A 72,089-nucleotide genomic window follows, 5' to 3' on the forward strand; every position below is an offset into this window, starting at 1 on the left:
ACTCTCGGGATCGTAGAGAATGTATTGTCAAATGCCCTTCATGACATTAAAATGAAGTCTTTGCCGAGTATTGCTGAATCAAAGCAGTGTTTTTGTCCTGGACTCTGGACAAACGACACATTTGCAATGTTTCGTCTGCTCCGAAAAGCAGGACGAATCTGCAGTTCCGATTAAAAAAAAATCAGCAAAGACCTCCCGGCTGCTCGTTGTGATTTGAAGGGCATTTTTTGTATATGTTTTATAAATTTTGTTTAACCCTTCCACAGGGTTCCTTTATTGACAATACAAAAACACTTCTTCACAAAACATTTTTATTCATATACAAAACATTTAACGAAAGATGAGTTTATACAATACATCCATGAATCGTACATATTTATTTTAAAAAAAGTAGAAAAGTAGACTAAAAAACATTTGTGGAACTGATACCACCTTTTTTTCGAAATATTCATGTCTTTAAGATTTGTTTTCCATATCATAATAATTGTTCATCACTATCAAGATCTTTTCAAAGGATGCTATTTGATTATTACATTTAGCAAATAAAATTTATTTTCTTACAACGAACAAAACACAATCTAAGGCATTATTATGGCCTCTAATTAAACCAAACAGTTTATTTTGATTTGTGAGTTTTATTTTATGTCTTATAGAAATAAATCAACATAATTACATATTTACTAGATTGGAATGATTCAAAATAAGTATAAAATACACCCCCCACAAAAACACACACAAAAAAAAACTAATAATGATAAGGGCCAAGCATATAAAATATTTTCATTTACTGGGTTATTGAGTTATTCGTGGGAAGCGAAGACTCCCTGTCCGTCGGTCAAGGAACGGACGGCCTTTGTCATGTTCAAGTTTAGACCAATGAGCGCTCAATGGTTCTGCGCACGGATAAAACTTTGAAGTCATACACCCAAGGAGGGTTTTCCGCATCATAAATAGCTGCAGAGCTGATAGCGGACAGACACAATCAAGGTCAGAACTCTGTTAGCAGTAATTCCTTTGGGATGTTTTGATGTATATTACATCGTCTACTGTCGCTTACGTTGGTATGACTTCAAACATTAAACATTCAAACATGTAAATATTCTTCTTGAAGTCAGCGGATAATACAGAGTACACTAAGAAACTACATTTTAAATGTCAACGTTGAGACTAGAAAGATTTTGCTTCACTGGTCCCTTCTTCATACAATTTGGATTTTATTTTGGAAGAGCAGACATTTAGTTGGAAAAACATACAGACACACCACTTTAAATATTTTTTTGACCAAGGAGTAAGTAGTCAATATCTAAAAGGACTGATATCAAGATTCCATTTTCGATGTCGGAAGGTGCATCGCTATGTAGGAGTGTAATTGCCTGATGAAAATTATGGAACGCTTGACCCCACTTTCGTGTCTCTTGTTCGTCGCCCTGGTCGGAGGCTCGTTGACCACGGATTGCTCGAGATCGCCAACGGAACAATGCTCACAAAGTAAGCAATCAAGTCATTGATAAAATAATAATCTTCCTAATTATTATTTTGTGTTAAGCATATTTTCAGAGAATAAATTAAAGAATGTTTACCAAGAGGTGTGCCCGCCTCTTGATAGAGGAGAGATTGGGGTCGCAAGTCAAATTACTTTATAAACTTTAGACCCTCTGCACTGGAGCCATTCGCGCGGCGATTGTGAGTGCATAGTACGGTTTGACCATAGTAGGCCCATACACTCAAACATTGTCAAATGTAAGCGAATAGCTATATTGGTATTACTCTTTAAAAGGATTAGCCAAATAACGAAAGTATTGGGGAATTCGTTTTTCACTAACAAATTAAAGGTCAAAACTAACAAAAAAATATGTTACCTCTATTATCTAATTTTTGGGTCTCATCAGATTGATCATTTTTACCAATAAGCGCATACGCCTAACATTATTTTGGTACCGCAAGATTCAAAGATGTATTGGTTGTCTGGGCAAGTCGCTTGTGAGAGATTTCCTCTGGAAATGAAAATTATAAACATCATGAATAATGACCAAGTTTGTGTATTTGTTTTAAGTTCTAATGTTTTACTATAGTGGTCACACAGAAAAATAAATATGTGACTGAAGTGTCAAGGGATATGATTAAAGACCTTTAGCCAATGAAAATAAAAAAATCGTTAAGTTGAAAAAGTATGGGCATGACTGATGGGCTTGCTGCGGAAAGACGCGTCCAGCCGGAACGAAAAACGGAAATACTTCAAAACCATAGGTCTTTTTTTTATAAACATATGTATAATTACTTGGTAAGAAAGGACATTAATGAAAATAACAACTTAATGGTAGGATTAGGAATCTGGTCCTTGTACTTAACTCCAGTCTATATAATAAACATATACAGTATTTTGCCTGTGTTTTATTTCATAGTGAATTGTAATATTCCAGCGTAACCACATATAAAACAAAAAGTAACTTAAACGCCTATTTTGGGACTCAAATATCATACATTAACCATTGTTTACGGACTATAGAGAATTTATTCTAACAATTCCCTCGATAAATCGAATATTTCTGCTGGCATTACCAAGAGAAGATTTGTAGCTGATGTGGTTTGGACACTAACTATTTCCTTTTTATTTTATGTCATGAAATATGAAATATATTGATCTTTTTATAATTATAGATATGATGATAAACATGCTCTTGATTATACCTCAGTCACATTTGATCTACGGCGGCCGTACGGCGAGTCGAAAATGGCCGTTTTATTATTATTTTTTTTATAATAGCTACATAATAGGTAGCTTGAATAAAAATTAATAAAACGGCTGTTTTCGACTCGCCGTACGGCCGCCGTAGTGCAAATGTGACTGAGGTATTAAGTTGAGTCGGAAGAAATTACAATAATGGTGATTATGGGCGATTCCATGCAAGAAAATTCAGCCATTTTCACAACATTTTTCAACCTGCTGTCCAAACGAACGAAGAATTTCAATTTGCTTTGTGGTAATATTAAAGTACTACTGGGTAGACATGCAAAAAACTGACAACCAACAAAAATATGTTGTCCATAGGTGAATTAGAGCTTAAAATGTTGCGTGTCGTACGGGATATTTCTGCGTCCCGTACGACACACAACATTTTCACCTATGATTTACCCATAATCAATTTGTTTGTGTTGGTTATTAGTTTTTCACATGACTACTCACTATAGCTTTATCATAGATAAAAAAAGAATATTTTATTGCTCAAGCATTCGGCTAGAAAACTAGAAATTGTTGTCTAAATGTCTTGTACGACACGTATGGAATCGCCCTTTACGTTGGCCTGTAGTCTAACTAGACCATGCAGGGGTCGTGGAACGGTCATATATTTACGTTTTTGTACAGAGATTTTGAAATAGGTGGGGGCGGGGCACCCCCGATTAAGATGCCCCTGGCATGGTCTAACTCGGTGCTAGAATAATGGGAAGCTAGCAAATAGAGTATTAAATAACAAAATTTGGGAATACGAAATTATCGGAAAGAACAAAGTAGGGGCATGATGAAAAATAATGTTTTGCCAAACTAATTAAGCACATTGCTAAATAACGTATCAAAATGAATAATTAGAAGAAAATGAATAAATTAAATTGTGCCTCGTAAAGTATATCTAATTACAATTGTTTGTATAGTCAGTGTTTGGCGTGTGTTTGGGGAGCTATATTTCTCCAATTGAAATTTCTCCGAAGGGCACAAAAATTCGGTTTGCATTTTTTGTTTCCAAATTCGTTTCCCCAATTTACTTTAATGATTAAGAACACTATTTCAGATATTATTCCAAGAAAGTTATGAATTTTAGGGACTTTTGGGTAAAAGTGCTCCATGAGGGTAATTATGTGTCCAACCAACATTTGGCATTTCTTTGGGCATTTTTATTTATCCAGTGTGATGAAAATTTTGCCCATTCTAAAGTAATTGCTTCCTATATATGATTTAAACCTTACTAGACAATATGCTTGTCGCATTGGGTATAATATTGCCCTAAATTAGTTGGACACATTATCACCCTCATGGTGGAAAAATTTCACTAATTTTTACAGTGTATAAGTCGTAGATTCGATAAATCATGATTACACTACTGTTTGATTTTGCCAAAGCTCCTTCATTAATAAGTCTATATAAGCTCCCTGAAATTTCCCGCGTACACGGAAATAGGGGGAAATAACAAAATTCGGGAAGAGTGCGAAATTCATATCGGAAAGAGTAAATGTAGGTGCATGATGAGAAATAATAATTTGCCAAAATAAAGCATATTCCTAGTTAACGTATCAAATTGAGAAATTTAAAAAAATGAATAAATAACATTGTGCCTCGTCAGGTAATTTTTATCAAATTTGTTTGTATAGTGTTTAAAGTGTGTTTGGGGAGCCATATTTCTCGAATTGATATTGCTCTGAAAAGTACGGAGTTTGCTTATAAGAAAAATCTGAAAACTTTACATTCAGGTTCTATTGCATTTCATGAATATAATACTTTTGGGAAAAACATCATTATCATAATTTTGGTAATCGGTGCTAAAGTCTATAACATCTCTTGATCATAACAATTACTTCAATATTTTTTTTCATTCAACATCATTATCATAATGATGATCATGATGATAATCACGGGTTTGAGAAATAATGAGAAATGGCGTTAATGTATCTTTTTAAAATGCCTCTCGGAATCATTTTGTTACGATAATAAATGTTCATGTCGTTATGGTAATTGTAAATCAATTAGATCCTTAAAGAACAATGAATCCTGATGAAAATTATCTTTCCAAAAAAACATATAATCATTTTTTACAAGGTAAATACGTTTTCTGTGTTATTTTCGGTGGGGGCTTCAGTATTTCAGTGAAATGACACTACATTAAATAGATTATTCTCATTCTAAATGATTTTTTGCTTAGTTTTACAAAGTGCAAAGTGTTTTTTTTTTTGGTAACATTTTTGCTACATTAAACCGTTAAACATTTATAATACAAAGAGAAATTTACTTTGATATCAAATTAATATCATGGTTATTGCTCAAGTTTCGAGCATCACATTACACGTTGTATTAATTGATGTCCTATTATACTTATTTTGATTCCCACGGTCATCAGATGCAATTATAAACTTTACCAAAACAACGCCTGCTTGTCTATACTTCCCAATATAACAACAGCACAGAGTGGGCGAAACACCTTATATTTATGACCCTAAATAAGGATGGTATAAACGATACAATTTTTAGATCAACAAAGTATAGGTGTATAATATTATTGTCCCTATTGCAATTACATCATCTTGAGAACGATATTAATTAAACATGTTAAAGCAACTTGGCAAATGTGTTTTCGAATTATGTTAAACACAATTTGCTGAACGGATTGTGTAATATAAAGTTTGCAGACTATTTTGTGCACGGCTCTTACTTTCTTGCTAATGTTGTAGGTTACGATACTTTTCTAAGACACAGACAGATGGTACACAGATGAAAAAGATAATATAGTTGAATTTCTATCCGAATTAACCTACCAATTTGAACAACTCAAGCAAAAACAAAGAACCCAGTTTATTAACCTCGGGAGCGTTTCATTACTATTTTCATCCGACAAGTTGTCAGATATAACAACTTTCCTTGATTAGGATTGGCTGAGAAGCACTGTTACCATAGTAACTGTCGGATAAAGCAGTACGTGTCGAATAAAACGTCCGACAAGTCCTTTCATGAAACTCTCTGCAGGTTTATTTATTTAAAATGGAATGTGTCGAATGAGAATGAAACCGCTATTGCAAGACTTATTCACAAATCTAGTCGATTCGGAAAATATTAGTTAAAGGACAAGTCCACCCCAACAAAAAGTTGATTTGAATAAAAAGAGAAAAATCCAACAAGCATAACACTGAAAATTTCATCAAAATCGGATGTAAAATAAGAAAGTTATGACATTTTAAAGTTTCGCTTAATTTCACAAAACAGTTATAAGCACATCCTGGCTGGTATGCAAATGAGGAGACTATGACGTCATCCACTCACTATTTCTTTTGTATTTTATTACATGAAATATGAAATATTCTAATTTTCTCCTCATTGTCAAGTGATGCAACGATTAATTCCTCCCTGAACATGTGGAATTAGCATTGTTTAATACTATATGGTTCAGTCAAGTTGGTCCTTATTGTCACATCTATAAAAAAATTAATTATGTATAATTCAAACAATAAAAAACAAAAGAAATAGTGAGTGATGGACATCATGGACTGACTCACCTAGTTGTGCATATCACTGTTTTGTGAAAAATAAGCGAAACTTTAAAATGTCATAACTTTCTTATTTTATATCCGATTTTGATGAAATTTTCAGCACTATGCTAGTCTGATTTTTCTCTATTTATTCAAGTCAGCATTTTCCTGGGGTGGACTTGACCTTTAAGTACTCACAAAACAAACTACACTGTTATATGAAAATTTGACCCTGTCTTCATATATATTTTTTTTAATGGCAATCGACATGTGGGCCATGATTACTCCACCGATACTATGACTTAGTATAGTTATGTTGCCCATTTTTACATTGATTAATTTATGTACATAATTCTATAAAGATCAACAGCAAAAATTGTACAAAAACAATCGAAAACAGTCGAATAAATCACAATAAGGTAGATAATATCCAGAAGGTATTCATTCAGCATCCCCGCTAATATTTCATCATGTTCATACTGATTATCGAACATATATGAACATGATAAATGCAAAATATATACGAACGCTGTAACTTGTTATGGGTTGCGTATTGCATGTGCTATTTCTGAAGTACCATTTAGGGACAAATCATGTTTTGACGGAGTTTCCTTAATGCGTGTAGCGAAAGGGTGATAAACGGTTAGAAAATAACTATCAAAATAATAAACACGTGACGTATAGGATGCAATCTGTGTTTTGGTTGGTTAATGACCTATATGTAGTTGGTGTTTTTTTAGTACAACAATCGTGTTCTCGTCGTCGTTACAAACGTTAGTTTGTAACGCGTTATACCAGAAATTACTTTGCAACAGGAATGTGTTGTATTCGCAATGCACATACGATATCTTTGGGTAGTTAATATTTTAATTGTCTAGACCTAGCAGAATAAACATAGGAAGATTCAGGGGGGCCGAGGGGCCCGCCCCCCCTCCTATTGGCGGAGCAAAAAAAGAAAAAAGGGGGAAAGAAAGAAAAAAAAAAGGAAAATGAAGGGAAAAGAGAGGAGAAAAAAAGAAGGGGAAACATAAAAGGAGGAAGGCAAGTGAATAAAATAAGATGAGGGGAAGACTTGAAAAATAATTTTTAAAATCTTTTATGCCACTGTACAGTATAAAAACTTCGCTCGCGCTTCGCGCTCGCATTGCCTTTGGGTGATTTATATATCTTGCTCAATATGGAGCTTAAATATCATATTTTTGTAGTCAATATAATAAACATATTTCAGCTCGGATATTCGAACTTTCATTATTTTGCTTCATTTGCAGATTGATTTTTAAAAAGTGCTCTGTAAGAATTTATGTTTTATCTTTTGAATATCAACATGTTATGCTCGCGCTGCGCGCTCGCAAAATTTGATTTGTCAGGTACCTATTATTTTCCTGTATTCCATAAAGCTTTCAAATATTCCTATTCAGGTCAAATTGTCAAAATGTAATAGCTAGCGCTGCGCGTTTGCATTTTGATTGGTGATTTGATATGTATATCTCAATATTAATTACCAAACTACTAAAGATCCCCATTTCATGACAGTTCATCACAAATTTCGGCTCGCGATTTGCGCTCGCATTGATTGTTGAAAATATACTAACTCATGCATTTTATTTTATAATTAGGAAGAGAAATATGAAGATAGTCATCATCTTCATATGATGACATAATGTTCTTCGAATGTCCCTGTCCTATGTCAAAACTCAAAGTAATAATAATGAAACATATCAGATCTTGCTTTTAACTTTGATTCATATCCACCTCATAATTTTCCTACAAGGTGCTTGGAATACAGAGCTTAAATTGACCCCTTTTTCAGATTGGAATATCAAATATTTTAAGCTCGAGCTTCGCGCTCGCTTTATTGATTTTCATGATGAAAAAAGGGTATTTAGAATGCCCAGATTCTAGGTCGAAATCTGAGATACGCAGCTTGTTCTCTATTTAAATCATTATGAACCTATATCCAGCATGTCCAGTTTCAGATCAGAATATCAAAAAATGTTCTGCTTTCCCTTTGCGCTCGCATTATTAATGTAGGAAGATACCAAGTTATACCCAATTTTTTCATAATTTACAAAACATGAAGAGAGTGTCCCGTTTTTAGGTTTGAAATCTCTTTTTTTTTTCCGCTCGCGCTTCGCGCTCGCATCAATTGTTTGGTTATATATAATTATACCGTTCATGATTACAAAAAGTGCACAGAACGTTAATTTTTTAGGCCGGAACGTCAAAAAAAGTTTCAGCTTGCGCTTCGCGCTCGCATTTTTTAATCATTGAAATATCGTCTTAATGGCTAACTGCAAATCGTCCTTAACAGGTCCCTTTTCGACAAGGCCAGAACGCATTATAAAAATTTCTGCTCGCACTTTACGCTCGCAGTAATTATCTAGTTACATACGCATCATCTTCAGGTTTACAAACATTGCCCAGAATGTTCAACTGAATTTTAGGACAAATTACATGAAATTTCAAAATTACTTAGCTCGCACTTCGCGCTCACACTATTTTAATAGGGCTTATGAAATTATTACACATTTATGTTGCTATAAGAATGAAGCTAAGAAATTACTTTTAGGACACGGGCGTTTTGCACCCCCCCCCCAAAAAAAAAAGGGTGAAATATGATATCATTTTCCAAATATTATGTTAAAATCTATCACGAACTTGGATTTTTGTAATAAAAATGTTAAACTTTTTGCTCGCTCACTCGTAACTTCTTATTAATTTTCGCGATACGCCATTTTGAGCCCCCTCAAAATGTTTGGCTCATTATGCCACTGGGACCATTGGCGGCGGAGCAGAGGATTATGTTTTGTGTTTGGGGAGACGCAACAATAGGCGTCCCCCCCAAAACACAAAAGATAATCCTCTGCTCCGCCGCCAATGACTGGGACAACCCCTTCAAAGAAACGAAACAAAAATCAACTTTGAGCGGCCGATCGGGGAAAATGTGGGTGAAAAAAATCCCCCCCCCCCTATTGGCGGAGGCTGGATCCGCCACTGGAATAAATATCTAATATATGAAAAAAACTATACTTTTACACAATGTGTGAATGTTTTTGTACTCGGGTTTTTGTAGCAGCTAGGAATTATCATGGACCTTCTCGGGAAATAAGACCTTAAAAGCGACTAGTTCTTGAGATTTTTGGTAGCGACCCGGCATACCCGGTGAGTTGGAAGGGGGGGGGGACAACCGTCTCTCATAATTTACAACATGTACAATTTCTGAGGGAACACCTTCCCTGACCCTACTCAAGGATGGCCATCAATGCCAGACATACTAAAAGACCATTCACATCGAATGAAATCTCTTAGATTTACCTCAGATTTGGCCTTCATAGCCTTATCAGTATCTTTTTTTTTTGTTATCTCGGAGTGGTAGTGCCTATCTGAAAACCGTTTTCTCTCAGTTTGTATTGACCGCAATTCATATCTAGTAGAATAAAATAAAGGACTATACATGTAGGTATTAAGGTCTACAATCTAATTAATAACAGAAAGTTCCGTTTAAAAAAAGTGACACTGCTGAACAATGTTGAAAAGGGCACCTTTACCCTTCTACCCGGTACGATTTAATTGCAAATTATTACACATTTGTGTTGCTATAAAAATAAAGCTAAGAAATTACTGTTAGGACACGGGCGTTTTGCCCCCCCCAAAAAAAAAAAAAAAAAAAAAAAAAACAGGGTGAAATATATTATAATTTTCCAAATATTATGTTAAAATCTATCACGAACTTGGATTTTTGTAATGAAAATGTTAAATTTTTTGCTCGCTCACTCGTAACTTCTTATTAATTTTACGCAATACGCCATTTTGAGCCCCCTCAAAATTTTGGGCTCATTATGCCACTGGGACAACCCCTTCAAAGAAACGAAACAAATATTTTGAGCGGCCGATCGGGGAAAATATGGGTGAAAAAAAATTCGCCCCCCCCCCTCCTATTGGCGGAGGCTGGATCCGCCACTGGAATAAATATCTAATATATGAAAAAAACTATACGTTTACACAATGTGTGAATGTTTTTGTACTCGGGTTTTTGTAGCAGCTAGGAATTATCATGGACCTTCTCGGGAAATAAGACCTTAAAGCGACTAGTTCTTGAGATTTTTGGTAGCGACCTGGCATACCCGGTGAGTTGGAAGGGCGGGGGGACAACCGTCTCTCATAATTTACAACATGTACAATTTCTGAGGGAACACCTTCCCTGACCCTACTCAAGGATGGCCATCAATGCCAGACATACTAAAAGACCATTCACATCGAATGAAATCTCTTAGATTTACCTCAGATTTGGCCTTCATAGCCTTATCAGTATCTTTTTTTGTAATCTCGGAGTAGTAGTGCCTATCTGAAAACCGTTTTCTCCCAGTTTGTATTGACTGCAATTCATATCTAGCAGAATAAAATAAAGGACTATACATGTAGGTATTAAGGTCTACAATCTAATTAATAACAGAAAGTTCCGTTAAAAAAAAGTGACACTGCTGAACAATGTTGAAAAGGGCACCTTTACCCTTTTACCCGGTACGATTTGATTGCAAATTACTCTTCAATTACACTGAAACAATACAATAAATTCATTTTTTCTTCGAACGCAGTTTGTACTTTATTGTATTTTATTATTGCCATTTTCTTTAGATGCTGATCGATAATAGATTTTGTTTTGTGTTCGTATTCATTTATTGAAGCTTTATTTTCCGAGAAACAATTTCTTGTAACCCTTTGCTTTCCCATTACTACGATTATCTGATTTATTGTTTGAAAACAGATTTCACAACCATTGGATGTCGCCATAAAGATTGCTTTAACCCAGTCATCACCATATCTCGACCCAACATGACCACCCCTCTCTGCGGGAACACATGCGCGAGTCGTGGTTTCTACTATTCCGGGCTCGTCAACGGGACCGAATGCTGGTGTGCCAACTCCCCGCCTTGTCAAGAGGAGATGTACCGAATGGAAGATAACATTTGCGGTATGCCCTGTCCTGGAGATGTCAACGAATTCTGTGGAGGACAAAATGCTGTGCAGATTTACTCGCATCCAGGTAAACCAATGATTGCAATATCGAATGGGAACAAATCGAATTATTCAAATAAATAATTTGCGACAGTCGAATAATATGCTGTCGTGATCATGATAATGACAATAAAATAATATACCGCTCTTATATAGCGCTTATCAAGTGAGAGCTCATATTACCCCTCTCATATTGAATTATAGCATGCCCGCATACAGTATAAGCACAACCACCACACGCTGGAAGTATCCCAGCCATGATCTGTCATAATTATGCTTCTTTAATCCAACGACATTGACGTTCGGGAAGCCATGTAACAACTGGGTAGAGAGTGGCCAGATTAGTGTAAATTGATGCCTTGTCGATAGAGCCTGGGTACCATATCGCGTGGATGGTTCATTCTGAAAGTGGATAAAAGTATGTTGGCGGGAAACTTAGCACCAAAGACAAGTTAAAAAACTTTATTATTGGTAAAGCATTTTTGAGGAGACCCTGTATCCCTTTCTTCTTGCACTAAATTTGATTTGAAATGTATTTTGAGTAAAATATATGTAAAAACATATAGTCAGATTTTTCGAGTATCTACAATGTATATCATATCCCATCTCTTTTTCAAGATAGTTACGGTACTTATATTTGCTCGGTAAACATCACGAAAGGCATTTCCCCCAAAAAATCAAAGAGTGAGTTGCGAGGTATTTTTGAACGACTTTATATAACGACGGTATGCGACTTTTGCTAGATCTACATGGTTCCATTTTGTGGTGACTTCTATACAGGTAAACACCCTGTGGTAGGGGATTGGTGGTTTGATGGCCCACGCACCATTACGGAGTGCGATGCAACCAATGTCCTCAACATCGAAGTAGCCATATCGGTCACCGGTCACACCCTACAAGGCAGTTGGCAGTTGGACACCTGGAGCACCAAAGACCCATATGCAGATAAACCTCGGAGATACAACGAGGCTGCCCTATCCCTTTCCTTGGAGAACGCCTCGACTGGCTCACCACCTAATACCATTCATAAGGAGATCAGTATGATCATGTGGGACACCAGCAGAGTACCGTCCTGCGCGGATCTCAGGTTCCTCTGCGTTTGGCTTCGTCGCATTGATTTATCCGTTGACGGTGTTGGCTTTCAGCGCTCATGTCATGAAATCATCTGTGAGAGTGAGTTCCTCCACAGACTGAGTAAATTGGCTTGTGTCCTCACATTGGGTTATCGCGTCGGCTCGGGCAATCGCGTATATGCGACCATTCCAGAAAAAGGGCCACCTAAATTCCCGAAACGTCGTGTCCACTTTACCCGACCATCCGATAATTTTGCGATAATTTTTCGCAAAACATCGGGTAAACTGGACCCGACCTTTCGGGAATCAAGGGTGCCGTTTTCTCGAATGGTCGTGTAATCTGGAACCAACCTTTCGGGTATTTAGGATCCCTTTTGTCGAATGGTCGGGTTACACGATTGCCCGACAAGAAACCGATTTGATTACACAATCCAATAACACTGACACTGGTTCAATGGCAATCAAAATTCAGTTTTAGCCGATTTCAAATAAGTCGTTAAATAATGAATTTTTAGGTCTATACGTACATGTTCCACGCATTGTTGTACATCTGGGCCCCGTCTTACAAAGAGTTACGATTGATCCGATCAATCGTAACTATGGACGGCCAGCAACGTCAACATCTATTTTACATGTTTGTTCAAAATATTTTCTAGCTAGGATGTATATTCATGCATTCAGTTCACTGCGCTTCTCTTTGCATACAGAGGACATTCTGCAAGTTTGTAGTATGAACAAAATTATGACTCTGATGGATTTCCATAGAGTTACAACTGATCGGATCAATCGTAACTCTTTGTAAGACGAGGCCCTGTAACCACGTTCATATAATACAAAAACATCTGCGTTTATCTAACACCAGCTCGGTTTATATACAGGAAAACACCAGAGAGGCGTCGAAATGTTACGAGTTTGGCTATGGCAGTGTTTGAGCTTTTACACCAGGGTCCCGTCTTACAAAGAATAACGATTGATCCGATGCAACTATGGAAATCCATCATTGTCATACATTTTTCTGCATGAAATGTGCACAATGTACTCTGTGAACAAAAAAGAAGCACACTGAAATTTGAAGAAACGATTAATGTATGAAAATACGTCATTATCAAGAAAATATTTTGAAATAAACAGGCATTTTAGATGTTGACATTGCTGGCTTTCAGTGGTTGTGGTTGATTGGATCAGTCGCAACTCTTTGTAAGACGGACCTCAGATGTGCGTATCAGTCAATGTGAATACACCAAAGATGTGTCATCAAACAACATCGATTTGACACATCAGTTCTACGGTGTACCGAGCTTGTTTTAGCGCCGGTAATAATTGCAGTGTACCAACAAAGTTAATGAGTATTTATCATTTCAATTTCCCCACTGATTTGTTTATTTTTATTATGTTTAAGGTAACCCTCTTCGCTGGGTGAAGTGCTCGAACAATCAATGTTCATGTGAAGATCGTATAGTGAACACATCAGCAAGTGATGAACGAAAACTTGATGTCATTGAAAAGGTACCCAAATGTGTGTGACTTGCTCGGGTTTTCTTTTTAATACAGTCAATCTAGCTGCTATTCAGCTAATTAGAATTAACGTGATTATGAAAGGTAAGATGATAGCTACGTGTAAACTTTACCATGGTTACACTGTCATCAAGTTTTCAGATAAAGGAATATTACTTTAAATCGTGACAGACAGTGGACTACCCCTATTTATGCCAAATATCCCTACTACAGTAAATCCTACTTGGGCATAAAGCTGTTCTCTTCTTCCATAGGTGCCTTCACTTATTCATGTTATTGTTTGCTACCAAATTCATTGTACACCTCAAAGTACGATTGTCCTTAAGTTTGACCATGTTGACGGATTAATCTTTCTGAGTTTGCCATGTTTGAGAGTGAACAACGAATGTCCTGGAATTAATGTTTGACAAAACCTTAGACTTTATCTAGAAGTCATTAATCCAGAGAGTGTTCGCACTATGCTTTTTAATTTCTTTAGATCAACGTCACAGGAATCACCGGTTCAAAATGCAGTAAGGTCTAACATTAATTGTCCCCGATATTTTAAGCATTATTGACTTATTCTTCATGCCTTCCCCAGTAAAAGGTCCAGTTTTAGCATGTTTAGTTGGATGATGTATTGGTCCCACAACTGGCATAAACGATTCGTTTATTTGTGGTATATGCCATTATTGGACGTCCTTATATAATAGGTCAACATCACTGAGGAATCCGTGGGTGAAGTCCTGGACGTGGTCGGGTTGCTGTCCTTTGATGACTTCAACCCTGATGAGGTGATATCCACAGCCAACATCGTCCAAGCTGTCATTTCTTTGAACTCCTCGGATACAGAGGTAAATACCTAAATGCGCAGAGACCTATCATTGTCAACTAAACAAGCTAAATTGATGTTCCTCATGATTGGATGACTATCAGAGCTCGTGAACATGATGATAATTGCATATCAAAGTTGTAGCTTACAAAACAAGAAATGTATTCAATTAGATGCAATAACCTTATGTATACATACTTACATCACTATAAAACAGCGGATAAGACATTCGATAACTATTTCCAAGGTTTTCTTTTTTTATTTAGATAACAAATGACGTCATAAGCATCATCGACAACCTCATGAACTCTGATCCTGAAGCACTCGCTGTGGCCCAGGGAAGGAACCAATCAAACAGTAGGATGATACAGGCTTTGGAACATCAGCTTCAGTTGGTTGACCTGACCAAGAACAATGGTTCTTTTACCTCCGTTCAACCAAATCTAGCCGTTCAAGTAAGGCGATTTCATGCTCAAAAGGCCTAAAGTCTACATGTCTAATCTATTGACATAACCTTAACCCTCAAATATAATAATCATACTTTGCTATGTAACACTTACCGCTTACCAGATAGTCTCCAAGCGATTGACAGTGGTGTGTAACTTTGGCATTGTAAGAGGTGCAGCTATAAATTCATGTTGGGTGATATATAAGGTTGTCTCCTTCTGATAGCTTCAAATATTCATTTATTTATTTTGTTTTTTGTTTCTTTGCGTTTCTTTGTTTGTGTTTCGTCGCGTTTATGTGTTGTTCTTTGTTTTTTTTTCGGTGTGAGTTAATCAATACTAATTGTTTCATCGCGTGCGTTAAAACAAGATTTAAAATAATGTTTCAACAAGGGAACCTCGTTCCCTCAACTACAAGCATTCTGCTTTCCTCCAATGTTTTATGCATTTTATTCATATAATATTAACGTATTCATTGAGAATACTTGTTAATTACATTTCGCAATCTACCATGTCATTGCAAATGCTTTCCAGTATGACCAAGGAGATAGTTGGAGGTGATATCTCCTTGGTATGACATATCAAATTTTGTAACGTGACGGATTTGTGGCAATGAATCCTAAATGAAACGAATGAAATATCGATAGTTCATCAGGGAAAGCTTGGCAGTTAATCATTGTTGACTGACATTGATCTATATTGAGAGCACCAACACCATTGATGTACTTTATCGATATCACATTTCTTTTCTAGATTAAAACATAATAAAACACATTTAAGAGGGATATTGAGTAACCCATATACCGCCTTTTGAACATGATGAATATGTCCGTAATCTGATATTACTGAAAAATAAACCTGTATGCTTGTACAAGGTTCTCAATTAATCTAGAGGTTTGTCCAAGATGAACTTGATATACGTTTACATTATAACAAGTACTATGATATTCTTTATTGCGTTGTTTCTCTGGTTAGTATCATTTTATTTTCATAGCTTCAAATGGGGTCGGAGAAAGTGTTGAATTAATAGTATTGTTCATTAAAACTATGAAATAACAGACTTCAAAGGAAATATGATATACTGTATATGACAAACAAACCAACATGATTAGATGAAAGTGTTATCCCCTTTTCTTGCTCCTTCCATGCAGTAAAGCCTGTTTGCAATAATAGCCTAATTATATTCTTCTTTTATATAGCGCTTAATAGGCCTTCATCGGAACGCCGTTCGTATAACAGTTATCATGGCATTATTATTATTATTATCATCATCATCATCATCATCATCATCATCAATGGTGTGGTTGTTGTTGCTGTTATCATTACCCATCATTACATTCTGGCTTGTCCGCACAAATGCTTGCGCTTTCCCCAACAAGCGTTCCAAGACTTTGATTATTGCTAGGCATACGACCTGACTGCAAGGACTTCCACATCCTTCCAGGTACCCGTTTAATTCCTGGATGGAGAGTGGCAAAGTGTGCATTGACAACTTGCCAAATGGCACTTTGGCAAGTAGGCAATGTTCGCGGCTGCATTCGAACAGAAGACCTTATGATTACAAGGCCGAGTGTGAGAATTGCTACGCCAGGACGCTTCCACAATGCCATTCAACGAAATTGATAAAATACATCACATACATGGGCCTGTCTGAGAACAATTTCTGTAGGCCTGTCATCTGCAATGAGAATGCATAATATGACAAAAATCCGGGTCAACTTATGAGTAAAGGTGTGAAAATTGTTATTTTATGGTAAACGAAACATTGGACTGGTACATAATAGTTTAAGTAAAATACAATCATTTGGAGATTAGGTCTAAGAAAAAAAATCTTAGATGGTTGGAAATGGATGAACGACGGGAGCAATAAGTGTGTGTATATTAAAAAAAACAAGGTTATCAGTTCCATACTTATACACTGTTAATATAAACTAGGGTTACCATTTCTACATTTAACGAAATCCAAATTAAAGTAAAAGTATATCAAAGCAATGCTGATTAGGGAACAAAGAGTGTTATTGTTATGCAAACAGATGAGAAGAGTCATGGAATTGGCAAACTAATCCAACATGTACAATATGTGGTTGTACAATATTATAAAACTACAAGCTGACTGCCATTCCATCGTTCACCGGACACCCCCAGCAATAGTCATTATGAACATGATGAAAATGGTTATACAGATCCAATGCCATATTATTATTACAGAGCTGTTAACCTTGTCAACTATATCTAAAGATTATTTTATTTCAAAAAGCATTTCATGCATTGCACGTTTAACATGACAGTAGATACAAATATTTTGTTTGCTTTTTTGTTATTTTCCAGGGTTGTCACGCATTCAATCTTTGCTTTTGTGACCACCCTTTCAGCCATCTTGTTTAGTGTGTAACAGAAAATACCACTCAAACTGTTCACTTAATATGTATGATACATTGGATGGTTCATACACAGAATCATTTGTTCATTATCTTGATGTCAAATTTCAAATATGTATTTTCTTGTCTATATATTTTTTTGTTTTTGCAAATGTTGCCAAATCCAATAAATGGAATGAAGTGAAATCATGGAAATGAAATATTTATGTCAACTTTACCGATGTCTCATCAAAATCGAATAAAAAACAAGACGTCTCTCTTGCGTATATAGCACCCGTAATTCTGTGATTAAGAAACTTGTTTTAATTTCGTATATACTTTTGTATTATTATAGAGCTCGCCATGAATATTATGCCTGTCCCGTTTGAGCAAATACTTGCAAGAATTGCTTGCTGAAAAAAGGAAGAAATAGCATATGGGGAGTGGCGATAGTGTTTTCCCGCTCCGACCAGAAGCGCGAAAAGCTTGTTTCATCAATTTGAAAGAAAAAAAAAAAATTTCACACTTTGCATAACCATTCTTTAAATGCATTTGCAAATGTACGGGAACAAAGAAGAAAATGTAATTTCATAAATTTCCCGCGCAAAGCGCGGTAGCAAAACTTTGTATACGAAGAGTATGAAATATGCAAATGCTTGTTTAGGTATGTATTCTTTTCATACAAAAAACTAAATAAGAGGGGAAACCATCAAGTTATATCCTTCTCCCCTTTCCTTTTTTCGTTTTGTCTTTTCTAATTTTCCCTCTTTTTTTTCTTTTTGGGGACTTGGGGGCACTTCCCGTCTGTCTACGCGCCTGTACTGATGATTACACAATATGTTTTTTAATGCATTTGCCCCTATAGATCGAAGCGACCACATCGGAACAGCTTAGAAAAGGCATCAAATTCATCTCACGAAAATCGACCGTTGATGACATACTAACCAACAACGATATCGGTCTCCGCTACCACGACGACTCAATTGACGTCACGGACATCAGGGCCTCGGCAAGCGTCACAGCGGAATTCGAAGACGATCTAGACAATGAGTCAGAGGATCCAGACTTCAGGGTCGCATTCGCTGTTGCCCGCGACCCATCGTTGTTTATTTCCGATGTCGATGAGCATGTAGTTGGGACGTATCGCAATCGAAATGGACGACGACGTCCCAACACGCCAGTGATCTTGGTGACCGTATACGGGCCAGGAAGAAAGAAGATAAAAACCGCGATTACCACAGTATTTCGTCCTATTGAGGTTAGTATAATACACTGCCAATTCAAACTAGATTAAGTCGAAGGGAGTTGGCACCATACGGTCAGTAAGATCGTTTTACCAGCACTATCGATATCTTGATATGATTTTACCCGACCTACTAGCAAAAAATAAATGAACTTAGATGAAAGAAGGACTCTTCGGGCAAGACATCAGAGCATTGAAAATTTGCCAGTGTTAATTGTGTTCTTTGCAGGAAACACTTCCTCTTTATATTTATATAATACGTACAGTAAATACATAAATTTTGTTTGGTTGAGTCATGCAACTCGGATTATTTCTTTTTCAATTGTTTGAATTCTCAAAAACATCATAATATTGTGAAAAATAATTAGGCAAATGTCTGAATGCTGCATGGCTAGAGTTAACCTGTGAGTGGTCAACGGCGCCATTTGATGTCAGCGATCTTACCTGCTGCTGCCACCAAACGACATAATTAGGGGCCAACTAACCTGCCTTCATGAATACACTCTTGAAACCATATTGAGGTCAGGCAATCTTTGTTTTAATTCTCACTTACCATTGCAAATGATGTTTCATTATTACTGTAGAAAGGCAACAGCTCTGTGATCATCGACGATCCCGTCTGTGTCTTTTGGGATTATGAAGCCAGCAATGGTACCGGAGGCTGGTCTGGCTATGGCTGTTTCCTCCAGAACGACTCGGACACCGAGAACTTCACGGCGATTGTCTGCTCATGTAATCACACAACCAACTTTGCTGTTATCATGGTAAATGTCCATCTTCGCATTTCACCATGGATGGATATGACTTCGTTACCTAACAACATGTCCAAGATACGAGGCTCCGCAGGCAATCAACATGACATGCATGCTACGCTGATAAAGGCCATGATTCGGGTTTGAACCAGAAGCCACACCCAATTTTGCTTTTGCTATGTGTATTTCATTCATGTCTTGTTATATTATCTTTTTGTTGTTATTATGTAAGCTCATTTTCATTTGTGTGTTATTTTTTAATATGAGTTGCCCATGGCCTTGCAGAAAAGCAGCTTCTAGTTGAAAGCAGGCTCTTAAACCATGATTCAATAAATAAAATACAAATACAAAAATGTGATATTTTTTCATTGTAAAAAATATCAGTAATAGAAATCCGTTTGTCCAGTGATTTGTTTAGGGCTACATGATTTCAAATACATATCGATCGCGTTTCCCCCTTCTAATGATTATCATTATCAAAATATAATTTGTATGCATGAGATTTAAATATACTGTTCAAACATAATTAATTCTCATTAACATTTTTCTCATTCTCATGCTCTTAGAATTTTCACAGCCCTAACCCATCTGTCATCTTCCAAAAGACTTCGAAGTACTTGAGTTGCATCGGTTGTGGAGTATCTATTGGCAGTCTAATCATAACATTGGCGGTTTATGTACTTTCGCCGTAAGTATCAATCAATAATAGTTTATCGTGATTTATGTACTCCTTTAGGTGCAAGATTAGGCTATTCGCGTTACCGACTCTACTTGGAAGATATAAATATCATACTTCAATTACGATCAATGGGTTTCGTTCCGCGATAATATGCACGTATTGAACCTCTGTTGGCTGCTATCTTGTTTACATTTGCTACAATCATGCCAGAGAAGTTCCCTGATCAGACCATGAAACGGTCCATGATTTTCTGGTGGCATTGTAGGTGGAATGGGCTATGATTTGTGTGTTTACATTTAAGGTGAATAAAGCCTTGGTCACAAAATGTTGTGTTGAAAGGAAATAATAACTGAAACAGAATAACGAAAGTTTGAAGGAAATCGGACAAACAATAAGAAATTTATGGATGCTTTAATATTGAGATCCCTACGACTATGTAATGTAGATTTCAAACTGGCAACTGGGTAAGAAAATTATAACAAGGGGCAGGGACGACTTTCCCATTGCCCATGTACTTATGCAGGGTTTTGGGTTTTTCTCCTAAGCACCGATTCCCCTGGGACGGAATGGAATTAGACTTAATGAAAATAGACCATGTGGTGAGTGGACAAGTTGGCAGTAGACGAATTGGCAATTTACCAAACCCACTTCACATCTTCTTATGCGCCGTAGAAACCCTCAGAAGATACACACACTCACAAAAATCACATCGTTTTTTTTTTACAATCGTTTATTTTCTCTCAAACACCAGAAAACTTCGTCAGAAGCAACCCAATCAGATCTTTATGAGCATATGTCTGTCTCTGCTCTTCCTCTACGTCACCTACATCATGGTAGTCATACTCAACCAACAACGGCTCGTCGTTGTCGAATCCGAAGTCGACCTCGGCGATGAGAAGGATGTTGAGATATGGTGCTTTTGCCTCGCTGCCCTGATTCAGTACTTCACACTGACATCTCTTGTATGGATGGGCGTTGAAGGTGTTAACATGTACCAACTCTTTATAAAGGTCTTGAATGCAAGGATCCCAGGCTTTATGGCAAAGGCTTCTCTCGTTGCATGGGGTAATTATCGTTCTTCCATTTTATGTATGTGTTGACAAAAGCTATTACCTCTTTTCGGATAAATTGGGTGTCAGTTTTTTGCGTATCTTCAATTATACAATAATTTGTTAATTTTTAAAATAATTATTGCTGCAAACCAAGCTTGAATAATAGATCAGATATACATTAAGGTCAATAGAATAGACGACGTTGGCCATCTTGGTGAATAGGTGAAGATCAATATTCACACCGTGTATTAATGATCAAAATCCTAGTACATCAGGGGAAGAAAAAAGTACCATATCAGTAAAATCAAGGACAATATTGATTATAATGCTAATTGTATGAAATAATGAGATAACTGATAATGATAATCAATAATAACAATAATAATAATAGGCATTTATATAGCGCCATCTATCTAGAAATATTCTATTCCGAGGCGCGTTGTTATTATAATTATTACCCCGGCTTTAGCTCGAGCTACCTCTCAGCGCTCATGCATTCAAGGAATAATGAAAATGATTGTAATGAAAGGGACGGACATTGGTATAAGCCCCCTTTCCACTTCTTCCATTATCCTTATGCCGCGTTTGTATCCGGTTTTCTTTGCTTTTCACACCCACCTTCATTTTTGGGATACATCTATGATAATTCTAATAGAAAATATTTTCGACTTTTTTTAATATCCAACAGGATTACCAGCCACTATCGTCGTTGTCACTGGGGGGATTGCTCGCAGGAATTACGTCGACCCAGATCTGTAAGTAAATATATGAGCTCTACTCATTTTTGTCTCAATAATTCAATTAACGACTTTGGTGCTGTTGGCTTTTAGCACGGCAGTAGACATGGTAAAGGTACATGAAAGTGATGGTACTTATAATAGCCATGAGAGATCCCAAAATCCGAAAGGCGAACGGGAAACTTCCTGTGATATCAAACATCAGCCCTGCGGATAAAAAGAGCAAAGAATGATGAATGAGTGGGCTTGCACATCGTCTGCGTTCGCGGAGCGGGAGTGGCCGCACCCTTTCGAGAAAACCGGGGGAGCTTTTCTCGAAAGGGTGGGTTTCGGTAACACTCATGCTCGCCAGTATCGGCACGAGCGAGCAGTGGACAAAATCGTATGGATTCAAAATTGCACGATGAATGGATAAAACAAAATAAACAGATAATGGCGTCATTGTAAAATGGGCTGAATGATCGATATCAAACAACCAATCAAGGATCTATCTTGGTGTCATATAATGCACCTAAAATACACAATGCTGTGCAAATTATGCACGTGACTTATACATGCATTCACTGTTGGCTACATCCTTTATAAACCCGTCTTATAACATGGTTCTTTAATTTATATTTCCCTTATAACAGTTATGTAGGCCTATCGTATTAACAACTTGGCGTTGTTTTCGTCTCCATTGAAGACACTTTTACCCCTAAATAGCTTATAATTTCTTTCACATCGTATCAGAACTCCATCTGATTAATTATGACCAAATTCTGACAGTAATATAAATCCGTTCTCCTAAAACATACCAACGTCCCCGACGAAAGCATAGACTATGGCGAAGTAAGCCGTATTTTGTCATTTTTTATTCAATATCTAGAATATCGACCTTTGAAACCAACAATGTAGATTAAAAAGTGCAGACATTGTTGATATACTCTTAAAGGAATATTCCGGGCTGATAATATTTATATCTAAATAAATAAAGTAAAATTTACAACGCTAAATGCTGAAAATTTTCATCAAAAATCGGAGAACCAATAAGGAGTTATTGAATTCTTAAATTCAGCAATATTTGATAAAAACAGTGAATATATGCATGTCGTCCTGAGTATCCATTAGATGGGCTGATGATGTCACGTCCCCACTTTCCTTTTTCGTATGTTATTACAAGAAATCAGTTTGGTTTAATTCTTTCACACATGTGTAAATGATGTGTCTCCATTATAATGAAATAAGTTGCAGCAATAAATAACTAATGCCCTTAATCACTTGTCAACCCAATTGTTTTAATTCTTTGTATAATTTTTTTGAATAAACCTTATTTCATATAATGAAATACAAAAGAACAAGTGGAGATATGACATCATCAGACCACCTCGTAAATATTCATGAAGACATACCTAGAACTGTTTCACCGGAATAATGCAAAATTCAATAACTTTGTCATTTGTTATCCGATTTTGATTAAATTTTCAGCATTTTGCTCTGTGAATTTCACTCTATTTATTGAGATTAAAGTATTTTCAGCCTGGAGTATCCCTTTAAAGGACAAGTCCACCCCAACAAAAAGTTGATTTGAATAAAAAGAGAAAAATCCAATAAGCATAACACTGAAAATTTTATCAAAATCGGATGCAAAATAAGAAAATTATGACATTTTAAAGTTTCGCTTAATTTCACAAAACAGTTATTTGCACATCCTGGCTGGTATGCAAATGAGGAGACTATGACGTCATCCACTCACTATTTCTTTTGTATTTTATTATATGAAATATGAAATATTATTATATTCTCCTCATTGTCAAGTGATACAACAATTAATTCCTCTCTGAACATGTGGAATTAGCATTGTTTAATACTATATGGTTCAGTCAAGTTGGTCCTTATTGTCAAATCTGTAAAAAATAAAATATTGTATAATTCAAACAATAAAAAACAAAAGAAATAGTGAGTGATGGAAATCATCGAGTGACTCACCTAATTGTGCATTATCACATGTTTTGTGAAAAATAAGCGAAACTTTAAAATGTCATAACTTTCTTATTTTACATCCGATTTTGATGAAATTTTCAGAACTATGCTAGTTTGAGTTTTCTCTATTTATTCAAGTCAGCATTTTCCTGGGGTGGACTTGACCTTTAAAATCAAATTTGACATGGGTATCAATAAGCAAATTGATATTGGTGTTACCTGTGACTGGGCCGGAGAGAAAGTTTCCTATACCGGTAAAGAAATACGACAAAGCGACAAGTCCCGCAAAATGGTTCTCATCAACCATTTCAGCCAACATTGCGAAATATATTGCCGTAGCACCAAATAAGCCAAATCCTGCTAGAATTGAACAAAACAGCAAATTGATGAGCGAAGAATCAATGGTGTAGGCGAAGAGCGACAATGCCGACAGCATCGTCAGCGAAGCATAAACCGTGGGACTCCAGTGCGGTCGCCACAGTATAAGGATCCCGGTGCCTATCCGACTTGCCAGTCCTCCAGCAGATGCTGCAACTGGAAGATACACGGCCTCGGATGCATGGATGCCTACAGAGATCGCGTAAGATACCATGAAGATTAGCCAACCGATAAAGGTTAAGTCCAGGAGAACTCGAGAAGGTAGGACAGTGAGGCTGAATGGCAGTTCTGCCTTTATGGATTCGTACGATATGGTCTCGAGGAGAAATTCAAGAATACACTTCTTGAGTCTTTGGTAACGGCCTTCTGTCTCGCCTTTTGTCTCGATGTGTCTTTGATTTACGTAACTGTCAATATCGCCACATTTAGTGCTCGACGCGTCGTTTGGCGAGTTCAGCAATACCAAGTGCTCTCCGTCATCATCTTCGATTGACGACGAATCGTCCTCGGTCATCTCCTGACGAGCATGAGACCTGTTGATGTTTCGTAAACAAGTATTGCCAATCTCACCATTACTCGATTCACTCCCGTAAGACGTAGATGGTTTGTTAATCGCAATGAAATGCAGAGTCTCAGATGTTGTAGAACGACTCACGCTTCTAATAGCAAATCGCAGATTTGAATGAGTATTGCCGGACTTGTATTTTGCCGTTGGTTCACCAAGGACACTTGAAGATGTAACGCGTGACTCCGGATGTTTCCATGAATCTCGGTCCATAATTCTCGAACATTCTGTAACTACCTCTTTTCCTGCATTTCCTTGGGAGTTTGATAGTAGGGACGAGTCGGGGCACATTGAACCAGGTCTTGTCTTTTCTCTTTCTTGCAAGCTTCCCCTTCCCGACAGCTCTGCTGTTTTCGGTGGTCTCATTAGCATGGATAGTGGAACATTATTTAAACTGATAGCTCCCAGGCAAGATAAAGTTCCGTATAGTCCATACGCAACGTAGAGTTCCATTGTCAAAAGGGGCAAAATCAGAGATCCTATTACAGACCCAGCGTACGTTACGGTATTCGCGAAACCAAAGGAGTTCTTGAAATGCTGTTTCAAAATGATGACGATATAATCCGTTACTACAGAATAGCAACAACCTGAAAAAGGAAAAGGAAATGGAGCCATTAAACCCTTTTTGTTTATGTTGGTTGTTCACTTTATGTTAATAACATAAAAATATGGACCATTGCGAGCAAAGATCAATAACGGTTAGTTACTTTCAAATGCCATCAACCTACGGAACAAAACAGAGTATACTCATTTACAAACTGTTACCCTTTAATAAATAAATAAATACATAAATAATTAAATGAATAAATCAAATAAATACATAAAAAAAGGAAGAGAGAGAAAAGAAAGAAAAGAATAAACGAAAAATTATTAAATCAAAACCAGGCATTAGCGATGTTGAGTTTCACCCACTTGTGAAAGTAACCAGAAATGTCGTGATTTGCGAGGGCATGCAACAGAATTGTATCAAAAGTTCATTGTAAAATATTTGGGATGGAATAACATTTGTCATAAAAGTCTTGCACATAAACTTTAATTTTGATCTCAAAATTACCTTTGACCTTACCGTTAGACCTCCGACTGCACCATAACATGCAAGTCTCCTAAGTACAGCTACATCCCAGGTTTGGTTCAAAAGTGACTTACGGTTGCGGAGTTGTGTTTCATAAGAGATTATTGCATGTAAACTTTAACGTTGACCTCAAAATGGCCTTTGATCTTACCATGTAACCTCCGACTGCAGCATGACATGCAGGTCCCCTAACTACATCTACCATCCAAGTTTGGTTGAAAAGTGACTTATGGTTGTGGAGTTATGTGTCATAAGAGAGTCTTGAACGTAAACGTTAACGTTGACCTGAAAATGACATTTGAACTTACAATGTGGCCTCCAACTGCAGCATTACATGTAGGTCCCCTAAGTACATCTACCCTCTAAGTTTGGTTGAAAAGTGACTAACGGTTGCATAGTTATGTGTCATAATGTTTGTGACGGACGGACGGACGACACTTTGATCCCTTAGTCTCGCCTTCACCTCTGGTGGGCGAGACATTAAAAACGAACGTGGTAAAAATAACAATAAATAATTGTTAAAATGATAACAAAATCGAGGAATGAAGACTTAAAACATAATGATAATAATAACAATAATAAAAAAAGGAGCGTTGCCCACTACCACACTTCATTCCTCCCTGTACCGTCCTCTGTATCATATCATGTACAGTGGCGTAACTACGGGGGGAACATGGGGGCACGTGCCCCCCCCCCCCCCCCATCGGCTGGCAAAATAAACGGGGAAAATGAGAAAAAGAGGGAGAAAGGAAGAGAAACCTAGTGGGAAAGAAGAAATTATTGTTCATTATAATTATAATTGTAATTATGTTATGTTATATTACATAAGAATTTTTTTTTCATAATTTTATGAAATATGATTTACTCAGGGCCTATGTCTTCATTGTTGCTTGTGCTCGCATTGTCTGTTTAACGACATACATATTCCTGTTGTACTAAGACCTCCCGTTATATACACCAAATATATTTTCTCGCACTTTTCGAGTTATAAGTTTCGAGTTTTAAGTAGTGACATACGCTTCTTTTTCATGACTACATAAAGTGATTGCCCCATTTTTAGGTCTTAATATAAAACATTTTCTGTCCGTGCTTACGTTCGCATGAGTGGATTGTGATATATGTCTGCTCTTCATGAATTCCTAAAACCAGTCCTTAAAATGCCCTTTTCTAATCTGAATATCAAAAATTTTCAGCTCACGCCTCGCGCTCGCATCATTTGGTTAGTGAAATACGTATGGTTTAAGTGAAATCTTACAAACAAGCCTTAGAATGCCCCTCTTCATGTCTGAATTTCCTAAATTTTCAGCTCGCACTTCGCGCTCGCAATATTTGATTAGTGAGATGCGTATTTTAATCATGATTACAATGACTACAAGTGCTTCATGTGTTTAGATGTAATTCTAACAAAATCAGCATGCGCTTGGCACGAGTTCGCATTAGTTATGTATACTCTTAAAGGATTCCTAAAAATAGTCCTTAAAATGTCCCTATTTGGGGTCAATATATATAAAAATTTCGGCTCGCGCTTCGCACTCGCATTGTTTGTTTAGCGAGACAGTTACGTATCATGATTAAAAAAATTTGCTTATAATGTCCCTTTTTAGGTCTAAATATCGACAATTTTCAGCTCTCGTTTCGCGCTCGCATTATTTGATCAGTGACATACATATCCGTTTAGTGGCACTGTCCTTAAAATATCTCTATTAGTTCAGTATACCTACTAAGTGACTCAAAATTTTTGCTGGTGCCCCCCCCCCCCAATGCCGTGACCCACGGTACACCACTAATCATGTATACTTTTAAAGTTTATTTCTGTAGGAAGACAAATAATGACCTATTTAAAAACAATTTTTTTTCAGTCACTTCATATCAAATTCAGCATATTTTCCTTTATTGTTCTTTCCTTATTTGTTTTTGTGTGGGGGTGGTACATTATCATATGATTGAAGTAAACAACATTACAATCAGTGCAGCTTACCTGATATGAGCATGCATAGTCCCATGGTCCAAGCTGTTTTGGCAAATGCTGTAGCTACCAGAGCTAACCCGGACATGAAGCTACCACAAACAGTTACCAACCTGCCATTCAGTCTATGGATGAGTAGGTTAGATAGCGGAGCTATTAAAGGGTATCATACCCAATTTAAAAAAAAATGATTTTAGAGGAAAAGGAAAATCAGACAAGTTCATAGGAGAAAACAATACCGGACAACCAATAAAAAGTTGTGAATTGTTAAAAGTTGTAAATATTGGTAATCACTATTACCCAAAGGAGACTTCAAATTGGCCGCAGATGTGATGTCATAGTCATGATAGTGATGTAAGGCAAGGACTACTCTTCCTTGTACTCCTATACATACAATTGCTAAAATGTCATTTTTTCCCCAAAAGTTGTAATTCAAATTATATGTTTATTTGATGAGGACATAAAACAATATACTACCTGGGTTATATTTATATAATATTGACTGGCCTTGAGGGGAACATCAATATATTGCCAGCAAAATAATCATATTGGCCCGAGTCTTTAGACGAGGGCAATATGGGTCTTTTAAGGGCATTATGTTTGATGTTACCCGAAAGAAGAGCCAATGAATATTCTTTATTATCATTCAAATCAGATATCTAGAGCAAAAATCGTGATAATGGTGATATTTATTTTAAGAATAGAGTCCTATCGTGCCATGTTAATATCAGGGTCTAGGCTCTGCACTTTACCATTACGACGTAATTGTAAGCGCGCATAGAGACCGGGGAAAATACAAATAATATACCTATCCCTTCCGGGTATTAAAAAAAATGTAGGGCAATATGGTTTGTAAATGACCAGCTCAGATGTCTGATACTAGTGATAATTAGATATACTGCCCCGCGGGAATGGGTACTTTGAAGAAAGCCTTAATCAAGTACTTTGCCTATCCATACATGGTATATTGTTTTATTGATATTTTCCACCATGTACACATGGAAGAACAAATACAGATTATTGATTTTAATATCCTAAATAAACCCTCTTTAATTCTGTGTCTGGACTATTTACGCGCAGATTATTAAAACATAACTTTGGCAGATTAGGCCTTGCTGTGTCGATTTAATAAAATATCAACAAAATCAATAGAAATTGCAGTTTTAGGAATTTTCATTTGTACATTTGAAGGAAAACTTATTATGTTTGCTTGGATTTACAGAATCACTCATATATAGCAGTATACGACAAATCTTAAATAGCCATCGCGGAAACTGTCGTTCCAAAATGAATGATGTCGCTTCCAACCATTAGCCAAGAATTCTCAGTACTTTTCAGGTACTTCTCATAGACAAGATAACATAGATGCACACTGTTTATTTTAACTACAGCTCATAATGGTTATACCATCTCAAATATCACCATATTTTATTTATTTTATTAAAACCAACCTACCACTGAAATTGGCAAATGAGGACTTTTTTTAACAGAACTCACCCAAGAGATATAATACTGCGAGTTGTGATGTGATGATAAAGCCTATTGTTGCATGACTTGTCTTTAGTTGAACTGCAAGAAATGGTATGATGACGCCGTACGATTTCAACAGCCCAATGAGGAAAAATCTCAAACTAGAACATGAAAATAGTACAACAAAGCGCCATGGTTCCAGCCTACTCCTGTTTAACTCGTTCCTACAAAATCGTCGGGACATTTCTTCCAACCAAGTCGGTGCTCAACACGGTGAATAAAACTCTGTGTTCATTACTCCCTCTCATAAGGACGAATAACACCAATGCGTCGATTTAGAAGTACTGGTGCATAAGTGATGAGGGGTTGTTACAACCGATAATCCCGACCTTTCGTTGGAGAACGCGAACGCTTATTTACGACGGTAGTTGATTTTGGAAGAGACTTTTTTGGCCCGTCGTGATGGTCGTAAAACCCCGTCCTGCAATGCAAATTGTGTGACATGAGATTTTTTTTTCGTTTCGCATCTGCAACGGAAACATTCAATATGCGTTTCATGTGCAAAATTCTGGTTGCTACTATGGTAACATCGATATATCCGATTTAGGACGAGTTTCCAGAGCCACATTTGGTTCCTCCCAGAGCTCGAGAGGCCGCCCGGGGGGCCACTTCCATTGACGAGTGGATACCAGCCGCGACCACGTGTAAAAGGGGACAGAGTGGGCAAGTACGTTACGTATAGGCCTACATGTATGTAACGTTATAAGGGTGTCAAAAGGATATATTTCCAATACTTGTAGGATTTCACAAGCCAAATACTTGTTAAGAGATGCATTTTCATAATCTGGAAAAGATTTGCTTCCCTTGTTTAGGGTGTTTTTCGAAACTCCATGGTCGTGCCTGGTATCCACTCATCAATGGAAGTGGTCACCCGGGAATTTGAATCTAATCCCCCATTTCTGGGGAAAGTAAAACATAATGCCCATTACATTGTGTGCTAGAGGCATATCGTTTGTGTAGGAGTAAGCAAAAGAAAAAAACCCACAAATTTGGCTTGTGTTCAGACGTTTAGCATGTTTAGGCCTATTGCCTATGCCGTAAACATATCAACGCATGCGAAATTGTTTCGGCTGGAGAGACGATCTGACCCATGGAATCAATTGCCAGTGATCCACCAATAATCCACATTAAATGCAATAACGATTCGATGGACTGTAATGATCTATATCTAAGCCTTAATTCAGTAACTTTTTCCTCACTCAATATGTACTCGATTTGTTTGAAAAGCACTTTCTTATCCATGTCATAATCTATTGTAGGCCCTGCATTTCGAATATCTCCAGCCAGCTGTCATAGTAGAGGCTCGTCGCCGGCTCAGGGGGCATATACGATGATGACCATCAGTCGTAATTTACATGCATGTATGGTGCGGGTGTCGCGGGAAAGAATTTTGCACACGAAAAGCAGATCTGTAGGGCCTGTAACCCCCTGTAACACAAAGCTTACCAATGATTGTAGAGCAGTTTTCTACGTTTGATTCTATTGACTTTTTTGTACAATTAATCTTAAAAATCAAGTGTATGATTAAGCGATAACCTTTGTGTTAGGGGACTCTAATATTACCGTCCGTGATGTTTGCGAAAGGTGGCTAATGTCGCACCAACGCATAATGTCGCAGATTGCGACATTAGCCACCTTTCGCAAACCTCACGGACGCTTATATTAGGGTCCCCTAACACAAAAGTTAACGCTTAATCATAATTAGGTGAACAAAATCTACACTATTGTGGTTTCAAGGCTAAAATAAAAAATCGGGACAAATAACAAGGATGGTCAGTTTTCTTTTTCTTCGTAAAAAGTCCAAAGCGACTTCTAAAATTGCGTAAAAATTACTGCTGTCTCCTAATCATGAAACCATAGGAGAGTCCTAAGCACTAAAATGACGTGTCTTGAAATACTTATCAATGAATTACGGAAATTTTAGGTGAAAGTGTACCTTATTTTTGAAAGTTTGTTTTTTGGATATTTACTTATTTTTGCACCATCATCTAATTATGTCACTAACTCTTGTAAAACATATCTTTATGAGTCTTAAAAACAGAGACACCAAAATAGTGGTACTAGATGGGATATGAAGTATTATCATGTTTGTATCAATGGTGGCCAATTCGAATGGAATTTTTGGAGCGTTCTTCCATTTTTTGACAAAATAGACAACAGCGTATCCCAGTAGTTCGTCTTAACCTTTTTTTTTACCCTTGAAATCATGAGAAAGACACAAAAATGTCTCTAGGTAGATAGTATATGCACTTTGCAGCAAATTTTTTTAGAAATGGCAACTATTTCTTAAGCCATCATCATTTTTTTTTCAAAACTGCACTTCTGATAAACCTTGAAATTTGACCAACGTAATTTTTCCCTTTTTATTTTTTTCTCGGTAGACCTTAAAGTTATTAATAATAATATAATAATAATAATTTTATATACCACAAAATCGCAAAATTGCCTCTAAGCGGTTAAGAGAAAGGAAAATGAAGTATAAAGGAAATAGAAATAGAAATACTTTGCACAACAAAATGTATCAAAACTAATATTACAATTTACAACTTTCTCACCAGATCATGAATAAAGAAATACCATCAAATGGGCCAATAAACGTATGATATGATCAATTTAAGATCAACATATGATATGATCAATTTAAGATTATTATATGAATTTGGACCATTTCAAAGTTACAACATCCATTATAGACGCCATTTTTGAAGGTCATCTTGGATTCTCTGACACACTCACTATCTTGTCCTGATTCATTATTTGCCTTGAAAGCTTTTTTGATGATTTTGATTTTGATGATTTATTTAATTTTTGGAGTTGATGGTATACAGCGACTGCCGTTTTGGACGCTATGTTGGATTCCCGGGTACCCTTGACGACCTTTTGTAGCTATAACCTGTCTCAATAGACTTTGTTTAATCCTAATTTCATGAAATAGACATCTATAACCTAAAAGTTATGACATTCCAAAAACTTAACCTCGGTTAAGATTTGATCTTGACTTCGCCGCGCCGCCATGGTCATCGCCGCCGTCGGAAAAGCGACGTCCATGTCTTTCTTCTGCTATGCAGGCGAGGAAAAAATGGCGGACACGTTAAAAATATCACAATGTGATTATGCCAGCATCGCCCCTAAATTATTAAACATTTGGCCATATCAATCAGCAGCTGTGAATCATGGCAGCCATCTTGGAATTAAAGATGGCTGACGAATTAATCGGACACATTATGTTTGCAACACTGGGTATCAAAAATAACGCATAGACCCAAATTTCTGAAATATAATCACCCATAAAAATCGTTTAATATAGGAAACTGCATTAAAAATGCCGCCATTTTGTTTTTTGCCGATTTGAGTCAGAATCAAGTTTGACAAACAGCATTTTGGATTCAGCACCCCTGAATTACCTTAAAACAATTGATAAATCAGCATTAACACAAAATGCCTAAAGCATTTTTTCTGAGCACATTTAAAAAAATCTGGACCTGACTATCCGGAAAAAAGGTGGTTTTGTTCCGTTTATTATTTTTTATTCGGTTTAACATAAGATATCTCGGTTGAACGGATCGATATTGTCAGGAATCTGGAATCATTGTAAGCTAAAGAAACATACTCTATGACGTCTGGAAAAATTGATGGAACGAAAAATGACGAGGGGGGAGGAGGGGGAGGAAGAGGTACACATAAAGTCTATATGACAATCACGTTTCATATTTTAAGCATGAATAAATTTGGTATACAGCGGTCTAGATACTTAATGTTGGTCTTATTTTAAAGCTTGAAGTGAGAACTATGAAAATCCAACTCTCTATAGAATTTGTTTCGATTAAGTAATTTTAATGACCGATAAATAATTTTAAAACCCTAAAACTTTTCATTAAAAACACAAAAAAATTCGCATAGGAACAACTTATGACGTGATTTTTCGGCTAGATGGAGATGCATTATTATGACATATATGTCATTTGAAAGCTGAGTATAAGCTGCATTAGGGGTGATAGTAAAAGCTTAATTGTATGCATTTAGATTTGAGTCAATTTGCTCGATATAATGAATAAAACAAGGGTTATTAAAAAGGGGTGGTAGAAGCGGTACACATTGCATGCAACGGTATGGGATTGTTGTATTGCTAGTAATAAACATAAGAAACTTTGGCTTCCAAGGGGCTCTACTTTTGATTTTGGTCTCATTTTACAGCTAAATATAACAGGTATAATAGTATACCTCTATACACAGCATACATTTATCAATTATAATTTATAAGAAATTCAAGGTAAAATCTATTTCCAAATGTTGGTTTTCGATATTTGAAATTAACATAAATTTGCATATGATAATTGCCTTGATCAAAATACTGAATCTCCTTAAGTCATATATCATTATTTTGAAAGGGAATCTCATCAGCAGTACAAATCTGATAACTATTAAATGATGGGCAAAGATATAAAAAAAATGTGGATGTCTGAAATAAAGTATATTCGGGGTTCTGAAATTTGAACATTTTCATTCATAAAATGTGAGCAGACCACCCTACCTCCTTTTTAGTGCCATTCTTGAAATCCCCATGAGATTTCCTTTCAGAAAAAAGTGTACTTTTGTATGGATAGGGTGAATGTATTCAAAGTTATGGACATTTTTATACCGATAGGTACGCTATCGTTAGATTTGGGCGACGTGACACGAGTCAAGACGTATGACCGTTATTAGAAATAACCGCAAAAGAATAACTAGTTGATATCAAATCCATTTCCACAATTGGCCAGCGTCCCTCAGAAAAACACGTGGGCGCCAAGCGATTTGTGGTAAACAAATTCATGAATAGAATAGACCATGAATAATAGTTCAATTGTAGTAATATCAATTTCATTCGTACAAAAGTGCATTTTCCGCTATAATACTTGTTATAGGCTGGTTTTTAGAAATAGAGATTTTTTTTTTATTCAACATACTCTCAGTGTGGTTTGTATTCTATCGTATTTTGAAATATGATCGAACTTGTCCTTTATTAATGAAAGGTGATATTAGACTAAAGTTGTAGATTCAAATTATGCAAACAAAAATTGATGAACCTACAAACTTTTTTTGTAAATTCCTTATCTTTTAAAAGCCTTTATATCAGCTAGGAATCTATTCCAAGCCAAGAGATAGAGAAAAAAGCTCACCCAATATATAATTTTTTTTCTATCTCTCTCTCTCTCTCTCTCTCTCTATCTGTCTCCGGTGGCAGGGTGGGTTATCCCTTCTGCAATAATGATCTTTATTAAAGCATCAAAACATTCTTGGCAGCCAAAGACTGAATTACAAATGTTTGTACCAGGTATATCGATTGACATATACTTTTGACAGAATAGTATACCAGAAATGTATATATATATATACATATGATTGTGAAGATCAGGGACCTATACATTGCGAGGTGCTTGCTAGTACATATTTGAGAGGATGCTATATGTAGATACAGCGAGAATGAAGCAATGAGACGTAGCCGGGGTTCATATAAACTTGATGAATTGAACCCCGGCTACGTCTCATTGCTTTATTCTCGCTGTATCTATATATAGCATCCTCTCAAATATATATATATATATATATATAATGTAAGGGGGCTCTCAGCACAACGAGTAGTGCAGGTACTCATCATTTAGTGTAGATAAACTTGGAAGACATAAATAACGACGAGTGAGACGTATCTCTCATGTTTCCTTTTTTATTGCAAGCTTTCGGCCATCATCGGCCTTCGACAGGCCTACAAAAAAGAAATCAGATGGGACAAACATAGTATTTACATATATATAAATTAGGTATAATATTGCATGTGTTTATAGTACTACAGAATTACGCTTAGGGGTTTTACATATGTGGTTAGAATATGATTAACATTTAAAATTATTTAGTTGAAGTTACCGTAATTTTATTGCTGAACTATCATCGACCTGAGATGGCGGTGTGTTGTCCGATGGGACGGTGACCAGAAGAATGGTCGTTTGGCGCCTGAGAGGGCGGTGTGTTATGGTCACAGAAATTACAATCGTGGATTACTGGGACTGAGAGTCCGATGGAACAATAGCCTGTATGGGGTCAGTTAAGTATGTAACATCATCGGAAGTAATAACGGAAAATCAATATAATAACTGGTAACGATGCCATTATTACGATCACCATCATTACAACCATCATTAAGTATCATCGGAGTATAGACATTATATCATCATTATACTATATATATATATATATATATACACTGTTGGTCATAATGGTGGAATAATTATTTTTACCCCAGTTTAGGGAAGGATTTAAAAAAATTATTTATTTCTAATAGATCTAGATAATGGCATACATTCTCAGATTTTATTGAATATTGATTTGCGAGTGTTTCTTTTGCGTGACTGCTAAATCATATGTGTGCTACTATGCTAATCAGCTAGGGAACCTACGTCCTTAAATCATAATTGACAGTAATGAGGATTAATGCCTCACAAAAGGGCACTTATATAGCTAATCGACACGATTTTTATCCTGGGGCCTCACAGTAACGAGGCCATTACTTAGCCCCTGAATCATGACTGTACGCAGTGTTTGCTAGGGTACGCGGCCGCCCCCACAAATCCCCCAAAACGAAGAAAATGCAATAAATTGTCAAAAATTCATTGCAATTTCCCCCCGCCCCCAACAGGAAAAATTTCTCTGTGTGGCCATGCCTTGAACCATAATGCATGGCCCTACAGAGGAATTTTTCCTGTTGGGGGCCGGGGGAAAATGCAATAAATTTTTGACAATTTATTGCATTTTCTTCGTTTTGGGGGATTTGTGGAAGGGGCCGCGTACCCTAGCAAACACTGCGTACAGTCATGATTCAGGGGCTAAGCAATGGCCTCGTTACTGTGAGGCCCCAGGATAAAAATCGTGTCGATCAGCTATATATCAGTGCCCTTTTGTGAGGCATTAATCCTCATTACTGTCAATCATGACTTAAGGACGTAGGTCCCTTAGCTGATTAGCATAGTAACACACATATGATGAAGCAGTCACGCAAAACAAATACTCGCAAATTAGTATTCAATAAAATCTGAGAATGTATGCCATTATCTAGATCTATTAGAAATAAATAATTTTTAAAAATCCTTCCCTAAACTGGGGTAAAAATAAATATTCCACCTTTATGACCAACAGTGTATATATATATATATATATATATATATATATATATATATATATATATATATATATATATATATATATATATTAGGCCTGGTAACAATGGTAGGCGTATAGCTTAAATCAAGGTTCCTCAGAGCTACCTGCCCTTAGAAAAATTGGTGATGCCGAAAAAATGTCTCTGCCGGGAATCGAACCCTGGCCCCCAGATTAGTGGTGAGGGTCGGGACCATGGTCAGGGGAGCAAGAGGACCAAAAATATTACGCCATTTCCTTTTTTATAATTTATACAAAATGGGTACCTTATATAAGCGCTATAATGCCCTCCTTATACATGTGATAGTTTATATTTATGTCTTCCTCCTTTGCTTTGCTTTTCTTTTAATTTGCTATTTTTCATTATATTTATTTCACTTTTGTATTAGGAGTTACCATCACCTTTGTCACCTTCGAATACATGTACAAATTATGTTATGACAGAAATCAAATCTAATGATATACCGGGTCTCAGTCTGAAGAGTCTTGTAGCGCGCAAACACAGGAACAATATGAAACTTTAGATCATTCTATATCCTCAAGCTTGTCTTCAGTATATTTCTAGACTATAACATCGCATTTAAACTAATAAGAAAATCACCATACCAGCAAAAAATTTCCAGGATGCTCTTGTTTCTACTTACGTACTCCTCTTCTGCTTTTTTGTGTTGTTGGGATAAAGAAATAAGTATCAAATCGGTTTATTGAACCCAGTTATAGACCTACATGAATGTTAAAACAAAATTAGTTGGGGACAGACTTCATAGATTTCGGAAATGTTCATTTAGCAATACCATTTTTTACGAGTCTGTCCAGCCTCGATAGAACAGTTTATTTTCGTTTTTGTTCTTAAAGTATGTAGCATTCCACCAGATTTCTTTATTGAAGACAAGAAACTATTTTATTTACACCATATTGTTATTGTTTTACAACAATTATTTATTGAAATCCCTGTATGAAACAGATGCCAATGCAATAAAACTGATTATCGAATATACTGTCATAAATATATAGATTGAATAAACAAAAGTAATGCTATCATTTATTTTCAGTTTAAACTGATTTTCTCTAAGATTTATTTTCATCCATGTTATTCATTATTTTGCGTTTCTAACAGATTTCTATTCTGGGAAAAAATATGACATATCGATAACGTGGCTTTATATTTCTTCTTTTGCATTTATCGCTCATAATACCCCACTTTTTTTTTCTTCAAGCCAGTTATTAAAAGTAACCGATTTATGTTATTCCTTATGTTTCCCCTGTGCATACTGATCTTGCTCTCAAAACATTTACTCATACTGGGCCTTCAATTCCTTTTTGGAACAATTTAGACAGCGATATAATTTAATCGCCTTCTTTGTATTCTTTTAAACGTAGACTGAAAAAGTTGCTTTTACAACCGTATGCCTGTATGTAGTAATCACATTACTCGAGTGACTATCATGTAGACCACTATACTGTATTCATATTTCTTCACTTTGATCTATCTTCATTGCGTTAGGAGTTTCTGATTATTATTTTTTCTGGGAACCTATGATTACGAGCTTTGTTTTTTAATAGGTTCTTCATATTTCACGTTATTCAATTCAATTCAAATAGTAGTGAATAGAAGTGAATGCAATCATTTTCATTATGTTCTTATTTGTTCAAGATGTATTTACTTTAATGGAATGTGAAACAATAAAAATAAAAAAAATCAAATCATATACTTTGGTTGACACAGGAAGGCTTGAAGGTTACCCGACGTCCCAAATTCCAAGGGATGGTCCCGTATTTCACCCATGTGTCTCGTGTCCCATACGACCCTGCTGGGGATGTCATTTTTCCCGCGTTTCTCGATTTTGAACACATTTATGCGAGAATTACCATGCATTACATTTTATGCGTAATATACAATAAACCAAATTGATTCATGTTTATCTGAATCAATCATGCATTGTTTGCGAAATCTTCGTGAAACCTATTGAACATGTAGAGAAAAGGTTCGTTATCAGCTGTATGAACTCAAGATGAATTTGTGTATGTGTGTGAGGATTTGAGTGCGTGCGCCTATTATAGAAGACCTTTAACATTAGCCTTAAGTCCGTTAAGTAGTTCATAACTCATTCTATTATTTGGATCAGTGACGTAATAACCCAACCCGTTTTCGTAATATTACATGCGTATGTGGGAAAATAGCTAAAAATTCGCGAGAGAGCAAACAAATTTGCGTGCATTGACCATGTTGACCCAATGGGTGAAGTAGGGTTCGGTGTCTGTTTTAGATTCGTCTTTAATCACAAGATTGTATTATATGATTTGATGTCATGTTCTATATTTTATTGGTTTTTCAGGTGCTTCCTTGCGAAGATGCCTAAGATTGGTGGTTTGCTATGTCCCATTGGTGTGATCATCGTAGCAAACATCGTCATCTTTACCATGGTTGTCATCAGACTCGGGCGAACCATACGGACAACATCACCCAAAAGGGAAAGTATCATCATGCGTGTCAAAGAAGGTCGGCAACGATTGCAGAAAGCCATCTGTATTTTCCTTCTCCTAGGACTCACCTGGTCATCGGGGTATCTTCTCCTCATCGGCACCGACTTCAATCAGATCTTCCAGATCATCTTCATCGCCTTAAACTCCTTCCAGGGATTCTTTATCTTCGTCATCTATTGTCTTCGACAGCGCGTCGTACGGGCCGAGCTGAGCAGGATGTGTGGTTGTGGAGAATCCAAGAAACGACGAAGTATCTCGCTCTCCAGTGCCAGTCAACGGGAAGAGACGGTGAAGACCCGTCATACTGAGATGCAGTCGACGACCGTCGGTCCATCCTATCAGGGCATCGAGCTCGAAATATCAGATGCTGAAGATGCTGTAAGTCAGCCGAATGGAGGAACCAGTAGGGAAGCAGGGGATTGTACAGAACTGGAGCCTGGTCGACCTGATAGGGAAAGGGGAACACGAAAGAGCTCTGCACATCCAGTCAGGCAAAGGAAAAGTTGGTTAAGCTATGCCGAGATACGACAGCATTTGGAGGTGGTGCTGTCCAGGCATGCCAGAGGGAGGAGAAGTCGCAAACGGAAAGAGGACCTTTCTTCAGAGTGTTGGGCTGCTGGTAAGCAGGACAAGAATATGTCTCTTGAGTCACGAGAGTAAACATAATGATATATATATCGCTTTGAAATAACTCCAATATCAGATATAATTTGTACTTGAAAATATGTGGTTAAGGAAATGTAAAAAAATGCAAGCATAATAATTTCCATCCATCAAGCCATATGGTAACGTGAGAGACAAGTTATTAAGTAATCATGGTAATAAAGGCGTGGATTACCATGATTACAGAGCAAGTCAAGCAACGGCCAAATGTTATTAAAATCAATCTGATTATGGGCAACGCAATTCAGGTTATATATTTTAGTAATAGAAAGAATATCTTTTTATAGATTCAAAGATATCAACAAAGACGGGTTGAAGAATTAATAATATCATCTTGATTTTCGCCATCATTTTGCGTATTTTTTTATGGGAGCCAAATTTGATGAAAGGTATATAAAAATATGTATTTCATTAATGTTTGTATTTATTTTCATTATGTTTATTGAACTTTGGCCATGAATAAGCTGTTTTTTATGATGAAATTTGTATCTCAACTGGGGGTGGGGGTGACCTCCATCTGCGGCCCGTCGTATAAAGAGTTGCGATTGATCAAATCAATCGCAGCTACGGAAAGCCAGCAAAGTCAACATATAAAATACACGTTTTAAAAAAAATTATAGATATGAATGTATATCCATAAGTTCATTGATTTCTCGACAATTTGGTGTGTTCTCCTTTGTATAAAAAGGACACTACAAATTTCCTGTATAAAAAATAAGACTCTGATGGATTTCCCTAGAGTTACGATTGATTGGATCAATCGTAACTCTTTGTAAGACGGGGTCCATGTCTACTCTTCGTTATAAGGGGGGGGGGAGATGGAGCAGACTTCACGTTTATTGGGATATACGATCAAAAACTATTTTATATGCATGCAAAGAAGCATAGCCATGTTAGCGGTCAAGTGATAAAATTTTATATTCAAGAGAAACCTGGCAATAATGAAATAACAGACGACAGGCATTGATAATCGGATTCGGATATTGTCCAAATAAAATGTAGCGATCGAGCCCTTGCAGTTTCTTATTATAATGCGGTCATAACCCCAAAACTTTAATGTGGTCAAAAACATTTTATATTCATGACTTTACCTTTCTTATGTTCTTTTCGCTGAATTTAACCTGCTGCCACAACTACCCCCTTATTAAATTTGCAATTTGGATCAAATGATCGATGTGTACTGAATTTATGCTTTTTATAAACAACGAGTTCGAGCATTTAGTGAGTCGAATTGGAATTGTACATGGACATTTGTTTTGGGTGGGCCGGAAATGACATTCACACACGCTGAAGATCTTGCATCACTTCTTAAAATGCAAAGGTATTGTAACATATACGGATTAAAATGCATTAAACTTGGAATTATATATGAAAAACCATTAGAAATATGTAATCATGTATGCATGAAACTGTTCATCATGTTCATAGCACTTATTCAAGATTTTTATCGTATTACGATCGCAGACCGCTAATTAGATTACAAAGATGACTCCTTATTATATTATATCACAGTTGATGTAAATAATAAATGTTTAAATCATATATATTTTCTTTAATTACGTACTTATTGGCACTTGAGAGTACTAATCCCTTGATAGATAGTGGGTCCCTGATTGTTAATGTATAGGCCCTCGAATTACCTACTCCAAAACAATCCACCTAGTTGGCAGAAAAAAATTGATTATTGGAGCGCCTGAATATTGATTGAAAAGACTTATGGAAGAAATATCATGATCTTAACAATAATATTGTCTATCGGTTCACATTAGCGACATTTTGCGCTTAACTATTTCGTATCACTGTTTTATCATGCAGTGTACAGTACTTTTCATGTAGTAGTATTTTTGTTAAGAATTACTCTTTGACTTTTATTCTGATTTTTTCTTTGGATTGATGATTGATGAGAGATTGAATGATAGTAATAATGAATTATTATTGTACATAGATTTTTTATTTGTTTCTTCATTTTTTTTGTAATGTTAATGTTGAAATATATTGATTTAAGATCGGGAATCGAATTGTAAATAAAAAAGTAAAGGCTTATGGCCGAAGATTTGCATATCATTTTGTTCTACGGGATTTATTTATTGCATTGGGGAATTATATATATATATATATATATATATATATATATATATATATATATATATATATATATATATATATGTATATATGGCGGCTTGTCATTGTTCAAAACCCACCTACACCCGACAAAGGAAATTATAATTGGTATGGTGTCGAAAATCTGTCTATCTGACGGTCAATCGGATCGGGGTCGCCTTAGCCACTAACCCGTCTCTGTGGTCTAGTGGTTAAGGCACCGGCGTTCAAAGCTGGGGCCCCGGGTTCGATTCCCGGCAGGGACATTTTTTCGGCATCACCAATTTTTCCAAAAGGGCAGATAGCTCTGGGAAACCTTGATTTAAGCTACGCCTACCATTGTTCTCTTCATCCATTCCTTTTACAAAATATTTAAATAGATGAGTTGCCAAAGCTGTTGTACATATATGATTTCACACATATATATATATTGATTTCGCTCCTTGCCAATTTTCTTTGCTTCTTTGGTTTCTGGTGTGTTGTTGTCATCTTTTCTTTCTAATGATCTTTCTCTCGCTCTCTCTCCCCCTCTTTTTCTCATTCGTTCTCTCTCCCTCTTTTTTCCCTCTTTCTCTTCCTTAGCTGGTATATTCTTACCCTTTCTTCTATTTTCTTTCTCCCACTCCGCCCCTATATTTGTCTCTCTTTTCTTTTATTATTTTTGTTTTTCTATTTATATTTCTATTTCACCCCTTTTCTGTGTCTCCCATCTCTCTCTCTTCTATCTCTCTCCTTCTCTTCTCTATCTCCCTCTCCCCCCTCTCTATCTCTATTTTATCAATTTTCTGTTCATTCTACTCTCTGTTCCTCTTATGTTTGTTTTTTCCAAATGCTTCTCTTTCTCTCTTGTTTCTGCTTTCCCGTTTTTCTTTTTCTTTTCATTTCTTTCGTTTATTATCTGATCCCTTCTCCTTTATTTCCTCGCCTCCTTCCCTCCTCTCTGTCCTTGTTACATAAGAGCGCCCCTCTGTCGGGTGCGCCTACATCAAGGGCGCTCCTTGAGAGAGTGCGCGCTTTACTGTTTTTGTTCATGACGCATTTTCAAAGTTGATCTTAATCAATAAATCACTTGACAAGACCCTATGGGCGAAAATTCGTGAAATACTTTTCTTTACGGAGTTTTTGTCTCACCTGCATAGCAGAGTGAGACTATAGGCGCCGCTTTTCCGACGGCGGCGGCGACGGCGGCGGCGACGGCGGCGGCGGCGTCAACACCAAATCTTAACCTGAGGTTAAGTTTTTGAAATGACAGCATAACTTAGAAAGTATATGGACCTAGTTCATGAAACTTGGCCATAAGGTTAATCAAGTATTACTGAACATCCTGCCTGAGTTTCATGTCACATGACCAAGGTCAAAGGTCATTTAGGGTCAATGAACTTAGACCATGTTGGGGGAATCAACATCAAAATCTTAACCTAAGGTTAAGTTTTTGAAATGTCATCATAACTTAGAAAATATATGGACCTAGTTCATGAAACTTATACATAAGGTTAATCAAGTATCACTGAACATCCTGCATGAGTTTCACGTCACATGACCAAGGTCAAAGGTCATTTAGGGTCAATGAACTTTGGCCGAATTGGGGTATTTGTTGAATTACCATCATAACTTTGAAAGTTTATGGATCTGATTCATGAAACTTGGACATAATAGTAATCAAGTATTACTGAACATCCTGTGCAAGTTTCAGGTCACATGATCAAGGTCAAAGGTCATTTAGGGTCAATGAACTTTGGTCAAATTGGGGTATTTGTTGAATTACAGCCATAAATTTGAAAGTGTGTTGGTCTAGTTCATAAAACTTGGACATAATAGTAATCAAGTATCACTGAACATCCTGTGCGAGTTTCAGGTCACATGATCAAGGTCAAAGGTCATGTAAGGTCAAAGAACTTTGGCCACGTTGGGGGTATTTGTTGAATTGCCATCATATCTCTATAAGTGTATTGGTCTAGTTCATAAAACGTGGAAATAAGAGTAACCAAGTATCACTGAACATCTTGTGCGAGTTATAGTAGTTTTCAAAATCAGCACTGCTGCTATATTGAATCGCGTGATGCAGGTGAGACGGCCAGAGGCATTCCACTTGTTATTTCTTTTTGAATTATATATATATATATATATATATATATATGATTTTTTTTTTAGATCATGAGTATGGAGAGGGCCGTAGCAAGATCAATGCCAGTCTTCGTCAAGCTTTCGGGTACATGCATATTCTTGATCTCAAATATAATTATGGAGACTCATATACCACGTACATATTGATCACACTTATATATAGATATATATATATATACGTGTATGTGGGTGTGTGTGTGTTTTTATATATATATATATATATTATAGAGAGAGAGAGAGAGGGGGGTGGAGAGAGGGGGATCGTCGAATAAATTACTTTGTATTAATAGGCCTAAAAGTGTTTAAAAAGTAAGTAGTGTTGAAACAATTTGGCAAATGTCACAAATGTCAATGTCTCTCATAATCCATACTGCACAGCGCCCCCTCCAAATTGAATTACTCTGGGTTTATACGCCATTTATGTCATGTACGCTATATCTTCCTTTATGTTGCATGACGGGTAAAAATTTGATCTTCTTCAAATTGTAATCGTTGGTCCCTTCCATTCCTTGCAGAGTGATTAGTTTATAAATAATTGATAATTTTTATTTCAGTTATTTCTCATTGTGTAAATATAATTGAAAAGTCTTTAAAGCCATTGATTCAATTCATTTTAATCAGTTAATAAAAAAAGATTTGCGAAGCTTAATACCACAGATAAACCGACTACCTCCATGGTCATAACTCGATCAGTGAATGATAACATGTTACGTAGTCGTACTGCAGACAACCTTTCACGATTAAGTTGCTCTTCCTCTCTGTTTTAGAACAATAAATGATATCACCCTAACACACCTGAAACCAAATATCCTTTCCTTTTTAAAGACAGAGATTTTATATACTAGCTCAAATGGAAGATTCATCATTTATTCATTGCATCGTCGAAACTCCCAGTCCTCAATCGCTGTGCAAGACTTTGAAAAAAAAAAGAATAACTAATGATTTCCCAACGCAATTCAGCTAGTGGAATCGCCGCTAGTTAGATAGATGCCCTAATCCAGGTTTCTTTCGCTTTCCAGAAATATGGATTCAAACAAAATTACGAAAAAGGCAAGGGATCACTAAAATCGGTCAATCAATTCATTGCCGAAGGAATCAAATTCAAATTATTGGGTTTCATGAAAGTATTTCCGTTTCAATATTGCTATCTGCTTTTTAAATGTTTTTTATGTTTTCGCTTCTCCCTTCTTCCTTTATAACATTTTTTTTCGAAATGCTTGCTCGAGTGTAATACCATACATAAATGTTCGTCAGGTTCGAAACCTATGACAAAATTGCTGTTTCGCTTCACCAATTTCCGACAAAGACCTCGCAGTTAGGAGACCGGCCCTGAACCATATGATGCAACCACTCTTTTTTTTAATCTCACAACAATACATATGAGATTAGAATAAATCAACCCTTTGCCTCCCGTGCTTTATCAATGTTTATAGAAATCCTGGCAGTGTAGCGGACATAACCATGATAACGGCAGTTCTTAAGTCATATGCCCGAAAATATCCTCAAGTGTAAACCAGGGCCCAACCAGGGTAGATGAGACTAGAATCAAAGAATATCAACAATGCATTATTTATGACGCCAGGAGATGAAAGCTAAAGTATAAATACAGCAAAAGAAAAGGACCTAAGAACCCAGGAAGAAGTGACAATTTCATGGTCACGGAGGATTATGGTTCGCATGGTAACGGTGCCTGACTACTGCGTCAGAAACCAGATGACGATTTGAATATGCTTGTATTCAACTATATAGGAAAAAATGTATTGTGGTCTACCGTTGGGCAAAATCAGACTTTGAATTCAGATTCAATTCGCAGGTCTTCAAAAATTATTACTAGGTAACTTTGTCTCTACCGTTTTCATAATTTTGTCGCTCTTAAGACTCTTTCGAACTACAAAAAACCTCATCAGCGCCTGTGTCTATGCAAAATTGGCTATTACAGTTTTTTTATCTCAAAACTTTGAAATCACAATTTTTTTACATTAGTATGACTTTGAATTCGATTGAAATACGAGAGCTTGTTTGGTATTTCGGTAACATACATGTAAACGTTTAGTCAACTTTTTTGTTGTTGCATTTTTTATTTGACCAGTAGTTATAGTCTTTCTTTCTGTTATGTGTTTATTGGTCTAGAGAGCGCCACTGTAATTAGGGGGGAAATGGAGAATAATTGACACATGCCAATATACCGATTCTCGCACGAAAAACACAATTTACCTTACATACGCACATGCACCCTCCTTTACGGAAATGCTTATGTACACACGCCCTAACATATCCTCACACACCCTTAAGGCCACCGCACACCTTACGACTGTTCGCGATCCGAATTTGGAACAATTCGCATATTGCTCATTTTCTGAAAACGTGAATGGAACATATCATTTTATTTGAGGTTAAAATTAATTGAAAGAATACTAATATAACCATTTTGAAAGATTTCAAGCCTTTATTTTGGAGTAAAGGCCAAATTAGTTTCAAATCGTAGCCAATCGTACGACTGCTATGACGTCATTACGACTAGATGTTAAATTTGCTTTTATTCTAAGAAGGATGATAACATAGTCACATATTTGAACATAGGTATTCGTACGATGATTTCGAACATTACACAGTAAGATATTCCAAGTCTCAATATTAGGATCAAATTCTATTACGTTTTATTCCAAAATTGAGTCGCAGACCAATCGTAAGGTGTGCGGTCGCCTTTACACATTCGTGCGTCTAACCATGGAGCTAACACAGACTAGTAGCTCCATGGTATAACAAAAAAACAACAACAACAACAGGGTAATGGGTCTGCATCAATATGTCAGTTCGAATTTAATTCGAAATAATTCGAAAAGCTGTTTTTTTGTCATCCAAGGTTTATCAATATTATTGGGATTTCCTTTATTTTTGTTATTTTTGGTAAACCATATCGTCAAAGCTATACAAATACAAACATAGTCATCGACATCGGGAAACCACGTGATTAATACAATTTACAAGGCCAATTAAGGCATCTGACGTAAAGGTTTAAAGCCATTTCGATCTAAATCATACTTTTAGGTCAATTACCAATGGAAATAGATACCCATGGTAAACATGCCACTGTTTTATCAGTCTGTCATGCACAAGTACTGCCATGGCCTAAATACAAATTGCTTTTTAATCCAAATCTGTCACCTAGATCCATTCATCTTATGAACGCCGATGCTGATGATCCCTTTTCAGCATACTGTATTGATTTTAAGACGAGATGTCATTAATCATTCTACTGACACCCACCTGGATGTCGCCTCCAGGCTACCAAGTTACGCACTTATAATTCGAACCGATAACCATTAATCTAGTTTAAGGGGAATTTGGCAGATCTGAAATTTCTGAAGTGACAGTTTTCAACGGGATGAGTTACAAATTTATGATTTAAATCAGCACCTTCCGTCAGATTAGGGATGTCGTAAACTCACTTAATTTTGACCTGAAGCTAAATTTGAATCACTTAATTTCTATAGACCCATAGCGTTGTGCAAGGACCATTCACTGTTCTACTAGGTAATGATAACCCATTTAGTTTTGCCAGTTCATTCATTTTGCTCTATGATATTCAACAACCCAATTCAATATTTACTATTTAAAGGTCCAGTCAACCCCAGAAAAATTTTGATATGAATAAATAAAGAAAAATAAAACTAGCACAACGCTGAAAATTTCATCAAAATCGGATGTAAAATAAAAAGATATGAATGATTTGCTTATTTTTCACACGCAACAGTGATATGCAAATGAGAGGATGATGTCCCTCACTCACTATTTCTTCCGTTTTTTATCGATTGAATTATACAATATTTCATTTTGTAAAGACTTGAAAATAAGGACCAACTTGATTGAGCCATATACTGTATATAGTATCAAGCAATGCTGATTCCACATGTTCAGGGGGAATTAATCGCTATTTCACTTGACAATGAGGAGAAAATTAGAATATTTCATATTTCATATAATAATATACAAAAGAAATAGTGAGTGGATGACGTCATCAGTCTCCTCATTTGCATACCGACCAGGATGTGCATATAACTGTTTTGTAAAACTAAGCGAAACCTTAAAATGTCATAGCTTTCTTATTTAACGTCCGATTTTAGTGAACTTTTCAGCGTTTTCCTTGTTGATTTATTATCTTTTTATTCACAGAAACTTTTTGTTGGGGTGGACTTGTCCTTTAAAAATTAAGTATTGATGCATGCAAATGGATAAAAGAATAGATTCTGAGCAAAAAAAAACTAAAAACATTGGGCAGAATGTGACGCCCAATCTTCCGCCCCTCCATTTTTTGTTTTATTTGTGTTATCAATGGGATATAAACTTATATTAAATTTAGCATGCACTGAGATCTTACCAAAAATCCCAAGTAACCTGGCGCCACATTCGTCAGTATAAATCCCTCAAAAAATGTTTACTCATACACTGGGAACTCCTAAGAATAGTAATTTCCTTAACACATTACAGCAAAATAATGACATATACGATAGGAAAAGAAAAATCAGTAAAGGGTGAATTACTCAACACTCTTCTACATAAGGAACAAAGAGAATATTCACGTTTTCCTCATTAAATATTTATTAGATGCCCTTCTCTTTATTTACATGTAATGATATAAACACTATGTACCGTTTGTAAACATTTCAATTGCAATGGTGAAACTGAAGACAGTGTAAAAGAAAAGATTTCACCTTAAGCAAGTTGTAGCAACATTTGCGAGTGATTTTGTTAGGTCCCGTTAAATATCGTAGTTGGTCCTGGTTATTCTAATTGGATAAGCTCACAGTAAAGTTGTCGTAGGGGGTATATGTAGGCGCGCAGTGGTCTAGTGGTTCTGGCTCTCACCTTTCAAACAGAGGGCCGTGTGTTCGAATCCTAGCCATGGTGTGTTTTCCTTCAGCAAGAAATGTATCCACAATGTGCTGCACTCGACCAGGTGAGGTGAATGGGTATCCGGCATGATTATTTCCTTGAATGCACTGACCGCCGGTGATGGTACATGTAGCTCGAGCTACCTCCATGCTCGAGCTAAAGCCGGGGTAATAATAGCAGCGCTTTGTATCATCAGGCAAAAAAACGCTTTATAAATCCAGCTATTATTATTATTGTATGGGTTCATCAGTCAACAGAAAATGTCCGTTGGATCGAATCCTCATATACCAATTTTCCTTCGGGCACGGCCATTTATCCACATTGTACAAATAATAATTGCTTTCTGATTACTATTACGCAAGTTTATTTAAAAGGTTGAAATAGTTTTATTTGCATTTATTTTTAATTACATAAAGGAGCTTTCTCAATCGCCCTTGCGATCGTTTGCGATCATTTGGCAACAATATATGTTGCACACAATCGCAACGGTTGTAAGCAGTCGCACCACCAATTATTGTGAAAGGGGCTTGATATTCTCCTGGTTTTCGAAAGCGCGCCATGTTTCGGGAAGTTTTAAATTATGTGTTCTGGTATACGAATTAAGCAGTGTAGAGTTGGCCTGAACCGAAAGTGGGATAAACACTGGAGAAAATGTGGGATAAAATATCTGAACTTATTAGTCGCAGTATGTCGTGAAAGTCGCAAGTCTGTCCGTCTTTGTCGCGCGTATATAATCGCTACTTCATTAGACAGAATTACTCGTTGAGTAATGTTGCAAATTTTATCACACATATGCGAGAACAATGAAAGAACAAGTCGGCCGAGTTACTGTTCAGTCTGTTAAGGTTCTGTGAGGTTTACCTTGTCCATTTCTTATATTGGTCAATTTTATCTCTCTATCGTCATTATTACGAATTCCGCGTTGTTTCCGAATAAGGTGGGGGGGGGGGGGTCACTCTTCCGTATCACCGAAAACTGGGAACTCTCCTTTTAAGCTAGGCTTACACCAAAACCGAAAGGGGCCAAAGGAGTTTAAAATGATTTTTGAAAACAGGTCGGGCATTTTGAATGATAACGGATATTATGAAAAGAGACCGCTCATTATTCTACACAAATGAAACTTTCAATTGTTTACAAAGAATAAGTTGAAAAGTTTAACGTATTCACTGATGTATGAAATCATGTACAGTGTACGCCTTTTCAGCAGTTGTTAGCTAAGTCTAAAAGTCAAGTCAAAGTCTATGCTTCATCACTCACATGAGTCATTATTAATGGCTTTAAGATTACCGTGTTTCTGAGAATGGACTTTGAACATTTTTTGTTCAGGTGGAATTGTACACGAGCTGAAGATTCTCTGATAGCTTCATGTAAAAGTATCGTTCAGTGGTTTTCACGTTACTCAGGTCCTGATTGGAAATATGTAGGTTGTTTTTAAGATTTGTGTTTGTTTGCAATTATACCGATAGTGCTAATATGCTCATAAATATTCAGGTTGTCTTCTTATACCACATTATTTGCAACAGTACTATTTCGGTCAGGTCATTGTGGGTCAAGGAACAGTCAACCCCCGCAATAATTTATTTATTCATTTATTTAGGTATAACCAACATTAAATATCACGTCACGTGGCAGATGCCTGGTAAACGGTTGGGTCAGTCTTTTAATACATTTCTTAGCCGAATTTGTAACTTTATTTACTTATTTTCACATTGCTAGAATAAATGAATATGAGAAAAAATAAGTACAATTAACATTCGTACAATGATATCCTGACCAAAATAAAAACGTTAGCTTTCACTTCAGTCTACTGTAGAGAGAACCATTGATAGCTTATCATACCATCTCACTTGGTGTCAAACGCCCTCACCCATCGATGTCAAATTGCTTGAATCAAGTCGGAAGTCCGGCCTGGTCCGGTCTCGATTAAGTGTCTTTTTAAATAAAAAAATAGTTTTACATATATAAAGCAATGAAAATGTTATCAAAGTATCAAGTCGATATGGGTCAATGTCGCGTCCAGGAGTCTGTCATAAAATAAGTGAGTCGGTAAAAAAAGGTCGGGATAACCCTTAAAATAGAAAGTTTGAAAGTAGATCGTATTACAAAAATATTCTTCATCAACGAAAAATATTAATTCACAGGGTAAAAATTGACATTACAGGCCTACTTATTTCATGCAGTTCACATAGAATAAAGCTTTATAGACATAACTAAAATACGCCACATACACATAGTTCTATCAATTGCAAGTTCCAATGTCATGTATGGATAGTCTACGTCGAGGTAAATGGTCTTTGAATGCAGTCGTCCACGCTCCTGTTAAGATAGTTAAATCTACATATTAAACATTGCATGTTCCAGGTTATCATGAAAGCAGTTCGTGATCAGCAGCGTTTAATAGTACAATGAACATGTACAAGTATTTTTATATACTTCTGATAATATTGGCAACTTATGTAAAATGCATTTTCCCTTTTAAACGCGTTAACATTATTCCCAATATGCTCATCGTGCTACAGAGCAGTGGTGAGATATTTCAATATCCATGGGTTCATCTAGTCATCTTTAAACATCTATTATTGAAATACGCCAAAGCACAATGGAATGGAATAAATTGAATAAATTAAAAAGATTGATATTGCATAGATTTGTCAAAATATAATTGGAAAGATGTCAGTATTTTCAAAGTCATGTAACTCGCCAATTACCGAGAAAAAATATAGGTTTTATAATTTCCTTTTATCGTGTTTGAGAATTCGTGAATTGTATCCTTACCGCTATTTCGTCAACTAATTGATAGGTTACTTGGAATTGTTGGAGTTTACTGATTGAAATACCTCATGATGATACGCATACAAGCTAGTCTGCAGGCACAGACCCTGATTGGAACTATGATCAACAAGTGTGCCTCCACGCAAAGACTAGCACAGGCATGAGTAGGCTGCACATTCAGACCCTTAACTCGAGCGAAGGGTTTGCCCAGCAGACTACATACAAGCATGGTGATATCATTATGGAAGGACAATGTTATTGATAGTAGTCATGTAAAATCAGACGACTGTAGAAATGCCACAGTCACATCAACGATACCAACTCCGGACCGATCAAAGCTATTACGTCATTTGTCAATTATGTCAAATAGCAAACCATCGGTCGGTTTGGCGTTAATGTAGTTGTTATGATTGTAGCATCAGTAGAACAACGCATTTAAAATTGCATTTCACATTTTCACCCCGGTCATCGAATCTTTGCATGCCCGCATACATTGTATACACTTTATTCGCTCCCTAGGGAGCATTCCATTGAGAGTTTTCAAATTTAATTACAAGGCATACTACTGTGTCTACTTGCCTCCCCAAGCCAACAATACGTAGCTCAAAGTGATTTTTTTATGTTTTTATTGGGCCTGAAAATGACATCCTATATAAGCTCTACAATATATATAACTTGATAATTAAAAATCCTCAAAGTACTTCATTGAATGAAGAATAAATTAAGTGAGAGTTTCAAGGAATGAAGGAGAAACCAATGTTTGAAGTCCGGGGTTCAATAAAGCATGATATGTGCACACCGTGAGCAATATCGATGAAACTTCCTTCCAAACAGTTTGCAAAACATGGTGTCATAAAAACTCTGGTATCTTGCCTTTTATCTTATTTCAACTTCAAGTTTTTACAGTGTAGAGAAATACTACTCTTGCATATAAGGTAATTTTTGAATTTTCAATTTTTTGCCATTTACAGAGAACCTACCCTGACGACGTGTTGTTGGATTTGGTGTAATAATACATTGGTGGAGAGTGGCAAGCCTTGGTTTAACGCCTTGCCGAAGGATGCTCACGCGACCCTCTGATTGCAATGCGAGACTCGGAACCGCTAAATCACCTATTCCATTTCCATGTATAAATTCATCTTCGAAACTGTAATGTTATACAAAATTAAGTCTATGTCAAAGAAGCTTTCAGAAATGTCTCTCAAACCATCTTCTCTACAGTAAAATTGGAGATCAAACGTTTAAGTGTGTCAAGTCTGTTCATTAGTAGGTACCAAAAGTTATCCGATTACGCCCGGCAATCTCCCAACCGTATGACATGTAAAATTTCTAAACGTTTTATCATCAGGGTTATTTTATACATTAAAGCATGACCTAAGACGATTGGAATATTATACACATATTTCGTTCCTGCCTGACTTTGAACCACTTTTGATTAGAATAGAATCATACATTGGAAATCCAAATTTTCCCACACACTGTTTGTGTTCTGTAGATATTTTTTAGGCATACAGTAATCCCTTTATATTTTGCACCTCACTTTACGTCACCTAAAAGTCATGTGTGTATTTCAAACCCTGTCATATTTCTTTAACAAATATTGAAGTAATTATCTTTTTTCGTCCGTCTTAGTGTCTTAGGAAGACATACACATCGTGTTACAAGGCTCTATATGCCTCGTGTCAGATCAACTGAACTTTCAACCTCCAAATGTGTACAAAATATATATTTAAAGAAATAATATTCACCATTTATCAAGGCAATTTAGAAACAACTCTAAATTAATCAATTATATCATAACACAGTTCATGAATAAGTAGCAAGCGCTCGTTGGCTGGAAGGCCAAGTTTGGCTCACTGTTTTTATACATCCATTTTCTTTATTATGCCTTGTGCGATTTACATCGTTAGTCTAAGATCTAAAGCAGTTAAATGCTTTGTTTTTAAAAAATGGTACCGGTTCAGTAGAATCACCCCCAAAAAGCTTAGATCCTTCCTTTTCACTAGGCATGCGGTGGAATGTTCACTGTAGGACATTCGCTTGACATCGTCCAAATTAATGTTATTTAATTAATTAAGCGACCCAGTCATTGTCCGTTCCTTCGGAGGTCAATGATCGCAACCTCGTTTGCGTGCGCATCCAGCGCGCACGTCTCGATGAGCCACGAAAGTCCAATGTTTCTCGCATGCGCATGCGAAAGTTGTCGGATAAAAGCGCGTATAGGAATGGGTTCAACGCACTATTGAAGAAGTAGGCGAGGTAGGTGAACGGCACGAAGAGGATCCCGAATTTTGAGAAGTACGGGAAAGTCCCTACAACAGTCCACAGTGAAAGAAGTTCCATTGGGAAGAGGCAGACACCAAAGGCCACTACCAGCACCACCAACATCCGGATGACTTTCTTACGCGTAGCGATCGTTGATTTGGAAATCTTTTTAGGTCGATTAGGTGTCCTTGAGTTCGTGCTGTGATTATCCGCTGGAACCATTTCTACTAAGACCGTAGGTCGCCTGGTAAATTCAGACAGCCTCGTATGGGCTTTCTTTGCGCATCGCTTTAGAGCGTTAGGAAAAGATTTTGGCCGTTGAGGAGATTCAGAAGTATTTGGCTGCTCGGTGGGGTCTGTGTTTGTGGTTGCAGCTGGTGTTTCAGTCAGAAGTTCATCATCTTCAATTGTCGAAAGGAACTCGTATCCATTTTTAACGGGTATTTTCCCGGAGCTTCTTTGTCTGATGGGTCGAGGTTTGGAATAAATATGTTTATTTTCTTTCAATGAATGTTCCTCAACGGGCTTATTAACATCTTTTACAGGGACGGCGTTACCGTTTTTCATTACTTCATTGATAAATGTCGCATGAACAGAAACATCAAGCTCAATTTCTTCTTCCTGGTCCTCCGAATTCAGGGCTTTGCAAAACTGCTGATGATAATGATCAATTGCTCCCGTTGATTGAGACTTAGTACGTGCAAGTTCGGCATGGGGTCCACGAGCCTTTTCACCTCCACCAAGTAGGAACATGTTCTCGCAAGACTTTGAACCCTTGAACGCATCGGGGTTACGACGAGGGGACGATGGAGGGTAGTCGACAAAGAAAGGTCCGATCTTTAGCGAACCTGCATCTTCCGCTTGTTCGGTGTGGTCTTGGACTGCTTTGACCTCGTTTTTTCCATTACACTGTTCATTCGCAATCTTCTTGCTTTCACTGGAATGAGCGTGGGAATGGTGATGATGGTGATGCCGATGTGGATGTGTTTTGATACTCCCGCCAGTATGCATGCGTACCTCCATCTCCACCGCAGCCGAAGGAGTCGATGTCTTCTCACCGTGCCTCGAGGTCCGGTAGTAAACCGCTCGTCCACGTAACCATAAACTGACGATGATCCTCGCATAGAAAAACATCATCACAAACAGAGGCAACAAGTAGCAAAAATTAAAGTTAAATATGTTGTGGACGCGGACTTGGTAGCTGGATATGTTGAGACTCACCCCACATTGCTTGGTTCCATTGGAATCGGTTGATTCATCGAAGAACTGGAACGAGGGAATGCTTAATAGAAAACTAAGAAGCCAGAGAAAGCAAAGGATACAGGACAGTCTTCCTATTGTCAGAACCCGACGGATCCTCAAAGGGTAAATAATGGCAACAAAACGTTCCCCCGATATCGCCATCATGATGAAGATAGATGCATTGGTCGTCACACCTAACATGTATTTATGCAGCTTACACATCACTGCGCCCAGAGACCACGTCGGCGACACAAACCACATCATCTGAGGGATGATGCAGAATATGGCTACCATCAGGTCAGCAACGGCCAGATTCGCCAGGAAGAAGTTCGTGACGGTTCGCATGCTTCGATTGCGGACTATGACGCAAATGACGAGACAGTTGCCGCATATTGTCAGAGGGAAGAGGGGAATGAACGTTCCAAGAATAATTTTCCGAATCGGACCAGACACATAAGGGTCTTCGTAAGGCTCGGTGTGGTTGTCAAATTCATCCATCTTGTTTACAGCGGAACCTGTAGGAAAAAGGAAAAATCGGTAAATGTATTTTTCTATCTTCATTAGCAAAGATCCTGAGTAATATTATGACAACTGTCTCTACTTTCCTCTCTGTTGACTATACACTGCAAAAACTGTTTGTTAATCTAACACCATCCCTGAGCACATCTATACATGATCTCAACAGAAAAGTGTCGAAACAACGGCATTTTGGATCTAAGTTAGTACCAAATAGGTGTTTAAAAAGCATCGACCATGTTGGTATTAAAACACACCAACGGTTTTAATTCTAACCTTTTGTTGTTCCAATTATTACCTGGAATTAACTAGCATTGTCTGGGCGTGGTAGTGTATTCTTGAAGGAGCTCTGAATGAACTCAAATACTTTGCTTAATAAAATCAATGATAGTTTTGTAGTCAATCCAGGCTTAATCTTATCGTTTTATCCAACAAAATATCGATAAGTATCCAATTGAGCTAAAGAGATATTATTGCTGTGAATTGCCCCAGAGTTTTCATGATTTTACCGAACTTGATGGATATTCTACAATTACTTCTATTCATTAGGGCATCGTCATAATCGTTGTAAATAGATGAATTGTTCATCCCATATTTTACTGTGCTCCGGGGAGGAGGTATTAGTGTACGCAAGAGTGTGATCAATCGGCAATTTAGATGCTATTGAATTAAAGTGATAACTATATTTGCAATTAAAACAGATTCGATTTAAACTAAAGACAAAAGAAGTTGTTTTGTTCGAGGAACGGGGATTGAGATACGGGGGACATGTGTGCATGCCCCTCCCCCCCCCCCCCCCCCATTCCCACACAAAAATGGGATAAAAACGATAAAATGTACATTTTTTAAGAAGAAAGTGAAGAAAGCTATTAAAAATTAATTTTTTTAATACCTCTACCATTCACTTCGGAATAAATGACGTCACCATTAGGTCGACTTGCCTCCTCTCTATCAAAATAGTCTGGCGCCACCATAGTCTATCAGTATTCCCTTTAAAGCAACAGTGCAAAAACCATCAAATTGTCCCTTTCACTCAGTTGGAGCAATGAAATTCAAATTAAACGCGATCCGTCGATAATAATATCAAAAATCCACCGGGTAAGTGTGGAGGAGTGAACTTTTCAATTGAATGTATTAAATATTAATTGAAATGGAGATCTGTTTTAGCGATAAATGATTTATTTGAAAAAGAAATGTGAGCTCTCGTCAAGTGGGAATGAAACAAAATATCACTACCCTAAAGATATTTGTGTTTTTTAACCAGCTCCGTTTTATCAGTATAAAAAAAACCTTCTATCTTTATTTTTGGGTGATTGTTTCGCTTAATACTAAATTTCAAATTAATATCCCTTTAGTCAAAAAAAAAAGTTCAATATGATTTTTCGTAGAAAATGAATTATCACAATACTTTGGACAATACAAAAATGCAAAGTAGCACAAACAGCAAAGTGAATAACAACAAACGTATACTCTTCGCAAACGTCATCCATTCCTCTTTCTTTTGTTAATTTTCTCCCTTTCTCCTCTTATATCCCTCTGAATCCGTGCTTCTCGCTTTTCTATCTCATCTCTCTTTCTCCCCCTCTCTGTTTCCATACCCCTCTCTAATCCATCCCCTCTCGCTCTCTCCCTCTCTCTCTCTCGAAATTATATATTTCTTTCAGTCTGCCTGTTTCTGTCCCTTTGTCGTTTTTTTTATATAATGTCCTTATCGGTTATTTAAAGATATGAATTCCAATGCAGCTGTGAGAAGGAAATCGTTATAGCCTTATTAAGGTCGTTTAGCTAAAGGTATTTTATCTAACCGATGTGAATACTAAGGCTGTTACCGTCAGGTAACACTGACATGATTTTCAGAGAGCAACTGTACACAAAGATTGTATTTTTAAGGTTGGAAGATTAAGCGCCTTCTACGTTTCTTTTGGACACATGCCTGCAGATAGAGGAGCTTAACAACACGTATTATATCGAGTGGGCAGACTCAATAAAAGAGGAAAATATGAAGATGCATAGCTCATATTAAGGCAATAGAACTTAACATGTTCTGAGTGGTCATACTTAATAATTTACCAATATAAAAAATGGCTTACATTGAACAGGTCAAAATATATTGCCCAAGTCGGTGGTGAGTTGCTGATGAAAAGTGCTTTAATAGAGTACTGAAGTGATGACGTCATATGATACCATATTTCGGTAGAGCATGATGAAAAACCCCTACTACCAAAATTTGGTGGGAATCGGTCCATGGGGGCCTTAGATATGACCCCATAAATACATAATTAGCCCCATTGAATTCAGTGTCTTATTGCCCTGGTTCTATATTATATTAGGAACCGGGGGAGCGTTTCATGAAAGGACTTGTCAGACATTTTATCCGACAAGTCCCATTTTATCCGACAGTTACCATAGTAACAGTGCTTCTCAGCCAATCAAAATCCAGAAAAGTTGTCAGATCTGACAACTTGTCGGACAAAAATGTTGATGAAACGCCCCCCAGGCCAACATTGACTTCAATGGGGCTAATTATGTATTCATGAGGTCATATATTGGGGTCCCATGGACCGATTCCCACCGAATTTGGGTTGTGGGGGGTTTTCATCGTGCTCTACCAAAATACGGAATAAAAAACACTGAAATGCAAAGAATGAAAATTGATGACGTCACACTTTGGTACTCTATAAAACCAATAATCAAAAAAAGCTAGTCTGAATAAACATCTGAGCATGCGCAGATGAAAGGTCATTTAAATCAAAAGCTAAACCCACTCGAATTAAACTCGTAGATGATTGCCTAACATAGAAAAACCAATATGGGACAAATTGGTATGCTAAAAGTGCGTGCGTAAATGGAACTAAAAACTATTCATAAGATACCTTTTTTACGTACGTAATTGTGTGGATACGAGAGGTCATTTGGAACTTGGCTACTGCAAACTTAACATAATTCCTTGTGTGCGTGTGTGTTTGTGGATACATGGATGTTTTTCAACTTCCATTATGAAATAAACACACGGCCATACAAAATGTGTGTGTGTGTGTGCTCTTGTCAAAATGTCCCCTTTCACAGAATAACTAATCAAAACTGACAGAGTCCCCGCAGAGCAACACATCACGTATACGTTTATTTGTTCCATAACGGATATCTTACCTCCAAATTAAGAGACAAATCCCAGAGGAGAAAATCATCATCTCAATTACTTACATTTCAATAATCCAATTGTTCAAGTAGGAAGTGGAATCAATACAACTGCCCGAGGAATTATGGGTAATACATTTACAGCAGTTGTGGCAATGACTTCCCCTTCCAGGAAAATATGGTGTAGAAAATGCAATTACTTACTACTCAGAATTGAAGACGGCACAAAGGTGACATGTCCAACAAGTATCCCGTCAAATATTCAACGCTTTTTTTAAATGAATAATACAACTAATCATAATTTGAGTCGCCTTCAAGAACAAACTCGAAACAGAGTCTTCGTCAGTGCTGGAAATTCATCAGTGTTGAATATTGTAATAAGATCACTTTGAATAAATAAGAACGAAACAGTTTTTCAAAGTTGAAGGAGAGGGTTGTCAAATATATTTGCAATTATTTTGTGTGTCTTCCGTAAACTTTGATCACCCGTTGACGATTTTATAGTTTACGATGTCCCTTTGGACTCATTTAGACCGATTTGGCAGAGTGAAAAAAATATTTTGTTTTCTCCCATGTAACTTCGTAACCTCTATTTGGAAATTCTGATATCAATGCCTACACCTGTACCGATGACGTACAGATGAGGGGGAGGGGGCTTGGCCAAAAGAGTTTCATGACCAAGTAAACAAAAGGAGAAAAGAAAAGAAAAGGAGGGGAAAGATTGAAATGTTATATTATTTTTTTATATGTATATTAGGTCAAAAACACAACCAAAAATTAGATTTATCTAATCAAGAATGGCAAGAAATGTTCTCGCTCGCTTCGCTTTTCTCGCATCTTTTAAAAATTGCTACATCCGCAATATCTGGCCCCTTCATGTTTGTTGCTTATTACGCCACTGCCCTGCATGTAATGCACTTTGTAATTCTAACACCTAAAATGAAAATGAAATGTTGTGATAATTGATTTAATTTCATTTACCTGTAAATGATTTTCATACAACGTAATTGGATACAATATGGCGATATGCATTAGTCTGTAAGACCAATAAAAGTTTTGCCCATACAACATGGCCCAATTAATGAGCATTTTATTCTTTTAATATCATAGTGATATGATATTTCAAAACTCAAATTCAATTCCCTCATTTATTCATGTTTTATGTGATAGGTGTGAACAATTTTTTTTGAACAAGTTCACACCTAGTTACCAATAATGCATATAGCATTTCCATTTATTTGAAAGCAGGATAAAAGAGCATTGTAGATTAAAAAGCCTTGCTCACGGGCATAGCTGCCGCGGCCGGGGATCGAACCCTGGACTATTTCATGAATAGCCAGGCGCCTTAGACCACTCTGCCACGGCACCTCATGCACATTGCAATCGATACATATATGACTACTTCAAGGCATGTTATTTTACAGGATTTTTTGTGGCAGATTCTAAAAAATATTTATATTTTAAAGCATGTATTGTTGTTTCAGTAGACCTTTATGCATGTATATCTCGTTATTTGGTTGTCTTTTTGCGGGTTCAGTTTTGACCTTCCCAGTTTTTTAAGCTTCGTAGCACATTATTTGTGCGTGCCTTTTAGCACTTTGACGTCATTGTATGAGATTTGCATAAGATTGCCCTGGGGCAAACTCTCACCCATAAATTGCATATACATCCATTCCACACGGCTAGGGGGATAATAACGCAGATCTCTTCATCTTCCAATACTGGAACTCAGTGTTTGATGGTCAGCTTTCCTCGCAGCTTCCGTGGCTTTGGCCCATCGCAAGCTCATCGTTACTCTTGATTTGTCAATGCACTCAAACTTGATAATTCCTGCATATGTGTGGTTTGGTCGTCATCGGTCGCGTGGCCAAGTTTACTAGACCCTTTTATACTCTTTCGATAGATGAGTTTAAAAGGCTTTAGTAGTGGGTTTTCGCCCAGCGTCGTACGACGCTATCTACGACGTAGAACGATCTCTTTGTTCGTGCGTCCGTCGCGCTCAACTCTCGCTTGTAAGCAGTTTCGCAAATCGCTGAACGCGGCCGGATCGACCGGCTGGCATGGTTGGCATGTAATGTTGACACGCCAACATGTGCATTGTATATGTTCCTACTATGTGCACACAACTGGCAGTGCCATGTGTCTTGCAGTCGCGTCGTCGACCGAGCCATGCAACGGCTTTTCAATCATATTTCAATAATCATACTCGTTTAAACTTCTACTGTAACATTTTGAAATTATACTTAGCTTGATTTTAGTATAATTGAAATGGTACTCACCGAAAAACTCGCATTCGAGTCCATGTTTTGAAGCTTTCAGCTATCAGTGTAGTCAGAGTAGAGTACAACATGTGCATGCACGCGATGGGCGAATGTGTTTACATCGATCGGCTCAGCTTGCTCGCTCTACAAGCGATCTGATTGGCTGTTGACGGCTGTTGACAAATCCTACGTTCTAATGCGGACGCCCGCTAATTTGCGGAAGAACCGTCCGTGATTTGAGCTCAAGAACGCTCGGGCCTCTGTTTCCATGAAAGTTGGCGATTTTTGCACACGTACGTTCTACGTCGTACGACGCTGGGCGAAAACCCACTAGTAATGAAGACCGACAGTCTCAGGAATATGCAAACAACAAGTTGATTTATCAGGTGTTGCATTGTGAGTGACTTTTGGATCCAATGGAAATGCAATTTTGGTTTTATAAAAGCTATTGGCACATTCTCCTTCATTTGACATGTCTGAAAAGAATTCCTGGTGCACCACGCTTTCTGATGTTGCCAGGTCACACACTTTTGAAATACGCATGAATGCTTTGATTATTGTTCACATCTTTCGGACTTCCAGCTATTAAAGAGTATGCCTAAATCAATGGCTATTTATCATCTTCTTCATCACCAACATCACTATCATCATCATCATCGACAACATCATCATTATTATTAATATTTTGTCATTATTATCATCATCATTATTATTATTATCATTAGAAGTAGTAGTAGTAGTAGTAGTAGTAGTAGTAGTAGTAGTAGTAGTAGTAGTAGTAGAAGTAATAGTAGTAGTAGTAGTAGTAGTAGTGGTAGTAGTAGTAGTAGTAGTAGTAGTAGTAGTAGTAGTAGTAGTAGTAGTAGTAGTAGTAGTAGTAGTAGTAGTAGTAGTAGTAGTAGTAGTAGTAGTATAGTAGTAGTATAGTCGTACTATTTTCATTATTCTTAGTTTCTGAGTTTCATCATCATCACCATTAACTATGTTTCAACTAATAGTATAAATCGCTTTGTTATTATATTCAAAGAATGTTTCTTATCTATGACCCACCCCCCCCCCCCTCGCCTTCTCTCAATATAACCCGGGCTAGTCCGATTACTCATCAATTCATTGGATTCCGAATCCGAGGATATTAGCTGTCAGGATCTGGGCGTTGGATATTTGTATTCATTATGAAATGACCAGATATTTGCCTAGAGTACTATCGAATCTTATCAATCAAGCTACCAATAATATAAGCAGACTATATTATTGAATAGCAGGGGCACAGAGAGAAATGTGAAATAAGGCATTAGGGGGGGGGGGGCAGTCATCATGTCATATATGCTAGTGTATAACAGACTTGGTGATGTTATTATCAGTATAATCTACAATGACTCTCTAAATCTATTTTTCCTTTTAATCAGATGCTGTGCTAGTTTTGTCCTAATCTCCGTAGTGTTGAATTGTCCATGTGAAATCTATTTTCATAAAGATGGTAGAATTTAGAGTTTAAATTGATCAGAAAATCGATCATCTCTGGGAATCAGCAATCTCTGACTCTATACAAGCATGCCTACTTTCGATTTTGCACACTCCGATCGTGCTTATACTCTATTTTGTAAAGAGGAAACGTTTGTTAACCGTGTAAAAAAAAAGCATTAAATACCCAAAATCCCTGCATGTGTTAAAAATAAAATTATGAATTAAGGCAATCATTATATCATATCAAGAGTGTTCCTGTATCCATGTTTATAGTACTAGGATTAGACCATATGGGATGAAAATATGTTGTGGACCATGTGAGAATTTAGCATTAAGAGGCTCATCGTGGGTACAGGCATGCCCGGTGATCTCGTCGCCGACAGACGTGGCGCCCTCTCTCCGAGTCCTCGACTTCTCTCAGACGCAATTATAGGCATGTCTTATATATCAAAGGGGTACTCCAGGCTGAAAATAATATGATTTGAACACATCAAGAAAAATCGAACAAACATAACAATGAAAAATTGATCAAAATCGGTATGGCAACAGTTCTAGGCATGTCTTCATGAATATTCAATGAGCAAACTGATGATGTCATATCCCCGCTTGTTCTTTTGTATTTTATTATATAAAATAAGGTTCATTAAAATTTTTCACTCCAAGAACTATACAAATTTGACTGACAACTGATTTAGTACATTATATGTTAATTACTGCAACTTTTTTTTCATTATAAGAGACATATCATCCACAGGTGTATGAAAGAAAATGAAACAATTTTGATTTCATGGGACAACATAAGATAAATGAAAGTGGAGTTGTGACATTATCATCCCACCTAATGAATATTCATGACGTCATAAATGTAACTGTTTTACAAAATATTGCTAAACTTTAAAGTTCAATAATTTCGTAATTTGTTATCATATTTTTTATAACATTTTTCAGCATTTTGTTTTGTGAAGTTCACTTTATCTGTTTTGTTATAAATACTATCAGCCCTGCGCACCACTTTAAGTCAATGTACAGCGTTGGAGTCACGCGACCTTTCCAAAAGGCTTGTTGGATATCTGACCAATATTTCAAATTATGAATGCTTCAATAATTATCTTATCGCTGACAGAAGAAGATCATACATTTCCATCAAGATGAACCCCCTTGGTTTCATGCAGGTATCTTCTAGGATTATCATAATGATCATCTGATACTAGAGCTATGAAGGATGAAACCAATCTCAAATCTCCCTCTCTCTCTCTCTCTCTCCTCCCTTTCACACGGTAAAAAGATCGTAATTTGAATGATGATTCTAGTGAAAGATGACGAATTTTTAGCACGTGTGAAACCAAACTAGAATCACGAACGCTAATTACAATCACAAATTCAATTTCGGGCCTTTTCACACGTTAATCTGGAATCATCATTGTAATGATGATTGCTATTATTATTGTGACTTTGATTAGCGTTCGTGATTCTAATCATGTTCTAGTTTGGTTTCACACGTGCAAACTATTCGTCACAAGTCGTATTTTTCACTGGAATCATTCAAATTACGATTTTTGTTTACCGTGTGACAGGGCGGTTCTACTCTTGAGGCGAATTCCAGGTAAGTATCACTCAAATTACGGTAGGAATTTACCGTGTGAAAGGTCCGATGATTCTAAAGACGAATTGCAATTATCATTACAATGATGAATCAAGGTTCACGTGTGAAAAGGTCCCTTTCTCTCTACCTCGCTAGCAACCTAGCTCCCTAGCTAGCTAATCTCCATCCTTTTCTTACTCTCTTCCATAAAATAGTGCGTATTTTACGTTATCAAATCACCAGTGTCATCCGTTGCTCAAGACGATTTAGTCGCATTTGAATAAATAATTGGTTCTAACACGATCAAACTTAATGTAGACCTATATAACATATTTTGGGAAAAAATATATTCAATTCATATCTTCTTGTGTTAGACTGTTAATGTCCTTGTGCTCTGGCGTTATCACGTTGAGACGATATTTCATTGATCGAGTAATGCTTGCAAATTTTCGTCTGGATTCCTTTCATCAAAATGTTCGTAGAAATTTGCAAGCATATTAACTGATTTATTTCTAGGGAAGAGGATGTTCTTGTCAAATAAAGAAAACTGATTCCTGCAAAACTCAATTGCAAGTCCATTTTCCTGAAAAAAGATATGGTTTCATTCGTCAATGCTAGTAATGATGTAAAATCAACCATCTTAGACAAACAAATTAAGCCTAACTTATCGTAAACCGTTTAAAGCCTTACAAAAATATACTTTCATGTTTCAAAATACAGTCGCAAGTGTGTCACTCGTCACATACGTTGACGAATCTAGACATCGCTCCAATCACAAGCATTCTACTCTCAGTGAGATATACATTTAAGACTGTACTTCTGTAAAAACAACTATGCTTCTAGCATTCTATCTACGTTCATCATAGATTTGGTCTGTAAGACAGAGAGAAAGCTCCATTTTGCACGACATATAGGTGGCTGAATTCAAGTGTCTTCGAAAAATCTTTTGAGGGTTATCAAAGTTTGAAATCCACCAAGTCACCAGGAACCATGGCGACTGTCACAAGCAAAGAACCGATTTATCATGCCCGCTATTTCTGCCCTAAGGTATTCAGCAGATCAATAACCTATGGCCGAGCATCTTGCGTGCATTTTACGCCAAATTTGGATTTCCATTTGAAGGAGTTTTCCTTACATTCAAGATTAAAGCCTTCAGGTATACGAGAGGTTTTCGGACCGGATGACATTGACTAATATACATGAAGTAGGTCTGTCATTTTGTCGTCATGTCTGCAGAAGTCACTCCTCCCACGCTTCATTATCACACGGACTAAGCCACCTTAGCAGCGATTATAACCCATTGCTTAGAGGTTTCAGAAAGGTCCAATCTATCAAGTCTATCATGCACTTTAGCGAGTACTGATGCATACCTTCACGGATGCTGCCTGCGGGTACAACACCTTCACTGTTTTAAATAAAAAAAGAAAAACGTATTCGAACTGAGTTTTTGTGAACATGTGTGAGAGCACTGAATTTACACTTGGTTTATTGGTCCGAATATAGTAGGAAGTAATTAGGCCAATGAATATTGTACATATATTAATTCATTTGAGTGCCGATCATTCGACAAAGTACATTGGGGCTTTGTGATATATGAGAATATATTATAAATTACACGAAGGAGGGAAAGTGTGAGCAAACATGACATATGGAAATAGAAAACTGTCTAAAAGCCCCAAAAGTGAACATTAAAGTTAAGAATATTAGTTTGATCTTTGCTTTCATGAATTTAGTAGACTTGCCAAAGTTTTACGACAGGTAAGTACACCCCGGTCACTTACATTTCAACATTTTGTTATTGGATGTTGTGGATACATAATTATTAATATATTAAATTGTGACATGAATGTTTAAAAAATATTTTTATATAAATCTATCAGATTATTTTATTTATCAAAATCAAAAATAAATGTACGGTGAATAAATTAGTCTTTTTATTTCTAGATTTTTTGTCATCTTTATTATTATAACGCCATGCCTGGGAAATGTATACAAGAAACGCAGTATTTCTCTTATTGAGAGATGTTTGATACCAGATACATGAATTATAATCAAATTTCACTTATCGCAGGAGAAAATGGTTTCTTTCAGGACCAATTTCGAATTCGATGCACACCTGTTTTGATAAATCAGATTTCACTAGTCCGTAATTGGGAAATTGAAACCGCTCTATTGATTTTATTACAAATTTACATATTGAGACGAGGAAAAGAAAATGAAAGAGGACTCAATGCCAACAGAGACCGAGGTAACACCGTTTGAATAAGACATAAGGTGCCTTGCCAAGATACGATTTCAATTGATTTCTAAAGCTTGCATAGTATGTCAGTTTTGGCGAACAACAATGTTCAAAGCTAATGCCTGACCCTGATAAATCTTCTGAAACCGTTGGTTAAATTTGTCAATAGTTATGTACATTATGTTAATTGATCTACTTGCTCGTTGGTGTAATGAGTAAAAAAGAATGTAGGGGCAAGATAGCATATCGGGATTTTTTAACACAAACTCGTAACTTTGTCATAGGTTTTGACATAATAAAAATAAAAAATGTGGACCTTTTTCTCCTACCCATTCTTTCCCATTCCCGTTGTTTCTCTTGCTCGTGATTTTGTGTGTGGGATTTTTGGCCCTCCACCCCCCCCCCATAATGTTGGTCAGTGATTTCGTGAAGGTAATAACATGCAGGATATATGCTCATTAGGCATTACGCTGCAGGCGCAGTAAGAAAGCTGCGTCCGACATGAAGTGATGGTCACTGGTAATTAGACCGATAGAAGAAGCAGGGAAGTGGGAGAACTCCCACTAACATGACTAACCCACTTCCCTGCTTACACCTTCCTCGGAGGAATCTTGTCACGCTCGGTTGGCATTCTGTTGTTTGTATATGTATTTTGTTTCCCCACAAAGTACAATGCTACCAAACGGTAAATAATCTTGACTGTAATGATGTCCTTTCTTTATACCCATGAAGGCAAAATAATATTGATACAAATGGATAAGCCGATCACATGTTTTCGTGCAGAACCTTTTCAGTAACATCGGAAACGGAAATTATTCTACATTCATTCAACTCGATCAAGAACTCTCCTTTCCCACACTCTCATCCTCATCACTTACATAATATCATCCACACATCACCCCTCCTTATGTGCCCCCACGCACACACGCAAACTCGGGCAAATAAGGCACATGGTGAATGCCCGAGTCACTCTGACAAAAAACCCACCACCAAACATAGAGAATGAGATGAGTGAGAGACACATCTCACTAACAATGCACTTGTAATGATGCTGCTGTAATTTACACCTCATGTTCTGCACTGAGCCACATTTTTGCTAGGCGACCCATCGTATACACTATAATTCAATAAATATTGATCTGAGTACTCTATAAAAAAATGAGGGGAATAGCCGGTACAGTGATGAGAAGGCACGGGGTGGAATGCCATAATCAAGATTAGATATGAACGTAGAGATTTAATATGAATTCAACCATGTAATTTGACATTTTATATCACATCGTAAAATTGCAAAGAGTACAAGAATTCGGGAAAATACTTTTATGAATCTGTTAGTGACATCAGAGTAAATTAAGCAAATTTTGGAATAGATTCAAGTATCAGTAATTGCAATCATGAAAAAGGAGCTCTGCTCTAGGAAAGCAGAGATTCATTTTCTTGTTCAAACGTGCGATTCGGCATTTTTAAATTGTTGATGGTGATGATAAAACTTGGATTATATAGGAAAACAAGTCAACCTGTCATCGTTTTATATTCGAAAACTAACATTAAAAAAATCCTCAAATTTTGATGGAATTGTCTGAGCCGCTTTCCAAGAACAAAATAATGTATATCGCCAAATACATTGATCTATCAATATGTTATCATTAAACTTCAGTAAACATGGTAAAGGACTTTCAAGAGGAATATCACTTCAGGGTTAAATTCAAATAAACTAAAGTAAGTGAATACATGCCCGGCATGGTTTTAATATTTCTTATAACATGTATAATTATTCGTGGGTGCCAGAGAAGCTGGTCTTCAAATTCAAACCAATCCATTGAGTATTATAACGCATTTCATTGCAGATACAATTCACCCTACAATATATTCACCGATTAAAACTCGTAATTTTACATACATTTTTACAATATGATACGAATTGCTTTATATTCAGGCAAATTCTATCCCTCAAAAATGTTTAACGCAAAGTAAAAAAAATATATATGAAGAAAAATGCCAACGGAAATGGTATTAGGTTAGCGCAAGTCGGATTTAATGGGATGCTTTCGTGTGTCTTTCATTTGATTATACGTCTAACGTGCATTTGACTTTCAAAGGGAATTGTGGTTAAGCGAAATTGATCAATATACATTTTTTTTTATTAATCTCTGAAAGCATGTGTAAGGTAATCCGGAGGGAAAAGTCACAAAGGAAATTGAGCTCTTTATTTGATTCATTACAAGGGGATTGCCACTCGGGTGGGACTTCACTTAACCCTAACTAACCTGGGCTATTTGCGAGCTTTTAAAAAGTCCCGGGAGGGCCTTTCAGACACCCCCCCCCCCCCTAAGATCTCAGTCGCGGATCGCGCAACCGTGACAAAATTTTGCACGAAGGTAGAGAATGACATAATGTACATCTCACAGGTAAATTGCACAAAATTTTGATATATTTTTTATATGAACTAATGTTGCTAATTTATTCATGAAATCATACTTTTGCTCTAAATTAACTGAATAAAGCTCCTAGAAAGCTTAATTGTGGTGAGTTTTTTTTTTTGCTATTTCTTACAACTGTAGGGAATAAAATCGGTACCAAAATCAATTTCTTGAATATTTTATTGTTTTTATTTGTTATGTATTTCTTTGTTTTTATCGTTTTATTTCTATTGTTTTTCGACAGTATTCATCGGTGACATTACTTAAGTCATAAATAGCATCAAATTACATATCTGATGTCAATAAAAGTGAGAACAATCACTTATTTATCAATTAAAGATGAAACAGAGATGTATTACGTTTTGCAGCAATTTCGGAATTATATCTTGAACATGTTTAAAATATGTTTAAGTTGTAGCCACCCTTCCCCCAATCTCTCTCTCTCTCTCTCTCTCTCCTATCTTTCACCCAACGGCCCTGCTTCAATTCCATAGCTCAATGTCCCATATTTTCTCCCGGTTTTTGTTTACTAATAAAGTTATTTTTCGTTATAAATTTCATTCATTCTATTCGATTTTCTATTCATTTGGACCTTACAGGCATTCTGAAAACTGATTTGCAGTTTATATTTGATTATTATCAAGAATCTTGACCCCACCATGCAACGAACTTAAAAGGAGAAGAGTGCTGAAGGCATTGTGAACATTTGTCAGCTTTTCATTCATGATAAATGAACTGCTTCGAAAGGTCTAGCATAGTTTCAGGCGAGGAATCAGTCGGAAATTTTTGTAACCAAATATCAGCAACTGAATTCGATTCGGTCAAACGATTTGTTTCTTTATTTCCCTACCTTTCGATCTTTCATGTTCCTCTGTTGTCGGAACACTGATTGTACAATCTATATCCCCCAGGTCATTCTTATTAAGTCTTTTGAGAGTCACACACAGACACATACACACATACCTTCGCATGGCATAACAGCCTAAGGTGGCGACTTTTCGAGCTACTTTCCTCTGAGGGTGATGGAATAACCATAGCAATGCTTAATTCTGTAAACGTAGGATGCCGTCTCTTTTCTGACCTTCGTTATACAATGTGCCCTCTGATTGGGTAAATCATTCGTTTTCACAAACCTCTGCCCCTTCCTTTCCTCTGCACACTCGCATTAGATGCACACGCACACACCCACTCACACACTCTCTGTAATACGCCTCTTGTTTTTTAAATACCTTCACTAGATTCAGCGTATTCCTCAATCATCCCCCCTCCCCCTCTCTCTCTTTCTCTCCGTCTCTCTGTTATGTTTATGTGTATTTTCTACATTACCTTTTCTTTCCCGGTCAAAACACTGAAGAGCTCGGATCCAAAAGTGAAGAAAAAAAGTTGTTATGAAAACTATGTTGTCGATATCCTTCCATTTTCCAGTTGGGCCTTTCAATAATTAAATAAAATAACCTCATTTCTCAGCAGAGCGCAACAATTTAAAAATGCATATATTAGCATATATCTTTTTTTAACATGCTTGTACAAAAATATGAAATGAGATATGTTTTTCTCAGAGGCAAAAAAAAAGGATACAAACATTTGGAAACGAGGTCTTGAAATGCATCCTATTCTATCTCCCTGTCTCTCCCTTTAATTCTCCCTCTAGAATTCATCCCATCATCCAATGCGCATTTCATCTACATTAATAACTGTCTGCCCAATAAGCCGTACACAATCACTCCCTTGATATAAAACAAACACCGCGACAAATCACGGTTGGTTCGGGGAACCAAATACTTTCACCCAAAATAGCGACTGATCTTCTACATCAATATAAACCTATTTTAGAAACACCATTTCCATTACCTAAGGGGAAACCTCTGGGTTTCTATCTCCGAAACTCGAGACACGCACTGGGTGAATTGAATCTCCCCAAAGCCATTTTAGAAGAAATCCTGCCCGAGTTGCCCTTGGCTACCATGGGCTCTTAACCATTCCCACCAACAAACAAGAGACAAATCAAATCTCTATACTTGCCTGTATATTGCTTGTAGTTTACAGGTCTACCTTTGTAAACTGATGACGAGGGAACACTTCGATTTGAACATGATACAAAACGATTTTTTCCCGACAATTTCGGGCAAGGCAAATTCTGATAATTTGCTCCGTATCTCAATATCACGTCATGCCTATATTTATATTCCCAACCAACTTATTTCTTCAATAAAGAGGAACTTATACAGAGCAATGGCATGTGTGATCTGATACCCCTTTCATAAACCCAATAAAACCTATCCTCCAATTAGCCGCCTAAGAGTAATGCGGATAATTCAATAAAAATTGCGTTCACAAACTCCGAAAATTATCCGCATTATTTTTACGAGCGCCCGTCCTGAAAAAGGCGGATAATCGTCATGACAACTGGACACGCCCCCTCCGATGCGGTTGTGTTGGAAAAGGGTGACCTTGTGACCGCACCATGGCAATTATCCGCATTATTTGGAAATACGTTCATAAACTCAAAATCTTGTCCCGATGCCGCTATTATGCGGATAATAGCAGCATCAGAATAATGCGGATAACTCTTGTCCTCCTCTGATTTTACGACCAAATTATGCTGCTATTAGCCGCATAATTGGGTTTTATTGGGTTTATGAAAGGGGTATCAACAAAGTGGTGTTGGACTCAGATTAAAGAATGCTTGACGTTCCGAGGGGATATCGGATATTTCACTCTATAGATTCATATTTTTATGAAAAAATAAAACTTTCCAATTTATATCATCATTAAAGGCAATAGTATCAAGCTTAGAATGATGAAAAGTCTCAATTTATCATTTGTCGTTTCGCCTTTTCCTGGATCGTAAAAGTTTTTGGCCGGTTTTGCATAATTGTTGTAGAAGATGATAGCGGTCATAAATCCCCCAAAGACCAGGAAGATGGGAATGATCTGTAGGTATAGAGTTGGCATAATTGACACAACCTTTTTCTATAAAAAAAAAATGTACAGTAAAATTCAAAGAATATTATATTCATTTTATCTCACTGCACTAATAATCAAGTCCCGTTTTTATTTGCTAAATTTCACAGGATCAACTAAGTGCCCCCATCCCAACACTCTGCCACCATGCCCACATAGGTGATTACCGCTTCTTACATTCATATACAATCAAAATGATTATATAGATCGGTTAGCCGGGGATTCGAAAATAATCGTAAGAATTTGGCAGCCTAAAGGGTTAACCCTTTGCGTAATTCAGATTAGTAATCTGAATTACATAAATTATATATTCATGATATTAGGGCTAGAGGGTATAATTGCTCATTTTTTTCATAATTGCAGTCTCTGAACATAAATATTCCCTATCCCGTTGA

General features: G+C 36.8%; 4 protein-coding genes across 5 annotated transcripts; 2 read left to right on the plus strand and 2 right to left on the minus strand.

Annotated features, from left to right (window-relative positions):
• Positions 1-943: 943 nt before the first annotated feature.
• Positions 944-21,931, plus strand: LOC129280393 (adhesion G-protein coupled receptor G6-like). The gene is made up of 11 exons (XM_054916421.2): positions 944-1,488; positions 10,994-11,272; positions 12,025-12,417; positions 13,717-13,823; positions 14,525-14,665; positions 14,910-15,098; positions 18,312-18,704; positions 19,274-19,453; positions 20,008-20,129; positions 20,872-21,185; positions 21,861-21,931. The coding sequence occupies exons 1-11, from the start codon at positions 1,377-1,379 to the stop codon at positions 21,929-21,931; spliced, it is 2,301 nt and encodes a 766-aa protein (XP_054772396.2). The 5' UTR covers positions 944-1,376.
• LOC129280392 (monocarboxylate transporter 7-like) lies at positions 20,843-29,671 on the minus strand. The gene is made up of 4 exons (XM_054916420.2): positions 29,350-29,671; positions 27,865-28,005; positions 24,091-25,401; positions 20,843-22,116 (listed from the first exon to the last, which is right to left on the minus strand). Exons 1-4 carry the CDS (start codon positions 29,564-29,566, stop codon positions 21,974-21,976), a joined length of 1,812 nt encoding a protein of 603 aa, XP_054772395.2. The 5' UTR covers positions 29,567-29,671; the 3' UTR covers positions 20,843-21,973.
• Positions 29,672-38,912: 9,241 nt separating this feature from the next.
• Positions 38,913-41,099, plus strand: LOC129280578 (adhesion G-protein coupled receptor G7-like). Its single transcript, XM_054916582.2, has one exon. The coding sequence runs from the start codon at positions 38,923-38,925 to the stop codon at positions 39,712-39,714; it is 792 nt and encodes a 263-aa protein (XP_054772557.2). The 5' UTR covers positions 38,913-38,922; the 3' UTR covers positions 39,715-41,099.
• Positions 41,100-48,522: 7,423 nt separating this feature from the next.
• LOC129280605 (uncharacterized) lies at positions 48,523-61,354 on the minus strand. Of its 2 annotated transcripts, none has more exons than XM_064112348.1 (2): positions 61,044-61,354; positions 48,523-55,628 (listed from the first exon to the last, which is right to left on the minus strand). In XM_064112348.1, exon 2 carries the CDS (start codon positions 55,609-55,611, stop codon positions 53,680-53,682), a length of 1,932 nt encoding a protein of 643 aa, XP_063968418.1. In that variant the 5' UTR covers positions 55,612-55,628; positions 61,044-61,354; the 3' UTR covers positions 48,523-53,679. The 2 variants fall into 2 exon arrangements, with proteins under 2 accessions (XP_063968418.1, XP_063968417.1); XM_064112347.1 differs by lacking the exon at positions 61,044-61,354 and adding an exon at positions 58,969-59,158.
• Positions 61,355-72,089: the final 10,735 nt, after the last annotated feature.

The sequence above is a fragment of the Lytechinus pictus genome, chromosome 17, assembly GCF_037042905.1.
Source record: "Lytechinus pictus isolate F3 Inbred chromosome 17, Lp3.0, whole genome shotgun sequence".
Lineage (NCBI taxonomy): Eukaryota > Metazoa > Echinodermata > Echinoidea > Temnopleuroida > Toxopneustidae > Lytechinus > Lytechinus pictus.

What these genes read in the sequence shown, in the direction of transcription:
- LOC129280393 (XM_054916421.2), top strand. Translation starts at nt 1,377, where the DNA reads ATGAAAATTATGGAACGCTTGACCCCACTTTCGTGTCTCTTGTTCGTC. An exon ending in AACGGAACAATGCTCACAAA is followed by an intron (nt 1,489 to 10,993) that starts GTAAGCAATCAA and finishes GTTTGAAAACAG; the next exon opens with ATTTCACAACCATTGGATGT. An exon ending in CCAACTTTGCTGTTATCATG is followed by an intron (nt 19,454 to 20,007) that starts GTAAATGTCCAT and finishes TCATGCTCTTAG; the next exon opens with AATTTTCACAGCCCTAACCC.
- LOC129280392 (XM_054916420.2), bottom strand. Translation starts at nt 29,566, where the DNA reads ATGTCCCGACGATTTTGTAGGAACGAGTTAAACAGGAGTAGGCTGGAA. An exon ending in CGCAGTATTATATCTCTTGG is followed by an intron (nt 28,006 to 29,349) that starts GTGAGTTCTGTT and finishes ACCCTTTAATAG; the next exon opens with CTCCGCTATCTAACCTACTC. An exon ending in TCTCTCCGGCCCAGTCACAG is followed by an intron (nt 22,117 to 24,090) that starts GTAACACCAATA and finishes TTTTATCCGCAG; the next exon opens with GGCTGATGTTTGATATCACA.
- LOC129280578 (XM_054916582.2), top strand. Translation starts at nt 38,923, where the DNA reads ATGCCTAAGATTGGTGGTTTGCTATGTCCCATTGGTGTGATCATCGTA.
- LOC129280605 (XM_064112348.1), bottom strand. Translation starts at nt 55,611, where the DNA reads ATGGATGAATTTGACAACCACACCGAGCCTTACGAAGACCCTTATGTG.